This window comes from Limulus polyphemus, unplaced genomic scaffold (assembly GCF_000517525.1).
Source record: "Limulus polyphemus unplaced genomic scaffold, Limulus_polyphemus-2.1.2 Scaffold167, whole genome shotgun sequence".
In the NCBI taxonomy this organism is placed as follows: Eukaryota; Metazoa; Arthropoda; class Merostomata; order Xiphosura; family Limulidae; genus Limulus; species Limulus polyphemus.
The window spans coordinates 156292-217798 of NW_013665777.1; the positions used below are offsets into that span (position 1 = coordinate 156292).

At 32.9% G+C, this 61507-nt stretch overlaps 1 protein-coding gene across 2 annotated transcripts; it reads left to right on the forward strand.

Annotated features, from left to right (window-relative positions):
- Nucleotides 1–28009: 28009 nt before the first annotated feature.
- LOC106477586 (transmembrane protein 98-like) lies at nt 28010–60332 on the forward strand. Of its 2 annotated transcripts, XM_013938135.2 has the most exons (7): nt 28010–28170; nt 36532–36623; nt 44863–45102; nt 46962–47078; nt 54419–54625; nt 55449–55569; nt 56265–60332. In XM_013938135.2, the coding sequence occupies exons 3-7, from the start codon at nt 44939–44941 to the stop codon at nt 56439–56441; spliced, it is 786 nt and encodes a 261-aa protein (XP_013793589.1). In that variant the 5' UTR covers nt 28010–28170; nt 36532–36623; nt 44863–44938; the 3' UTR covers nt 56442–60332. The 2 variants fall into 2 exon arrangements, with proteins under 2 accessions (XP_013793589.1, XP_022237180.1); XM_022381472.1 differs by lacking the exon at nt 28010–28170 and having other exon boundaries at nt 36514–36623.
- Nucleotides 60333–61507: the final 1175 nt, after the last annotated feature.

The window sequence follows — 61507 nt, forward strand, 5'->3', positions numbered from 1 at the left end:
CCGATAGAGATATTCTGAACAAAATTCAGCTATTTATCTCATTTATCAGATTTTAGTTTCCGGCAAAAATTGGTGAAAATAATATTCGCCACCTGTAATAATGTTTGATCATAAATTCATCCCTTCTCAACCATATTTCTTTTCTGCCGACTGAAACTTGTATTCAATTTAGAGACAAATTTTGAATTCCGATAAGATGTGTCTCTCAGTTTTTGATTATCTCGTCTACTTTCGCAGCTGTCTTGTCGTTTACTGATTTTCCTAACTGCCTAACTTGGCTCACTTCTGTTACGTTTTTGGCAACTTTGAACGTTAAAGCCCATTACTAAACTCACGTATGCAATAAAAAAATCATTCTTGGCACAAGTTTTGACAGTAAAAGTATGTCCACAGCCTCATCAATCTCTTTCGTTAAGAATGTTAGTCAAAACCAATGCCACTTGCATGTTATATTTTAAAATTGTGTTACTCGCCACCTATTGTGAAAATATATAATATGGATATCGACACACTAATAAGATCAGGCATGAGCTTAAATTTATTGACATTCTGCTAATGGGAAAGAAAATCATATAAAATCGAGGAAAAGAAAGACAGTTGTTCGTTTCACAAATATGTAATGTATTACGACCATGGTTGGGCCGATAATGACATCACTGGTACTGACATTAACCAAAGATCCGGAAGTAACCTTGACATTTACCTTGAAGTAAGTGGGGAGGAGATTAAATTACTTTGGTCCTTTAGGAGTTTGTCTGGATTCGTTTTTAGACTTTTATATATTTCTAAAATTTACATTCTCTTTAGTTGTTGTTGTTTTTTACCTTTTTCACAGACTTGTAAAAGTTTGCATTCTTTTCAGGAGAAAGTTGGTATTTAGTTTCCATAAGGTGGAATCAAAAGTCTGGTATATTTTCCTGAATTTCCAGCTTCTTGAATGTACTTTAACTCTCGTTTCTATGGTATGTCTCCTCTGACCTACATATAAACTATTGCAGTCTTGATACGGTAAGTGGTAAACACCAATGTAGCTGTACTTTACAGTTTTGTCTTTGTCCTTAATAACATTTTGCCCAGATTGTTTGTACAGTAGAAATCTGGTCTATATATTTTTTGTTCAGTGTGTTATGTATTCCGTGAGAAGGTTTTTCAAATGTAGCTCAGAGGTGTCACTAGGCACTGACACATAGGGTCCGTGCCCCGATTCTATTTGACAGTGCCCTGAATTCCCAGTTGATGTCTTCAAATACCAGAACAGAAAACCGTGATCGATGTCATATTGAAACGCCGAAAAGCCCCGCGTCTACTGGCCCGAGCCTCGAATTTTTTAAATACGTAGCGACACCTCTGATGTAGTTTATCTTATATCATTTTTTTCTGTTGTTATTTGGCACAGTATGTGAGTATAATTTTAAGTTAATAGTATTTAATGTTTTGAACAACAATGTGCCAATTAACTTAGTTGTATGACCATTATTGATAGCAGTTTGTTTTTATTTTTCAGATGACAATGGTACAGTGATAAACCCGTGTAACAAACTATGGAAGACTGCAAGTTAATAAGAAATTGGGTCTTGAGGAAGCATGTATGATAGTGTCACTAAAGTCGGTTTTCTGAACATTTTATGTTAACTCTATAATTATGGAGCAACGGCTAACGTTATTGTATTATATCTTAACTTGGGGATACTCTTCTAATAATTCTCATTTATATGTTAGCCAAAATTACAGTGAGAAGAACAGCACTAGCAAAAGCATATTTTTTAATAAAGTCTTCATCGTCCTTGCTAATCACACACACACATGATCATTTGCCTACCATTAACGGTATCGCTGTCATGCTGCCTTGTATTGTATGCTAATACACAATTGAATGTCACGGTTATTTTGATTCTTTGGTTAAAGTCTTTACCAGTGATGTTTTTTACTGGCGAAACCGTGGTCTTAGTGAATGAAATATTTGTGAAACGTACAACTGTTTTCATTTTCTTCAATTCTTTAAATACGGAATTACTAAATATAGGCAGTTTCAATTATTAATTAAGTAATATAATCACATTTATTTTTGTTTACTATTTATAGAAATATGTTCAATAACACTATGGTAACGAAACATGGCCCATAAATTCGGTTTCACACAATTTGAATTTTATTTTTATGACAACTTAACTCTAGACACTTTTTGAATCTATATAAACATAATAGTACTGTCTGTTGTATGTCCATGTAAGTACTTCGCCCTGTTGATGGATATTCACCAAATTTGGCATGATAGTTTGTTGGGTCCATGGGGAGATACATACAAATTTTCCATGTAATTGTAAAAAACGCAAAAACGTCCCAAAAAACTGCAAAACTCAAAATGCAAAACTTAAGGGAAGCAGCTTTACGTCTTAAGATAACCTGTTATTAATCATGAATTGACATAACTTTCATCCAGCGGACAGGTACTCCAGCTAGTTGGTAATAATTTAAGATGTTAAAAAACTCACAATTCTGTAAAAACAACGATAATTTTATACACAATTCTAAAAATGAGATTGTTTCCAGTCACCAAACTGTAACTCTTAATAAAAATTATTACGATTCTAAAGTTGAAGAAATTTTGTAAGAAGGTCCGTACGAAAGCATTAAAGTTAATCCTATAAATAAACTCCATACAATAGTTAAAGAAAAAATTAAGAGTTGTATAACTCTAACACCTTATGAAAAGCAAAGTTTAACTCCAAGTAACTTTATTTTACCTATATGCCTTGCCTAAAGTTCGTAAGATTGGTAACGATTTCACACCTATTGTATCCAATATTAAGAGTTCAACTTATAATGTAGCAAAATTTAAATATAAATAATTCTCATTTTTAAGGAATAAAAATAAATACACTGCTAAGAATTCGTTTGAATTTGTGAAAAGAATTGAGCATATAATTTTAGACCAAAAATATATTTTGGTGTCATTTGATGTTGTGTCAATGTTCACCAAAGTGCCTGTGAAAATAGCTATTGAATGTTTTGAGAAAAAAACTGATAGAAAATGATAATTCAGTCTTAGAAATAATGGATATAATTAACCTGGTAGAAATATGTGTTGAAAACTCATTTTTCCAAATTGACAGCAAAGTTTATAAACAGAACAAATGTTTAGCTATGGGTTCTCCTTTATCTCCGTTATTGTGTGATTTATTTATGGACAGTTTTGAAAGTGAAGCGCTTAAAAAAAGTGCATAAAAACCTGAAGTTTCGTTAATGTATGTGGATGACACACTTTTGATTTGGCGGTATGGTAAAGACGAACTGGCTAATTTTGCTAATTACCTTAATAACATTGATAATTCTATAAGATTTAATTATGAAGTTGAGACAACTGGTTGTTTACCTTTTTGGGATGTTTTAGTAAAAATAAGGATAAATTGGAAACTACCATTTATTGTAAACCTTTCTCTGTAACCATTCCGCCACATCAACAATCTTGACACACTAAATCTCAAAAAACTACTGTTTTTTACTCTTATGTGGACAGAATACTAAAATTATGTTGTAAACAGGATGATATCAATAATGAGTTATTATTAATTAAACACATGACAGTATAAAGAGGTATTCATCCTGATGTTATTGACAGAGCTGTCAAAAAACTAAAAGACAGGGATAAAAATATTAAGTTAAAACCATTTGCTGAAAAAGTAAAACGGAGTTCCACAGTTAATGAAATTTTATCGCTCAGGACATTGTTACCCGATGAAAGCGCCGGTAAGAAGAGGGCCGAAAGCACGCAAATGATAGTATTTTAACGTAAATAAAAGTACGTGTATAATTCTAAATATTAATTGCTAATAAGCAACGTTATGAGTCTTAAACAACATTTATTAAGGGATAGTTAAGCATGATGGAAAATATCGCTTACCTTTTGTGATACTCATCCCATGTTGGCGTTTCCTCTCCTTTCACTTTCTGGCGAAACTCACTACTGCACTACTCGTTCAGAAATGATTTTTGTAAAATTGTTTTGCATCGTTTGTATCTTCACTTTTTTTGTTTTGAAATATTTTAAAATAAAAGTCGTTATTATACGTGCAGCAAAAAAACAAAAACAAATTTGATCTTATTTCCAATTAGCGAAAGCACTCTGCTTCGCTTAGGTTATTAGGTTGATTTATTCTAGATGACTATGTCAGTGTGTGTATTTTGAACCCATTTTAGCATAAAAGTATAACCTCTATAATTTTGTTGCTCCTTTACGGGATGTGGCTTGTTTATAAAGGTAACTTTCTCTCTGACTTGTCCTCCGATTTTAAACTTAAATAAACCACTTTAGTTAATGAAGCCTTTTAATTAGAAAACAACATTTTTTTTCAATGTTGTAGTTTATACATTTCATTTTATATAGCCTCTATCAATAATATTAGGTTATACTTTTATTGCTAAGTAACAATTGCTAAGTATAAAAGCCATTACTGGAACGCATTGTTACCAAAACACTCTGGCTTTTCTATGTATTAGAAGTTGTTATATATGGAACTACTTCTTTTATATGTGGTTCTTCGCTAGATTGCCTCATTAAAAAATGCGCACGCATGCACGCACACACGTGCGTGTCTGTCTATGATTTCTATTTATAATATAAGGAATCATTTATTTTCTATGTGGTTTTTTGTTAGTTTGCTTCATTAAAAAGATGCGCTTGTAGATAAGATAATAATACCCAGGTGCACACCCTCAGGGTCCACTTGATATGGGTGAAAAATTTCAGATTTCTAGGTTCTTTCCTCTTGGAGCTATGGTAGTCTGATTTCTTTTCTATATGGTTTTTCGCATAAAAAGATGCGCAAGCACGTAGATAAGTAATGATACCCAGGTGCACACCCTCAGGGTCCACTTAGTATGAGTGCAAAATTTCAGCTTTTTATGTTCCTTCCTCTTCGAGTTACGGCGGTCACACACACACACAGACACGTCCTTTCATTATTATAGATCTGTTTTTTCGCTGCATGGGTAATAAAATATTTTTTTATCAATTTCAAAATCAGAAATACAAGCATCGAACTAACATTTAAATATAATTTCCGCCAATATTATGAATTCAAACACTTATAAGCTTAAAAAACCTGTTGTTATAAAACTGTTGTTATTATTAAACCCTTATTCCCTAAAAATTTGTACCAAGCGACAGATGACAGCATATACTTCACTTGTTATGGCTTATGGGCTACAGGGCAAAATTTGTTTGAGAAAAATACTCAGGTGCACACCCTCAGAATTCTCTTAGTAAGCGAGAAAGGATTTAGGTCTCTAGGCTTGTTCCTCTTGAAATTATGGCGCTGTTTGTTTGTTTGTTTTGAATTTCGTGCAAAGTTACACGAGGGCTATCTGCGCTAGCCGTCCCCAATTTAGCAGTGTAAGACTAGAGGGAAGGCAGCTAGTCATCACCACCCACCGCCAACTCTTGGGCTACTCTTTTCCCAACTAATAGTGGGAGTGACCGTCACATATAACGTTCCCACGGCGGAAAGGGCGAGCATGTTTGGTGGGAAAGGGATTCAAACCCGCGACCCGCAGATTGCGAGTCACTATGGAGCTGATTGACTAACACACACGCACAACACAGAGGCTGTTTTATCAGTATAGATAATTGGAGTCATGATCTTTTTAAACTATAATTATCTCCAATTGTCTATAATTGGCTGATATGGTTAATTAACAGTTCCACCCACCTCCTAATGCCCTCAAGCGGTGCCGTCACTTACGCCTCTAAAGTTCCATAATAATTACTAGTAATCTTTAAAGTTACTAAGATTATGTTGGGACTTGATCGTGACCAAATCAGTGATTTAATTGTTGATTTTTTTTTATTATTTATCAAAATTAACATACGTATTGTTTCTTTAGGGCTATCAATTTTACTTTCACAAAAGCATACTAAAAACATAAAACATGGATAAAAATTTATCAAATTCCACTTGAACACACATGGAAATCCTTTTTTTCTTTTTACTTCGTTGGATCCTTTCGTAGCTTCCTGCCTCTAGTGGTTTAGTTGTCAGTCTGTAGGCTTACAACGATAAAAGTCGGGTTTTGATACCGTGGCGGGCAGAGCACAGGAAGCTCATTATGTAACTTTAGGTTTACCAGCTACCAAACCAAAATTGTACCTTCTTAAAAGAGAAATGTTCTGAAAGGAATACTACAATAGCAACTTATATTGAAAAATAATCATGTATATGAAAAAACAAAAGGGAATTCTCAAAAGCCTCGGCACTTGAAATTCTTTTAGGCAGTATTAGAGTAAATCAATATACGAGACTTTTCTTCCTTTTTATTAGCTATATTTTTGTACACCAGTAATACCAAGTATGGAGTGTGCGTATACCCAGTTCAGTTTTATTATTCATGAGGATCTGTACTTGCTTACCCTCAAATTGAAATTATTTTAGGCAGGTTTGATTTTCTGGGTCCAAAACTGTAATTAGATCTCAAATGACGGTTTGTTTGTTTGAATTTCGCGCAAAGCTACACGAGGGCTATCTTCGCTAACCGTCCATAATTTAGCAGTGTAAGAATAGAGAGAGAAGGCAATTCGTCATCACCACCCACCGCCAACTCTTGAGCTACTCTTTTACCAACGAATAGTGGAATTGATCGTCACATTATAATGTCCCCAAGGGCGAGCATGTTCGGTGTGACGGGGATTCGAACCCGCGACCCTCAGATTGCAAGTCGCGCACCCAAACCACATGGCAGAGATGACGGAGCTATGAGCTTAAAAAAAAATCAAAACTCGGAGCCGTTCTATGAGCCGCTATAAAATTTTCAGACAATCTTCGTGCGTTTTAAGCTCTAACAGTTTACCTATGTTTCTGTGAATGTGTGTTTTTTAGAGCAAAGCCACATTGGGCTATCTGCTGTGTCCATCGCGGGGAATCGAATCTCAGATTTTAGCGTTGTAAGTCCATAAACTTACCGCTGTCCTACCGGGAGACATTTTGGCAAATATAACAAAGCTTCAATGATTAAAAAATCGTTTAAATAGAGAGTTTTATGAAACAATATGATAAGAACAAGCGGTTTAGCAATGAAAAAATTTAAATAAAACTCAATGAAAAATGAAATAACGAAATAAAAATGCAGTAAAGCCCCCCCCCCCAGTGGCACAGCGGTATGTCTGTGGACTTACAACGTCAGAATCTGGGTTTCGATACCCGTGGTGAGCAGAGCACAGAGCCTATTATGTAGCTTTGTGATTAGTTACAAAACAAACAAACAAGTAAAGCCCTTAAAAACAGCTTTTCTTTGTCGATAACAGTTATTAACTTTTAGCAGAGAAAAGCGATAAAGATAAAACAAATAAATCAGAAATCAATTTAAATTAACAAAATATATTTTAACCAATTTATAAATTAGGAAGAATGTGCAATATTAGTCTCCTCAGACAAACTTAGAAAAATATCAGTGTCAGAACTCTCTATTGCATATTCAAAAAATCAATATGACCATGAAAGCCACGTGGATATTACCCTCGAAATGTATAAGAGAAAAACTAAACTTTGTGAAAAAAAAACTGAAACTTAAAACGTGCGTGGATAGTGTAAAATATGTTCCATAAAAGTGGATAAGGCAAGCAGCGGCGACGACGCTTGTAAATCAATACACCATAGCCAAGATAAGTTTTCGCTTTCTCAGGTTTTTTCCCAGTGGTAAATTGTAAAACCACCACTGAACGCCATTTCTTCGTAGTTTGATAAATCAACTATATACATGTATATATTCCAATTTTTTATTTGATAGAAATACATACCTGCAACTATTATAGTATTCCGCTTATAGAAAACATTACTTATTCCAGTCTGCAGGTCGTACGCTTATAGAAATGAACGTAACACAAAGAGGCTTCTTCTGTGCAACTTGTCCATATGGGTTAAAACCGCAAACTCATATAGCATTGTTTTCAGTTATTTTTGTCTGAATGCTACTTCTTCCTTAAACCAGAAAGAAGTTAGAAACAAATAATTATTCTCAAATGAACTTTTCCAAAGGCAGCTTCAAAATTATTGTTATTACAAAATTAAGTCTATTATATATAACTGCAGATTTGCATTACAAAACTTAAAGCCGTTTGTTTCTTTGCTCTCTGATGAGACAACACAGAAGTTAGCCTATTTTGCTGTATAAACTTAGTAAAGAATATTAAGTTCAAACTTACCCTTAACAACAAGTGTGCGATTCTAAACTTCTATTCCAAAACTCCGAGTTTTTCTTCTCGGAGTACGTGAACAGACAGAAAGAAAAAATAAACCCAATCATAAAATGCAATACTCCACATTCATAAACTATTTCTAATCCTTGAAAGGAACTACAACGATAAACTCTCTAAAAATCCGTGTAACAAAAACTGCAAGAAGAACAAGAGCAGTAAAACCAAAGTGTCAGCTACAACGTAAAATGTTGTAGTGCTAATTTTGGTTTTATAAGTATGTGAAAATGTAGGACAACGCACAGCAGTAAGAACTCAATGTCGATTTGATTTAATCTCTATTCGCTAGCCTTACAAATTACACAGACAAACAGAAATAATGGATTATTAAATCCACATTTTTACCACTTTCCACTGTCTGCAGCTAACTATGAGAATGTAGCTGCTCAAATACGAGTATAAAAAAAATCACCAAAATTAATAAGAATAGTTACTTCCTGAGGTTGGCATTCCAGTCATCGTAATAGTCAGTATAGTATGTTAAACAGCAAGCAGATAAAAAGGCAAAGAAAATTTCACCAACACACACAAAAATATTTCCAATCATAATTTAATAAGTGTGCTCATACTATATTTTAAAGGCTTAATGCTAACTAACACCAAAGTTCCTTTGAAATACTGCCTACTCCTAAGTACCAGTAGGTGTTCATTATTGAGGGTTAATCAGACTTTATTATCATAGTTTCGAAATTTGTTGCGTTGTATTTGTTTTAAAGCAAAGTCACAATGGGCTATCTGCTGTGTCTACCACGGGGGAATCGAGCTCCAGATTTTAGACTTGTAAGTTCATAAACTTACCATTGACTAACCAGAGGACTTTTTAAGATAACGCAAGACTGAAAATTACAACCCGTTTCACGATATTCTTAGTACTAATGAAATTATTACTAAATTGAAAATTACAATCCATCTCATGATATTCTAACCAAAAAGCCCCCCAGTGGCACAACGGTATGTCTGTGGACTTACAACGCTAGAAACCGGGTTTCGATACCCGTGGTGGGCAGAGCACTTGATGTAGCTTTTTCTTAACTTCAAATAAACAAACTAACCACAAATAAAATCGTTAACAAACTGAGAACAGTAATCCCTCTCGTGGTGGATATGAAAAGATAGTTACCAGCTTTTCTGTTTGATGATAACCTTGTCACCGAATTCTTTAAAACTTTTTATTCCAGTTCATTTTTAATGTTCTGAAAAGCATCGACCCTAAGAAAATATGATGACATGAAACAAATTTTATACTTTTATCGAATGCATTGGCTTCTGAGGCATTTTTAATATTATTATTATAATCCTCTGTGTTTCAAATTTTGTATTAAGAATTTCATTCCAGTCTTTTTATATATATGACGAATTAGTAAATCAATATTATGAATCTTTAAGTAGTTAATATTCACAAAATTACTTAAAGATTATGTAACTTTAAAAAAAACAGAAAATAAAGAAATTTGTAATTATTTTCACTATATGATACAGTCAATTACTTAAGTACATTATTCAGTTTCTTTACTGTTGTCTAAACTCTCATTAAAGGATACAGGCTTAATCAAAGAATTCCCTTCTTCGTTACGTAAGTCTATATTCGATGTTTTGTAGGCAAAGTTAGGATTTCATAGCATGTATTTGTTTTACATCATATTATTCAAATTGTTTTGAGAAAGAAATTGAAGGTACATTTCTGTCAGAAGTTTTTATTAAATGGAACTAGACTTTGTACGAACATTTTTATGTTCACATTTGTCCTTTGTTTGAATTTGTCATGTTTATTCATGAATGTATATTTGTCTTCGTTAATACAAGATGTAGCTAACTCCTGTTTCCAACATAGCATATAGTGCTTTTTTTCCTTGACCTGACAATTTTGGATTGATAAACTAGAGAGAATACAGCTAGTCAATACCAGCTAACTACTGGTCTACTTTTTAACCAATTAATAGTGGGATTGGCATTCATATTATAATGCCCCCACGACTGAAAGGGCGAGCATGATCGGTAAAGAGTTTCTGTCCCGCGATCCGCTTATTGTAAGTCAAGCACCACGTATTTTAAGGAAAAGAACGAGTTACGTTTGCTTAGGGAAATATATTGTTTGCATGTTTCGAAAGGGCAGCAATCACCAAAAGCAGCAGAAATTGGGGAACAGCCCTTGTATATTAAAAATTGCAATAACGGACAGAAAGCATGTCAGACCATAAAACATGCTTTTGACCATTAGTAGTTGTAAAGCACAGACATAAGTCTGTAGGTTCAAGATTGCATTTTACTTCAAGGTTTGTTTGTAGTTAAACATAGAGCTACACAATAGGCTATTTGTTATAAACCTTCAGTCTTACCGCTGAGACACTGGAGGTGTACTTAAATTTGAAAGTAAAGTTACATTTTTTTAAGAAAGGCTTTTTGGGGAGTTTTAGTATTCGATAATTTAAGATCTTACTTTTAATTTGTTAAAAGTTTGAATCTTTGGTGTGTATAAGCAAGTATGATCTGTTCTTTTCGATTATGATAAAGGTTATTTAACGTTTTAGTAGGGCTGTAAATTCGATGTATGAAATGAACTAAAATATATTAATAACTGTCAGGACCGGCACCTCTAATGATAGTGCCCATTCAGATTATATACAGGAACCCTTCTCTGTCTGGCATAAAAAGGACCCTTGACTAACATCAGAATGGCTTCTAATTATCGTCAGAAGGGTCCCTATATATATATATTGAGTGGCAGAATCAAAACACTCACAGTTAAAGTAGAAAAATAATAGTGAACGTTGAATAAGTATTTAAATGTATAAAACCAGTGCCATAGCCACAATGAGGCACGTTCCTCATCGTTTTTTGGCAAAGGGCCGCTTCATGTTTCATTATATTAAGTCTACAAAAGGGCCCCTTTATAGTAAATGAACATAGAAACGTCCCTGATAGATATCATAAAAAATATTTAACAATTCTAGTGTGTTTACATATTTGTTTAATCTTTGTATATTATTGGTCATTTTTACGAAATCGCTGTAATTTACTGATTTCTGCATCTCTACAGTACAAGCATTATATAAAAATCGTAGCTACCAATTAAATTAAATCGATTTATCTGTCCACGTGAACGCTACTTTGCTATTCATTAGTTATTTCGCACCAGTGTATTATTTGTGAGTGTAAGGTGGTATGATTTTTACATTTCATGATATTTAATCGTTTTGTCCCAAACTGGAGTTTTCGAATTACGTCATGCCACTTTAAAAAGTATTATAAGGATCTGCATTAGGAGTACCAATAAAATCTGATTTCTTCGAGCACCCTTTCCGCCTTATATTTTTGTTTTTTTTATTTGTCTTAATGCGAATAATTTTCATTTTTAATGGGAATCATGGTACTCCAGAGTTACAGTATATAATGGGTCCCCTGCAAAAGCCGCATCCCCCTTTTCAAAATCCTTCTTACGTTTCAGTTTTGGTACAATTAGCGGCATTGTTATTTGAATACGATGATGCTAACAGAGAATTTAGGATAAGATCACTTAATCTTATCATTAAACTAGCTGGAGTAGGAAGTTATGTAAATTCATGATTAATGACAGTTTATCTTAGCACATGAAAAGTAGCTTTCCTTATATGTAAAAAACGCCCATAAAACTGCAAAATACAAAATGCGAGTGCTTACCCTAGCACTCTGGACACACGCGCTGATTGGCTGCCGCAGGGGATGATGTCACATGCAAGTCGTCGTCAAAGATGACAAGATCATAGTTCTACATTTTGCTACCAGGGAGCGCGTCGCTAGGGGCGCGTTACTGGGTTGCCATGTTGTTATATACTGTCGCCAGAGGGCGCCATATGTGTGTCGCAATCAAAGATTACTGGCCCATAGTACCAAATTTTTCCATCAGGGGGCGGGTTGCTAGGCGCCATATTGAATTATTATGTAATTGTACCACAAAGTAGAGGATGACTCATACAAAACATGTCTCAACAAGAATATATTAATTAATTCGTTCTAAAAAGGAACATATCTTAATCAAAACTTATTCAAGTGATTAAATATTTCAGTAATATTATTATAATAAATGATTCTGGACACAATAATTATTTTTAGTAATTTATTTCCTCACAACAAACATTTTTCAATCTGATCTACATAAACAGGCACATCTATTAAGGATGTATTTACATGAAAACGTTTTAAAACAAAATAATGAACAAACATATCATTACTATCTATATGGGATCCAAATTTAGATAAGATTTTTCGTTTTGACACATGTCGACAACGATAATAGGCATAATTTATACAATATTCTCCATTGAATATGGTCTTTGCAGTACTTTTTTGGTTGTAAGTCCACGTTCTACATTTCTTCTTGGTGAATTTTCTAATGTTGAGATTATGTGAAGGTAGGCCTAAGGGATCAAAAGTATTCTCCTTTTTTCATTTCGACCAAAATAAATACGGACCCAACAGCTACCAGCTTTATGACTACGATCCAGGTTGAGGATGTATAATTGTTTTTCTGCATGGTCTGGTAGTTGATCGCTGGCAAACACACCTCCAATTTTTTTTTTTTCGTACATAAATTCTGTGAGAGTATTAAATCAATTTTCAAGTATTCATATCTTCTTAGATATCTGTTATGATGTTTCTATACCGATCGATTTCTGAAATTCTGCATATGCCAGATCATTATAGTATTAGGTAAAGCACTACCAAAATGTAATTCAATTCGTAAGTTTCCCTGTTTCACCAAGTTAATGTGAGAATCTCCAGCAGATAGATCAGGTGTAAGATCAAAGGCAAGGCATGTATATCCTCCCGAGTATTCATCATATCCCATATGAATTCCTTGATCTTGAAATTGTTTTCCAGTTCCACTAAATAATGTTTCATAGCTTCGTGCATATAATTCAGCATCAATTACAGCTCACCTTCAAAATCTGGTTGTAAAGGTCGAGTGGGAATTTGTTTTCCATCCATGTTGATTGCCACGAAGTTGATATTGTAATGTTTGAAATTGTACGGATTTTTCTTCCAAGATCCATTAAATGCATCTTTATCAACACAAGACGTGTAGGTATTTGAACTAAAAAAGCATTATCAATGGATGCTTGCAGGTTTTCTGGGGAATTGAAAAGGATTTACACATTATATATATATATATATATATTGCAAAGGATATTTAGCTGTTCCTATCTGAAATGCTTTAGAATGTGACAGAACGATTGACGGGCTGATCTTGACTTTTCTAGCGTAGATAGAAACATGTTGTAGTACAATTTTGAAACCCGATTCATCATTTGACATAATACGTATGAGTCGAAGATTTAAAGTTACACCATTAGGCAAGAATTTGTTCTGTAAAAATATATTCGAATGTAAACGACCGATCATGTCTACTGTTTGACTACCACGTGTCGATATTTGATTCCATCGTTTTTGCCATAATTAAAATCGAGATCATCAAAATTGCTTGCTGTGTCTTTTATCCACATGAATGATGTCAAATGACTTTTCTTAGCTTCACCATTATAACTTAGTAAAGTTTTTATGTAGGCCTTATATGAGAAGAAGAAATGAGTTTATCATTTAAGGTGTACATCTGTTTGAGAAAACAGGGAATAAAGTAACAAGTTTACAGGTTCAGATGTATCTTCGTCCTTTTTTATATTGGTACCATCAGGCTTGACAATATTTGAGTTTACATGAAGATATGATTGGGCTGGATCTAACTGTTCATTTCCTGATCCCGATATAGAAAATTCTATAGGTTCTCTGTCGGTCACTGAAGATAGAGGATAATATTCAGTCCACTTACCTTCTTCAATCACTGTTTGTGTGGGATGAAGAGAAAATATGTCTAGCACAGACTTTGTACACTGACAGGACTTTTCATGCGGTAGGAGAGTCATGATTACTTGTCTAAAAATTCTAAAGTCAATGTTCTTCGTCTCTTAGCTTTAGATATTCCGAACACGGGGCCTTTCTGTTTCTTCTTTTTATTGTGTAGAACTTCTCTAGCCACAGTCTGAGCTCCTTATATTGCTCGTTGTTTTCCAGCATTGACAAAATGTTTTCCCTGTATGACATCTGATGCTAAATTTATACCTGATTTAACTGTCTGTTTTCCTAAAGCTAATGCCCCTTTTTTCAGAAAAGGTATGGCTGAACGAAATAGGTTGCTTAAAACATCTCCTAAACCGTGACCTCGTTGACAGTGACTACCTTCGCAAAATATGACAAAATGTTTTCCCTGTATGACATCTGATGCTAAATTTATACCTGATTTAACTGTCTGTTTTCCTAAAGCTAATGCCCCTTTTTTCAGAAAAGGTATGGCTGAACGAAATAGGTTGCTTAAATCATCTCCAAAACAGATACCTCGTTGCCAGTGACTACCTGCAAAATATGGTAATCTATTTCCCACATGGTAATCGTAATATGTGACACAAACCCATTGGTCGTTATTGTAAGGTACTCTCATGACGACAACGGAAGTAAGCGTAATAATGACTCTCCCATGTTCAAATGGTAAACACCAACCCATGTCATCCTTTATATCTATCTCAATAGTCTGAAATCTCTTTTTAGGCCAGGTCTGTAATGAGGTTTTGTAAACGTTTCAGTAATCATGTCCCCTTCCTGACCTTTAACTTGAACGATTCGTAACAGTGGTACATGTGCGTCACCGGCAATACTAGGTTCCACAACATCTGAGTAAATATAAAGCGAATAAAATCCTCTATTTCTTATTAACAGTATGTGGAGCTGTAGTGGGTTTTGATATTATATGATTATTCTCAAATCCGAGTATTACAGATAGTACAGAATCAAATAAAATAGATAGAGTGTCCTTGCATATTGACACTTACTTTTCTGGTGAATGAATCGCAGTCAAATACAGAATATGTGTCGAATTCATAGTCTAACTCGTCTAACCTGTTTAGTATTCTAATTAAATCTTCGGGCTTTTTGTAATGACTAGGTCTAATATAAATGACTTTATTGTGACCATCAGAGGTAGGTAATAAACTGATCCAACCTGTACCATCAGGTACATTATGTCAACTATGTAAATACTGTAATTCTGCCAAGGCAACTTCCCACGAGCCTTCAAGGTTGATTGATCTCGGAAGATGAGTGATATAGTTTGTCAGAGCATTATTAACAAAATAATTCATAGAACTGTTACTAGGTAACGTCACATACAACTGATCCATGTTAAATAATGAGAAATAGTTTTATACGTAACATCTTATGACAGCAGGCGATTCAGATCTGTTTGAGGGTTCTAGCTATTAAATTTATCAGGATATCCTTCCCATTTTTTAAAATATTGTTTGTTTTTACTACTTCCACGTTCACGTAATGTTTCTTCAACAGCATGGACGTCATCGAGCGACTTTATAACTCTTTGTAGTTCAGATTCGTAATATATTCCATTTAATTGTTCTCCGAGATAGTCTTGCAGTATATACACTGGTGGATTTCTCTCTATTCTCTGAGAAATCGTAAATATTTCGTCTGTCCATCCAGGCATATAACCTTTCTGAAATTGGTGCTTCACTTTACTAATACATACTTGATCACCTACTTTGAACTAAAATTTTACTTTAGTGGGTGGTTTGTAAAGTATTTTCCACACCGCAGACTGATTAGAGTGATTAAGATCTATTGGTCTCATTTTAATACTGCAATGATACGATTGATTATAAGCACTGACCAGATGTTTCAATACAGTGATATATTTATAAGTTCCATGATGAGTAAGATACCGCCACATTTTAAATTTAAGAGTGTGATTAAATCTTTCTACTATAGATGCTTTTGTTTCGTTATGTGTAGTAAAGAAGTGAATGTCTTGTTCCTTGAGATATCGTTTAAAGAGACGATTAGTAAACTCTGTCCCAGCATCGGTTTGAAGTTTAGGAGGTTTTCGACCTTGTTTTAAACTCTGTTTGAAAGATTTTACAAGTGTTGCACCTTTCTTATCATTGAGTGAAACAATACATGCATGTTTAGAAAACACGTCGATACACGTGAGTAAATACTTAAACTGACTGTTATATTGACTTAAGTTAGAAAGATCCACCAAATCAGCCTGTCATTGTTCATCGATCCCTGAAACAATAACTCTGTTTCTCAAAAACTTATAATTTACGAGTTTGTGTAAAGTGTATGTATCTTGTTCAATTAACCAGTCATTAACATTTTTTAGACTTACGGACTTATCTAGCGCTTTTACAGATCTAAATAAAGGCTGTACTCCACCAAAACTAGCAGGATGTGTAGGGTTAAAACAGACAGATTGTAGAGTTTTATTAGACATTATTTTCTACGTTGTCTACTTTACCATCAAATTTGTCTTTAACAGTAGTAATAATTTGATCTTTACAACAGAAGAAATTCATTCTTAGACGACTCAAGATATTACTGAGTTTAAAAGGCTGACAACAGCTCATGATGACAGTAAAGACACAAATGAATGAATAATACAATAATACTTTATTAAAAATGATACCATTTAGATACAGTACGTTTAGGTCATTTATCATGTGTATCGTGTTTTATGTACTTCCATCTGTCTACAATTCCAACAACTTCATGGGGAATATTCATATTTGATAATCATTCTGCAATTTCTTTCCAGTCTGTTAGGTTAAAATTCTTTCGTTTTTGTAGCACGTAGTTGATTAAAATTTTACTTACAAACTGTGATTTACCACTTCCTGTCAGACCTGACACTAAACACCTAAAAGGATATAGTAGACGGTTATCCATCTCGAACTTTAATGATAAAAAAATGAAATGTGACTCAACTTATCTAGATCATATTTGAGCGCACTTCGGAACCACCCCCCAACGCCCTGCACATGCCATCTTTTCGGTCCATAGACCATGACGAAGAGTTAGTTTCATGAGATGCAAAAAATTAGTATCCGTATGGAAGTGGTGTTAAAGTCTGGAAGAGTGTGCCGTATGGTGTAAACTGGACGATATTTCTTTTTTCTTCTTTGTTGTAAATGGTCTGAGTCTTTAAGTTTCTGCAAGTCTTCTTATGATTAGTCACAGTTATAGGAGGCTGAAAAGGACGGAATATTTCGGTTATCATACATTTCATTGATGAAAAGATTAATTTTTCACTGTTGATAAACTTAAGGGTAAACCCTCTGATATTACAGCATGACTATCCACTGTTGCACAAATAACCAGAGTTTTTTTGACCGCCACTGACCCACGATGTTATATAGTGTCCGTCCAGCTCGTCTGTAAACTCACCAAGATAATCTCCTAGAGGTGGATCGTTAGATCCGTCTGAAATGTAGACAATACTGTCTGTATCATAATACAAAACAAACGAATGTAATACATAACTTCAGACAAGCATGTGCTGTTGTGAAAGCCACCAGAAAGATGTTGGTTTGATCTTTCTGTGTTAGATATTCGTGTTTATGTTTCCAATGAAGAGCTATTACTTCTTCATTGATTAAAGCAGCATCTGTTATAATTTTGGTGTTATCGTTCATTAACGAATGATATTCTTTAACAGAAGTTACGTAGGTCAGTTGTGACTTGTCATCAGATATACCCCAACGACCCCAGAAAGAGTTAAGACAAAGTTTTGTAACTGACCTTCTGCCTGGATTAAATTTTATGTTTTCAGGGGTTAGTTGCACTCCTTCCTTTTCAGCATACTGTTCAATATATTCTTGTTTTGCCTATGATGTAACCCAGTGAGAGGGCCATCCTGAACTTTCCTGTTTTATTTTTAGAATCTATATAAGTTTTAAACAACTGTGTGGATCTTTCAGGGAAATGGTAAATTTCATAAATCTGTATTATTTTATAGTTACACTCGACTGTTTTTTTCACCTCCTCGGTAACCCATGTGCCGATAAAAGCTCTCTCATCATCCGAATGATTACACTGTGATGATATTCTTAGATCAACACACGTTTTATACAGAGGAAAAGTAAATTTCCCTTTACTTCTCAGAGGTAATACTGGATGATAAAGTTTCCTCGTGGCTAAAATTTACATTTAATGAATCCAAAATAGTTATTTAAAGTAGAAAAATGTGTCGTTATAATTTTTGGATGTCCAACAGGATATTCACAATATTTATTAGTTCATGGATATAAAGATGTAAAATCTTCATAGCTGATATTTTCTCATTTTTTTTTACGTTGTATAAAAGTCTTGTAGCATTAACTCTTCCTCCATAGAAGGAGTCTCATACATCCAGATGGGGAACTATTGTGTGGTCCCTAAGGAAATTCATTAAATCTATATCATTAGTTCTCGTTTTATTGAATTCATGCTCCCATATTGTCCCGACTTTGTATCCTAGATCTTCCAGTTGTTGATGATCGGGCAATAGTACGATTTCTTATAAACCACTCGGGTGTATTAATAATTGCATTATTTGTGTTAGACTCGTAACATTTATTACAACCATGATAATAGCACCCATAAAACTCATAGATGGTATTTTTTTCTTACAGAAACCGTCTATTCTGTAATTCAGGATTCGTTTCTCACTGCCATTAAGTGCATGTTTAATCTTTATACCTTCAAATTTTTGTGTATAGTCTAAACATTGAATACTTACTTGACGGTAGTTGTTGGTCGTAAAATATCCATGGTTAGGTATTAGAGCTATCGACTGTGGTGGTATAAGCTTACTTCTGTAAACATACATGCACACAGAAGCAATTTTCGTATATCTAAATGGGTCTACATGACAGATTGTGAGAAACTCTTCCCTGAACTGGAGACAGCACCGTCGAAGTATATCTACATGTGAATGGCAGTATCTAAACGTAAATAAAGAATGGTAAATATAACATTCAACAACAATGAAACACAAGTAATAAGAATCAAAAGTCATAGTATTTTTTTCTTACCTGTACATCTCTTCGTGGAAGTTAAAGATGTATTCTTCTTCTCGTTCCTGACAGTGTCAATCCAGGAACTTTTGTATTACGGATGCTGACATGGTGTCTGGAGAGAAAAAACTGACATCCGGGATATGTCCTCGATATTCCTGATTTGACTTGATGTTAAAAAGATGAGGGAAATATTCTATCTGCAGTTCTTCTAATCCAAATGTTTTTGGAAACAATGACAGACATGGGTATAAAATTATAACCGTCAATTATCTTTATTCCGAGACCTTTGATGGTCATAATCATAATTTTTCCGCCGTTTACAATAATCTCGGGTTTTATCCCTTGACGAATAAAATAATTCAAAATAAAGTGACCGTCAAAACTTTTCATATTATGTGCTATAGTTGTATAATTATTATGTTCTTTCGAAAATAAGAATTCACAGAATTTGTCACATGAATTATATCCTTTGAGAACTGCTTCCTTACCATTAAAATCATGGACCACGCAGTAGTTTACCTTGTAAATTCCTGTTTCCTGATCTGCCTCAAAATCAAAAAATAAATATTTATTTGACAGGTTTTTGACATCTTTGTCCTGAAGAAAACATAAATGGGTGTTTAAGACATACGATTTACATCCAACACAAATGTATTCACCACAACAATGAAATTCAGGATTACGTTTATTTCTGTCAATAACGGCAAAAACATTCTTGCACTGGTAAAATTTATCACACGAAAATTTCATTTGTATACCATTCATTGATTTATGTCGATTGTAACATTCTACAGATTTACAAAACCTGTTACAATCATAAAAGATAACAGACTGATCTTTCAGATATTCCTTACTATAACAAACGTTACAGTACTCTGAACAACAATGTTCATTTAATTCTACAAATGCTTTATTGCATTCTGAACAATAATAATTTACCCTGAGAAAACCTTTCATTGACGTTTTAACGCCGAAATGGTGATCGTGAAACCATAGATAGATTTTTCTCTGCACGTGAATTACCTTTATATATTACATAGTTTAAATTTTCCGACGGAACTACATGTATTTGAACATTTAAATGACGTTCAAATTTACTAATATCTTCTGTGCCACATGGTCCTTTGGGAACATTAGCCAAAGAATGTAAGTCCTTAGCCATGCGAGTCAGTAGTGGTCGTCTTTGATCTCTAATACTGTTATATTTTGGATATTTTCTGAGATATGCTAAGGCTATTACTTTATCAGAGCAAAGCTTATCGTTGTTATTTATAGTAATAACTGATTTTTTCCTAAGTCGATCAAGACTGATATTTGTTAATTTGCATCTAGCGCTACCTATTGGTAATTCTAATGTTGTAACTTCAATTTTGAATGAGTCATCTAGCGGTATATCTTTTTTACTTTTATTTGCTTTTTACATTGTAGTTAAAATCATTTCAGGTATGAAAAGATCCTTATTTTGTAAGCATGTGCTTATCGGATTATCGAGATGGTTTCAATAAACACATACTCTTTATCTTTACTATCTAGATGTTATTTGTATCGTCCAGTATGTTTTGAATATTAGTATTGAGAGTGTTCAAATTATTTGTAAGTCCGTGTGTTTTAGGATTAAAAGATATACTGCAAGTAGTAGAAGCTGTCTTATACTTTTTAACTCTTCTACTCGCAGACTTTCTAACGATAAATTCTCTGTCTTTCATATGAGGACGTTTAGCAGATAGCTGTTAAATACTACTCGCAGACTTTCTAACGATAAATTCTCTGTCTTTCATATGAGGACGTTTAGCAGATACCAGTAAAAGACTACTCGCAGACTTTCTAACGATAAATTCTCTGTCTTCTATGTGAGGACGTTTAGCAGATACCAGTAAAAGACTACTTGCAGACTTTCTAACGATAAATTCTCTGTCTTTCATGTGAGGACGTTTAGCAGATACCTGTAAAAGACTACTCGCAGACTTTCTAACGATAAATTATCTGTCTTCTAGGTGAGGACGTTTATCAGATACTTGTAAAAGACAGAGAATATTACTGAATGTAATGTGTAAATGTAAATAATTTCAAATATGTGAATTATATATATAAGTTGTAAAACTTACCTCTCCTCCCACGCTAGACGATCTCGAAAAGTTTGTTTATCTTCATCGGTGTGTGTCTGTAAACTAATGAAGTAAACGAGATAATTTTTTGTATAGAAATTCGTGTTAATTAATATAAATGGTATGAAATTAACTTACAATAGTCAGAGCTTCAGTCTCTTGAACAGATAGAGGCCGCGGAAGGAAGTAAATTCCGCTTAATTGTTGGCACGCATTTCTTTTTAATTCGTCGAGATCTTTACAGCTGATCGATAGTGGGACTAATACCTACATAAATATAAGTTATCTCTGACAGTACTTATTTAGTTTAACAATATACGCTTCATTTAGTTTAACAATACACGCTTCATTTAGTTCAAAAAGTATATTCAAAACATATCTGTAACAGTATTAGTTTAATTTAATTTAGAAATATATTCAAAAATCATACTTACATCAATTGAATTGTCCATGGTTATCACTAGTAGAACTATAAGATATAGTATTCGCATGAACCTTGAATTCAAAGTGAATATAGACTGTTTGACAGATGTTTATATACAGTCGAGCTACCCTGTTGGCTGTATATTGTGAATAGATTTTTGCAACTTAGAATTGACCTTTATCTTAGGTGTCAATGAACTGTTGTATGTAGCATTATGTCTAATATGTATAGCAACAATGTTTCAAAATCATTATATTTACTATAATAATTAGTATCACACGTTTAAGTAGAATTCAAATTTCATTTTATTCTAAGCAGATTGACTTTACTAAGTAACAACAGAGATATAACAAAGCTTGTACACTAACTTGTATGAAAACTAATCTAATCTATACATATTTAAGGATATTATGCTGTCAGATAAAAACTGTCCAAACTGTAAAATGGATGATACCGATATTTCTTTACACTCTTAAATGATTACACCTTCAAGAAGTTAACACTATGTATCTAACTTTGCGTGTTATATTTAAACGACAAATATGCGAGTTCTAGATCGAAATTTAGTATAATTGACTTAACAGCTCATCTGGATTGTAAACATACTGGACTTATAAAACGTGAAAGAAAAGGTATGACAGTTCACGCCTGCCCTCCAGTGGCACAGCGGTATGTCTGCGGACTTATAACGCAAGAATCCGGGTTTTGATACCCGTGGTGGGCAGAGCACAGATAGCCCATTGTGTAGCTTTGTGCTAAATTACAAACAAACAGTTCACGCCTAAGTCATAATAAAACATCACATCATATGTATTATTGAAAAAAACTTATGATTTTATTGCCTGATAGATATGTAGCAATACGTGAACACTTTTGTGAATATTTTTATCACATGAAAATGAATATCGACTACAAATGTTCAGCTACTTGGTTCTTCAAACATGATATGCAAGTGAACATGGGCAAATACTTTTTAAACATGAATTCAACTTATGTACTACTACAAAAACAGTCCCTATTATATCTATATAACATAATATGTAGCTAAAGTGTAAATCCAAGCATAATACATAATTCTCTGACTACCTATATATAGACTCTTTTCTATAAATCAAGTGTCTTACAAAAACATGAACTATTGCTGGTGACAACTTCCAGCACAGTAGCACAATGCTGTGCAGTTCAGATTGGCTTTGCTACGTTTGTAGATGCCTCTATAGGCTTTCTTGCAATTACAGTGAATAGGTTCATAACATGCCTTGGACGCCTCTGGCAGTGGGGTCCATTTTTATGTCCAGCAGCCCTTTGTGGCTGATTTCCATCCCCACTCAGTCGGACTTACCATTGTTTGCTGTGGTGCCAAAGCTTGTCCCCAGACATGACCACCTTGATAGGCAGTACGTTTAACATGTTCTGTAATTGCAGCCTGGCTCAGCGGAATATTTTCGACGAACTGGTGTCCTGAGCAAAGAGTACTTGACGAGCTTGGTTCACCTGTGTGAAAGGACATGTTCGGCTATACAGAAACACAGTGAGTCTCTCTATGAGTGCTGTATACTCAGATGTAATTTGTTTGGGCTACTCATGATGGGTTACAAAAAGCAGAAGCCACCGCTGGATAAACTTTCGATGTGTCAAAGGCAGTTTTCTTTCTCTTTCCACAAAATGCTGATGCCGTATCACAGCCCGCAAAAGAGTGAAAAAGCAACGAATAAACAGTGATGTTTGCTGACATGTATGTGAAGTGTTTCCCAACACCAAAGACTATCCAAAGTTCAATGTTTAGTTTGTGGACGTAGAAGATGGCTAGAACCACAACATTTGTATCAACAGTTTTGATCACCACTCTTTTATGTATTTCACTTGTACCATGAGCTATATGGAGTAGTCTCCTTGTGTCAGCCTCCTTATGGTTGCATGGTGCAAGACTTCGCTTATGTGTAGTTGTTAAACTGACAATATCTTCATTGTATGTAGACACAAACTTCACACCAGCTACATTCAAGGCCACCATCGCGTCTACCAGATACACAAAAAGTTCTGTGTTATTTCCTTCTGAATGAAGAAAGTTCTGCCAGTTTCCTGGAACTATGATCCCTGGAAGGACCCGCCTGCGGACAATTTTTGCCACGTTCTTCTCTCATGCACTGTTTTAGACCTTCATTTCCATTTCTGGAGCATCATCTTGTACTTGAGTGTTTGTCTGCAGACACTGGAGTAGTTCTGATTTTTTCTAATGCACATTTTTCCCATGGAAAAAAGTGAAGATGATCAAGGTTGGTTTTCATGTCTGAAAAACTCTGCTAAGTTCCTCTCTTTCCTGACAAAGTACATATAATCACGCAAAGAGTTTGCAGTCATACTTCAGTAACATTAAGTGGTTTCTGTCTTAGTGATAAGTTGTGATGAGGTTCCAAACAATGGTAGCTTGTTTCTTGTAACTGTGTTTTTGTTTGCCTTTAAACGCTTCTATAGTCTTTCTTTTACAAAGAGTTCATACTATGACAAGCCAAGCTGATATGCTGATTGAACTGCTACAATGACAGATTGAGTCATAATGCCTTTTGTGTCCAGCACTAGTAGCTCTGTGTTGTCTTCTTTAAATGGATTGTCCATTTCTTCTATTATTGCAGCTAGATTTCTGACATCATTGGCAAATGACTGCTGGACACCTATTGTGTCATCATAACAAGGAAGGAGTCCATACAGATTTGGTTCATTCCACTGAATTTGCTTGTCTATAGCAAACAGTAGCTGGCCCATTGCTATGATAGGTGTCTGTCCAGAATTCAAGTAGTGGGCAGCTTCTCTAATAATTATCATGGAATACCTAATCATTGCACTGTATTGGACATTTTCATGAAATAGTGGGAGCAAGACTCTTATGGCTGGAGGCCATGTAAGTTGTGACTGAAAATATGCATGATACACAAATCAGGAAAGTAATCATCTTTTACGGGTTTGTTTCTTTTCAAGAGCACAACTTCAAAAGTCATTTTTGTTCTGATTTTTTTATGTGATGTTGGCTTCACTCGGCCTTGTACAGCGGGTACAAACTGATCTTACTTGATAGTTTCATCTGGTCTTATCTCTGTGTATGATTTTGGTAGTTCAGACAGTCCTTTCTTTCTTGGGATAGTATGATTAATGATAACCACTTCACGATCAATCCTCATCTCATCTTGGCTGGGATGCTGAGTAAGTGAAATTGCTGTTCTGTGGAATGAGTCCTTTGCAGTTCTTGAACTGGGATTATGGTCAGTGTTATCAACATTTCTCGTCATGAACAGTCTTTCTCTTAATTTTTGTGGACATACAACCTCTTTTCTTTCATACTGGACACACACATACACTATTTCCCAGATCATCAGATATTTGCATGACCCTGTCATATGAGATACAGAGTCCCAGTTGACAAATCACAAAGCAGCGCCAATGTCCCCATCAAAAATGCAGATTACTTTTCTTCCATCATTGTATGCCATCAGACCAAGTACGTGAGAAAGGAGATGTTCTTTAAGCCTTGTCGAGTTTATCCTGTCTGGGACACAAGCTTGTAACTGATGCAGATGGGAGGTATACAATTTTACTAAATCTGCATCATTTATTTTTATCTTTAATATAAGCTGCTAATTCAGCCAGAGAAATACCTTCTGCCCTCTCTAGACCACTGTTCTCCTTAACTTCTTTCTTCTTTTGTCTTCTTGCTCTGTTGTACAAGGCTACCAAATATTTGTTGTGGCTGAATGCATCTAATGCACGAATGTTACCTGGAACTAGTTTTGCCATCAGTTTGGTGTCAGAATGTTGAGTTCATCCAGTTCAAGGTTGATGTTTTGTGCTATTTTCCATCAGTCTTGTCACAGATAAATCACACTTCTTACACTGTTTCTCTTGATCCTACACTGAAAAGTGTCTTTACAGGGCTTGGATTTGAAGGTATCATCATATTTTCTCTCATGTGCTCTTTCAAGTTTCAGGCTACTAAATTTATTATAATATGACTTATGCCAAGAAGCTTTTCGAGCCTTTAGTGTATCTTTTATATCCTGTCCCTTGTTGAGTGCAGTTATATAAACTTGCATTAGTACACACCCAACGTCATAAAAGTTTGAGAGATTTCTGGCTATAGTCTCGTACCCAGAACTATAATTTTCCCTTGTACTATTTGTAGCACACATAAGTTTCTCATTAGTCTGTTTCTGTCAGACAGCAAAAAGAGTCCAGTCTGTAACATGAAAAGGTATTTCCTAGCTGGTGCCCAGGTGTAGGTTCTCATCGTTGCTCTGTAAGGACATCTTTCTTGTCTACAGACATCTACATGATTTTATCTACAGGCTTCTGCGGTATATCTACACCACCACCATAAGCAATCTTCACATCTTCACCATGGTTCCTGGAAAACACACAAACACAAAAAATAACTAGACGCCTGTAACTGTCGTCATTAACAGTTATAAAGCTTCTCCATTTATGTTATGGATTTTTTAATAATGTATAAAATTTACATATATATAGGCAATCTTTTCTTTTACGTGACTCAAAAAACATTTTGTAACACACATCTGTCATGGAAGGTTTGTCGATGAAACTGAGATGTGGATAAATGAGGTGCAGACTAGCTAGGTTCCAGTGTATTTATTCATTATCATAGACACAACAGAGATACCAGATCCCTTAAATAAACTTTTTTAAATATTTTCACCCAAAAAATAAGCAGGTATCTTGAAGATACTAAGGAGACATGGTAGGCAAATTCATCCAGTCCAAGAGTTCAACAGAAAGCATAAGAATAAAGGCCTTCATGGGCAAGATCTCAAATGTGTCTGGCTTTTATATGAATGTTCATATGAAAAACTATAAATGTACCAAACTCCATGCTTCTATCCAAATTTGAACAATTGTTGTCATATTGAGAGCTTGCCTACTTAATTATTACAAACAATGCGCTAAATGACTGCAGTGAACTTAAGGGTGAAAGGTAATTTCAATTTCTTCAAGAGCGAATAAGAACAGGAAATGTGCACCAAAAGACGTCTACTGATGAATTAGGATTAAGTGAGTAAGACTGTTCAGTTTTTTGTTCAACATTATCCAAGGTTGGAGCATCCAGGAATAACAGATAATTGAGAAGTTTGACTTTGATACAATCATTCTACACAGTTACCTGTCTAAATCGCCTTGGGAATCTGTAATATAGCAGATTTATTTAATTCTCGTGCATTTTCCTACTGATAACAATGAGAGCAACAATCTTGCATTATCTCACTGACTCAAGTAAATCTAGTTGAGTTATAGTCAATAATGGTGCCGAGCCGTGACTTAGGACCACTATTCTAATGAACATGTGATGCTTGTATAACACCAACTGAATTATGTATTGCCCCCGCAAGTGATGTTTTATCTCAGCTGGTGGTTGAATATTGTGTTGAATGTGAAGATTAAGAGTTTTGTAGAAATGTAGTGTAATTTATTTATGCTATAAGAATACCTTTTGCTTAATATATATATATATCATAATATTAAATAAAAGGGTGGAAGTTGGGAGTTTTACACTGTTAAATGTTAGGGAGGTTTAATTCTTCTTTAAGGTTATGTCTAAATGTTAAGGGATAACTGCCTTCCTGCAACTGGCTGCAGCCAGCGAAAGGCAGTAGTTGAAGTGTTGTGGGTTCAAGTACTCAACTCCTAACCTTTAATTGATTCTCCTTAGTTGCTGGCGTCAGGATCTTGATTGGTAGATAAAGTATACCCAACACATTTGGGTGCTATGACCACAGACATTATCCATTATGGCTTTAGGATGACAACGAGGACTGCTAGTGGAAGAATAATTTTGACTTTTGGTCTCATCATAATGTTGTTTTTGTTTTGTTTAAGTTTGACCACAGCGGTGATGAATGACATTGTTTTAATGTTTCGAAATGTTCACATTCCATTTTGAAGACATTTCTTCAATACATATCGTGTTAAACTTTTTGAAATCATTTATGCAAATGTAAACATTCGCAAGTAAGAAAAAGAAAAATCAATATACAAAACAGCAAAGTAAACCGGACACACCACGGAAAAACAAAACAAAACAAAATTCTATCTTCTCCAACTTTTGGGCTACTCTTTTACCAACGATTGACTGTTACATTATAACGCCCCCACGGCTGAAAGGGCGAGCATGTTTGGTGGGATTGGGATTCGAACCCGCGACCTTCTGATTGCGAGTCGAGCACCCTAACCACCTGGCCATGCCGGGCCTCTTCGAACACAGGCGATTAAAATCAACACTATAAAACAATAATGTTAACAATGTGGTAGATGTCGCTTTAATGTTGATTGTAATATAAAGCTTACGTATATATCATTTACGTACTTAACTTTCATTTTCTGCGCTATGTAAATTTATTTTTCACTTTTTGATATCAAATGTTCTCAGTTTAACACCATCACAATAATTTCAGTACTTTTATATATTGAAGTGAAGTGTATCAACAGTGGTCATAATAATCTTATTGAAGCTAGTTGGTAAATAACTTGTTTGTTTTTTCAATATTGAAAATGAAAAATTTTGTTGATTTACAACTACATATATTGAATTTGAAGTTTGTGGGGTAGTCATAAGTTAGTTAAGTGCATTCATTTTTTCAAATTCAAATTAAATCTAGAGGTCTGTAGTCTAAATTTTATCTAGCTGTAGCATGACAACTTTCCAAATTATGTATGACTGTTTTGTAAGAATAAGGCAATAACATGAGTAAGTAGAACTAGGTAATAATAAAGAACTCAATATTTGACTAAGTAACAATAAATTTAAATATTTCAAGACATAGTGTAAGGAAGAATTTGAAATTGAATATTTCATGACGTAAGGCAGGAATTCATTATTTCATAGCATAAGGAAGAAAAAATCAAATGCATATTTAATTGACACTTGACAACAGACTGCAGAAGTAGAACAGAATTTACCTGGTGTATTATTTATATTAAAGTATAATCTTATTCATAAATGTTATTTCCTTACTTAGGCAAAGAGAAAATTTGAAATTAAATCTCAAAATGTTGGAGAAGTATAAATATTAAAGTAGTAAAGTGCAGTTGTTTCATGTACTGATATATATTTAAAAATCTGTGGTTGATGAGGCTTATGGTGAGAATACAAGTTTTGTTTCCAAAGGTTAAAAGAGACTATTTTGACTTGTCTTCAGGCTATCCCATTTTCTGCTAACATACTACTCCAAAATACATATAGAAACCCCTTTTCCTTTACCAAATCCTGATCTTTAACTTGCTCATTCAATCTGATTTTAAACTCCTACAATGTTGCAGCTTCTACAACAACTAAAGGCAGTGTATTTAATAGGACAATCATCCTATTAAAAATGACTGCCTTAACTAGAATCATGTCTGAGTTTTAAACTTGTGTTCCCTAGTGTTATTGTCTGCAGTTTTTTCTATTAAAATTTCATATAAATTTATGTATTTCAAAAATAAATCTAACAAACTTAAAAATCTTCATTAAGTTCCTCCTGATCCCTTATCTTCTCCATCAAAAATATTTCAAGGTACTTCAAACCATCTCCATATGATAGCCCCTCCAAACATTTATTAATCCTGGTAGCTATTTTATGAATCATTTCCAACAATTCAACATCATTTTTTAAATTAAGTGAGCACAGTATTCCAAATGAGGTCTAACCAGTACCTTAGGAAGTAAACAGATGACCTCATTTAACTTGTAATTGTACTCAATATTTCAATTTATATAATCTAAATGTAAAATTCTGTTTGCCTTATTACTACAGTAGCTAACCTTACTGTTTACAAGGTATTTTAGAGACTTTGCAATAGCTATGCCTAGCCCTTTTCCCTCATTGACTTTACCAACATGAAGAGTTTCCCTAGTAAGTCTATAAGAATAGTAGTATGGTAATTAATATTAATAACTTTTTATTCAGATTAAAATTCATCTTCCTAATGCTAATAGTAATCCAGATCTTTTTAGAACACTAAATCTTAATTACAATGTGAAATACTCATTAATGTAATGTCATCTGCAAATTTAACCAGTTTACTGCTTACTACATTGCCAGTGTAATTAATGAAAATGTGAAATGACCAAGGACCTTCCAAATAACTTTGAGGTACACCACTTGTAATATTCATCCACTGCAATTGAACCCGATTATTGGCATTAATAACAACCATTTGCCTTCTACTACACAATCCGTTTAAATTGACTACCGGTTATCCGTACTTTAATTGAATGGAGAAGAAATGTTGACTATAATTCTGAATTTACTATATGTTTCTACATGACATTTGGCAAGCTTTTAGTAAAATGTACAAGTCTATTGTGCCCAAAAATTAGATATATTTATATTACAAAAGTATTTGTAATCAAGATATGTTTGTAAATTGACAACATCAGTCTGACCTGCACTCTGACAAATCAGAGTGCAAAATGATGTTCAAGTGAAGAATAAAATACTTTTGTCTATTATACAGTCCACATATTGCATTTGCATAATTTCTAAAACCTCTGAAATGTATATCTACAGTTTCTTCAGTATACCTGTTTACTGTATTTGGTATTTACTCTCCTCTACTACTGTCACTAAATCAATGATGTAGGGTAAAACAAATAATTGATAACTCTGACGTCAAATACATAATACTATGTTGAATGGCATTCTGTGGCATGTGCACTCCCATCCTTGCACAGAAGGTTAATCATTCAAGTACAAGTACAGTTGCATGAAATGAGCCTGATGATGGATACAGTTGCTGAATCTAACAGCTTGTTACTGTCCCCAACTGTTGTTTTTCAGTGATTGGATCATAAAAGTATGCTGGTAGCAACAATTTCATTGAGTAATACGAGATAGCTGAGATTTTAAATGTATTTATCTCTTCTGTTTTTATTAGAAGGGATGCTAGCAATATCCCTGACCTAGACCATTCCGTGAGAAATATTGGGATTGACCCAAGTCATTTAGATATTAATCCCTTGGTGGTAAAAATGAAAATCTGATTGATTAAATACAGATCAAGTACCAGAACTAAATAATATTTCTCCCATGATGGACAGGTACCCCAGGATTGAAAATTTCTTAATGTTACTTATATTTTTGAAGGGGATGATAAAGTGTTGCTATATAAATTATAGGTCAGTTAGTGGGAAAAATTGTAGACAGTCTGTTAAAGTGTTGTAAAATCATTTAATAAAACAGAATATAACAAAAGAGAGCCAACATTTATTTGATAAAGGAAAATCTTGTATTAGTAATCTGTTAACTTTTTTAAAGATGTTACTTATTTTTTAAATTATGGAAAATGGGTGGGAAATTTGAGCCAAACCACAAGGAAGAAAGGTTTTTAAAACTACTCAAGATAATTTTCTTCACCAAATGGGTAGGAAACCTATTGGGAATAGATTTATTATTAACTTTCAATACAGTAATGGCTGAGGTGGTGGTGATTAGGGAACAGTTAGGCCTGATGTTGTACTGAATGTGTAGATAAGGAATAATGATATTTTGGTTGCTAATTGTAAAGGGATGTGATAAGAATTATCTTTTGTGAAGTGGGAACTGAATAAATTTAAGGTGCTGACCAAATGTGGAGAACTTTTTAAAGTATATTTTGAAATATTACAGAAAAAATAAGGGTTGCTATAAGTAAGACCAGGTTGGCTTACAAAGGATATAAGGGATAAAATTAAAGAAAAACGTAATAAATTTAAGAAGCTTAAATTGACTGCTATGACAGAAGATCTAGAGGATTATAAGATATCATACAGGGCATTAGGTAGTTGGAAAAGGTATGTGAAAAAATATTGGCTGAAAATGTAAAAGGGCTAGTAAAATGTTAGGATGGATCTAAAGCCTTTAAGGGATGATAAAGGAAAACTTCTTATGTTTATGGGATGGCTGGGTTAGTAAATCCTACTTTTTCTTAAGTTTTTACTAATGATGATATAATCAGTATTCCTCATCCTGAATACTTGTTAAATGGAAACATGGTCAAACTAGATGAGTACATTAATTATGAGCTGGTTAAGAAAAAGTTGTGAAGTTTAATGAATGTTAAGGCTTCTGGACCAGATAATATTTCCTCAAGGGTTTTAAAGGTGGTTAAGGATTAGATATTTGAATCACTTGCTAATATGTTTGTAATATGCAGTAAATTTAATGGAAAACTTTATTGAAATCTAAATAGAAAGGGCTGGCTTTGAGGTTTTTGTTTTGTTTTATTTAAAGTTTAGTTTAGTATATGAAACAACCTTGATGGACCTGCAAGGCCCATGTTGTCCTTAGTGTTATGTAATGTTGTAATACTCTAAATATAGCCTAAAAGGAAATTGTTTAAAGAAATGATAGCTTCCTTTGACTTGTATTCAATATGTCTGCAGATACAACTGGAAATACTATTTGCTTTCCTTCTGGCAACTACACACTGCCTGGAAGTGTTAAGAAACTGTTCAACCAAAACACCAAGACCCTTTTCTTCCACAATACTGTTGAGTTGCTTTTCATCAAAGTGGTATTTACAGTTTAGGTTTAGATAACCCACATGCAATACCTTGCACCTAGTATAATTGTTATTTGCCATTTATTTGTCCAATTTACTAAATGATCCAAATCCATTTCTGAAACAACATCCTCCTTACACCCAATCATACCCAGAACTTTAATATCAACAACAAATTTGACCAATTTGTTGGGCATTTCCTTATCTTTATCATAAGTATATATTAAAAAGAGTATCTCAACACAGAGACCTGAAGTACTCCACTTGCAACAGTAATTCAGTTTGATTGAACTTCACTTATCACAAGTCTTAGCTTTCTTAACCAACCCTTTATCCATTAAGCCAACTTATCCCCCCACATCCATAGAAATAATTTGTTTATTAGTCTTTTATGTACCACTTTGTTATAAGCCTTCTGACAATGTAAGTATACCAAATACACATCCTTATTGTAACCAACATAAGCAGTAAAATCTTTGAATAATGTAAAAAAAATTTAGGAGTAGAGTTGAGCGATTAGTGGAACTTGGTAATCAATTAATTGACGGGCTCATTCATTGATTACATTTGATTAATTGGTTAGTACATGATGCTCCCTACAACCCATACAAGAAGAAAAAGAAGGAAAAAACGGGTGTGTACTTATCGTCTTAACTTTTTCAACCACTTTATCCTAACATGTTATTAATTTTCTTTTGCATTATTTTGGTTTTTAAGTCTTTTTTTTTTTTTCAAACTATCCTTGATTTAGAATGATTGACCTTTTCTGAATGTGGCTAATTGCGTATCTGCGAACATCATTTTTGTCCCAAAAAAATATCCCACAAATTTTATGGCCATTTTTCACTTTGCAGATGAATCTCTAATATTGACTACATACCACTAAACTGTATAAGTTAACTTACGTTATCCCAAGTTATGTGATTCTTTTCATTGAAGACAAATTCTGTAGCTTTCAAACAAATATAACTCACAAATACTTTCACAATTAAATAATGGAAGCATGTTTTACTTGCACAACAAGGGTAATAGTTTTTATTTATAACATGTCATGATAACAATTACAAATGATAAAGTAGCCAGTTAGAAAGTCCCATTTTTGATCTTTGTTTGAATACAATAAACACAAATGATATTCAATAAAGATTTGAATCATCACAATATTTTAAATTGCATACCATATTGACTAAATAGTAAACTTATCTGATTTGATGACAATTTTGTTTTATTTGGTGGATATAATAAAAAAAATCATATTTAACATAACATAATGTTTTGGGACAACAAGGAATCTATTGGTCCATCTCAGCTGTTCCATCCTTTAAACTAAATTAAAATAATTAAATAAAAAAACCTTAAAGCCAGCCCTTATCATTCATATACTTATCAAGCTTTTTCTTAAAATTACTGAAATGTACTGCCTCTTAAAAAACACTAATTTTAAACAAAGAACCAAATATCAAGATAACTTTATTTAGCCTAAAGCAATCTCCAGTCACTCATGTGACTTCTTTGCTTTGTACTGGATATATATTCGTGCATCTAGGTAAGCTAGTTTAACCTAATGATGACAAAACCTACTCCAAAAACTACACATTTGTAACTGATTTAAACTTTTGATAGAGTTTTCTTTGTTACCCATTCAACCCATCTCTAAGTTGTACAAGCTTATTTAAGTTATCCCAAGTTATTTTATTATTTTCAGTAAAGATAAATTAAACTTCCTTTATAGTGTTTTCAAATCTTTGTTTTACTAATAAATGATTAAACCACTTGATGTGGCATCATAGCATGAATTCAACCATAGCCTGTACAGACACTAATGGAAATACTGAAAAATAAAAAAATAGATAATATGTTTTCAATGGTTAATAAGTTTTTAGGAAAAAAACATTCTTTGGAATGGGCAGAAAATTTTTAAAAAAAATCAAGTATGTTTTTTTTAAGTATAAACTCTTTGCAGCTGTGCTGAAATGAAAATATTAACTCTTTTTCCTCGTTAATTACACTAAATAAGCATCAGAATATGACAGAATATTGAATTATAATACTTTTTAGCTAGAAATGTGTAAATAATAGGAATTGACATGTACAATTAACTTAACTTGTGATGAAAGTATGTAAAAAGCTAGAGGAAATCCTGTTTTCAGGTACAATAATTTAGGAGTGAGTTATTTTGTTCATCCTCACTTGGTGTACATGAAAGTGTATCGTTCATAAAAAGTAGTACTAAACCTGTAACAACATGAAAAATAATACATTTTATAGCATTCCACTCAGAGGCATGTAGAACCAGCCCAGTCCCCCCCCCTTCATTTTTCATCCTATTTATTAACTTTTGCTGATTTTTCATAAAAGATATTTAGTTGACAAATTTCTTCATGAATCCATGAAAAAGCAGTAGCCATTTTAGCTCATTAAGGTAGTATGCATTTGTAGTGAGCTTTGGAATATCCCACTACCAGACCCCAGAGCAGCTGCCTCCTGTGTCCCCCCATCTCGTCAGCCCTGTTTCCACTGCTTTCTCTCTACAAATTTCCACAAGAAACTACTGGATTTTTGTTGATGAAAATAAACATATTACTTTATGACATTTTCAAACAATTTTTATATAAAGTTAAACTTTATCACTTGAAAAACATTAACAAAAAATATTTAAAAAACAACTATCTTCAGCTATAGGCCTACATCATGTTTAAGTTAGTTGAATACTTCTTTTGTTGTTGGAAATATAATTACCTTTCAAAATATGTGCAAAAATCAATACGATATTTGACAAACAATACTGATGGTTATTAAAATTAAAATAAAATAGAGAAACATCAAAGGTCACTAGATGCAGGATTATGTTAAACATTGTCAGAGATCCAGACTTTGAGAAACTGTTACTCAAAAACAGGGGTGATTCAGGTTGTTGGTAAGAGGGAAGGGTGGGTTTAACTAGACCTGTACTAGCACTACTAATAAATTTATATTACTTTTTTATAATTGCTTTCCACTTGCAACTTTAATAATGAAATAAAGTACAAAGCCTATTCACTTAGAAACAATGAATTATTTGCTGAGTTCATAACGGGATTGTGGTGGACTCCAGCTGTGTCAACTTTAGAAAAACGAAAAGTATTTACAGTAATTAACAATCTAGTTAAATAGAAACACTGACATCTAATACTTCAGTTTGATACTATATGGCTGTTTTATTATTAATTTCCAAAAAAGATGGAAGGGGTTTGGATCCTCTAGATCTATGCCTGCTTGTACAATAATAAATAATCCAGTTATTAATTTTTGAAAAAATAGGTGGAACAGTTGGGGTGGATTTTTTGAACCCTCTCTAACTCCTCCCCTAAATCCATACCTGTTTATGTATCATTAAAAATAGTTATTAATATCTGGAACAAAAACCAATGAGAGCCTGGACCCCTTGAGCCCCTCTCCAAGATCTTTGCCTACTTATACAACAGTAAATAATACAGTTATGCAATTACAAGTTAGAAACATAACACTGTTTAAATAAAAAAGTAAATTTACACTTTTTTAATATTTAAGTAGCCAGAGGATTTGTAGTGAGTGCTACCAGCAAATTGCCTTCTCTCTAGTCAAAAGTTCAAAATTAGTGACAACTGCAGACAGTCGTAGTAGCTTTACAATAACAAAGACAGAACGAAACCCTCAAATCATGAAGCACCCCTCTTACTCACCCATTATGTAGTTTTGTGCTTAATAACAAACATAATAGCAATGTTTTGATTACTTGGATATTAAGAATAATCTAAAACCCCAATTTAGATTAGGTAATTATTTTCGTGATAATCAATTTAATCATTATTTTTTTTGATCAATCATTGGAATAATCGAAAATAGTAATAACCAGAAACACTAATTTTGATTAGTTGATTATTTTTGTGATGTTAATCGATTAATCATAATTTTTTGAGACAAGATTTTATCTGTGTGTAACAATGCTGGCTGTCCATCAAAATTAAAAGCTTTGATGACTTGCAAAGCATCTATTTCTTTTCTGTCTCTTTAAAACTTTTACTTCCATAGAAGTAAGACTAGTTGGCCTGCAATTACCCGGACAATGCTTGACCTCTCCCCTTAAAAATAAGTTTAACATTACCCAATTTCCAGTCATCTGGTACCTGCCCATTACTAAAAGACTCACAAAAAAAGTTTAGTAAGGACATCTTTTGCGATCCTATTAATACCCTTGGAAAAATACTATCTGTCCTGAAAGCCTTATCATTTCCTAAACTTCTTAATTTTTCTTTGACAGTTTCATGACTAATATTAATTTATGTATTTTTATCATATTTCTCACTAGTAATTTCTCAGATCTAATACTATCTATAGTGAAACTGAAGAAAGAAGAAACTTTAGCAACTGAAGCATCCCATAATTTCCCATGATGTAGGAAGAGATAAAAACTGAAATGTACAACAAAGGTAAGCAATTTTAATTGTTTCCTTTAAAAACTTAACACAATGAAATCTTTTTGAATTTTCAAAGCTGCAAATTCATACAAATGTCACATATAAAAAAACAAGTTATTTTTTAGAAGCTACATAACCTATAAAAGTTCATCTCAGGTTTCAAATGATTTCATCCAGTAGTTTTTTTTGTTTTTTTTGCAATGCAGTAAAATAAACCATACAACAGGTGCATTGAATCAACACACCTGGATGTTTTAGAGTTAAACTCTTGCAAATTTTTATTTTCTAGCTGTATTGATGGAAATGGGATGTTACAGAATGATTCATTATAGGAATTATCATAATAGGGTTATCATAAATTGGATCTCACATTTGATAAAGATATGAACCAACTCAATAGCATTACTGAAGAAAAGGATCTTGGCATAGTAGTGGATAAGTCACTAAAGCCATCAAAGCAGTGTTCTGTTTCTAGTAGCAAAGCTAATAGAATTTTAAGATGTATTACAAGTTAAAAGAGGTAATAGAGAAATTTCTATACAAATTGCTAGTTAGGCCTCACTTGGAATACTGTGTGTAGTTTTTGTTACTGTATGTAAGAAAGGATATTGATTTACAGGAAGGTGCTCAGAGGAGGGTTACTAAAATGATTCACAAATGGAATGGTTGTTGTATGGGTATAGTTTAAGATCTCTTATTTTCTCTGGAGAAGAAAAAGGTAGGAGACAATTGTAATGAAGTTGACAAGTTTATGCAAGGGTTTGTTTGGATAAAGGTCTTTCTGACTTCTTTCTGCTGTATTCTGAAAACAATAGGATAAGAAGACACAAGTGTAAAGTTTGGAAAAGACAAGGTGATCAGTATATAGAATGAGTTACCATAAGCAGTAGTAGAGGCTGATAGCTTGTAAAGGTTTGAGAGAGAAATAGATGATTTCCTGAAAAATAATGGATGGATTTAAACTTTTTTTTTTCTCAAGAGTTGTCTCTTGTTCTTATTGCTATGTTATGAAGTATCAAAGGTAACTTTTTTTTTCACCTCTTTTTACAATTACATCTTACATATCGTTTTTTTATTAAAATGTTAAATACTGTTTCATGTCATATGTTGTGAACTTTGTTAATCTGGATAATTAAAAATCTGCATGATTTTCACAATAGGAAATTTAATCAGTAATCCATATATATTTTTTATTCCCAAACTGAACAGCTATTTCTTATAACAAATAAACATGATTTGTTAATTCACATAACTTCATAAAAATCCAGTAGGAGTTGATCAGAAGAGGAAAAGAGGTGATGATTAATGACCACAAAACACCTGCACTAACTAATATTTACCAGTTTATGACAGTCTCTGAGAATTCCCTTCACAGTAGTGATGTACATGTAAACTATATTAGGTTTTGAGTGGTCACCAGAGTGGTTGCTGGCATAATCAAATAATTAGAAAGTACGAAGAATATGCTGAAAAAAGTGGTCCACAAACTTTAAATGTCCATGAGACTAAACAAATAGTAAGTTTAACATGGTCCAGTGTTATTATGATATCTATCAAACTTTTTCAAGCATGTCAAGATTCTGCTGAAGCCTGAACAGAGTGAAATTGTTGAGATGTCAGAAATCATTAATAAGATTACTTCTGAAATTCATACCTTAATCTTGAGTATTAATGATGCTGTGTCAGCTGAACAGTAGTTCATCATTGACTCAGCAGAACCAACTGGTCATGAGCTGTCAGATGAAAACATCATTTTTACTGTGTCTCTTCAAGCATGTGATTGACAGAAAGTCTCACATCAAAAATGATTGACAAGTGGAACTAGTCAGTCTGAATAAAGCACAATCTATCCTAAATTCGTATTGTTCAAACAAAACTGTGATTTATTTGAAGGTGATGACATAATGTATTATTTGCTTAAAGGTGCTGAGAAGCTGAAAAAGAAAAACTTTTGAGTTCCAAAATAGACTGTGGTTATATCTTTTGTTGTCTATTTGACCAGTACTGTGTATTTTGTATTCAGAAAGTCATTGGTTTGAATAAAATGTTATATTCAAAAATAATGAAATGGCACTTTGATCATGCAATGTATATATATTTATTGATAATGCATAAAATGATAAACTGCTAAGTTTATTGTACATACAAGTGCTTTTTGTTTACCAATTGCATGTCTATCATTACATTTATCGATCGATAATGCATTCTTATACTGTCTATTGTATTCAGTGACTGATTTGACTATCTGAATGAATTTATTCATTAAAAAATCCTCTTCCTACATTGTATATTCAACCCTGACTTAAAAAATTTTCATCCAATTTCCTCTTAAGCTCCTCCATTGTTGCAACTCCTGCCACTCTTGAAGTTAAGCTATTTCATTGATTCACTGCCATGATACAAAATTAACACTGCCTGCAGATGTTTTAATGAAAATATTTAAATTTATGGATTCTGAGCCAATATCACAAACAAATAAGTGAATTAAACAGCTCTTGTGCATTGGTAATATATTAAAAAATATATTCAAATTTAAATAGTTACACAATAAATAAAATTTATTAAAAATGGAACACAGTCCTAAAAAGATTAGATTTTAAAAACCTCAATCAGCAGAGGTACTCAATTGATGAATCAGTTCCTTCTAATCAATTTAAGTTATCAATTTTTTTACATATTGTAGTTACAATGGTATATTAAGTTTACTATGTTAATTACTGAGTAAATGTTTTATCTTGATTTATGTAGGTAGCTTGCTTTGATCAAACATCAGTGATAATGTTTACTCAGAGTCCTTCTTTCCAGAGAAAACGCGACAAAATATTTCAGTTTATTCCCTTTCAATAACTCTTTCAAACCAGGAATCATTCAGAAGCTCTTCCCTAAACCTTCTCTGACAACACAATATTCTTAAACAAAGGAACCAAATCTGAACATAATATTCCAAATAATGTCTAACCAGTAAATTACCTTATATAATATACCAGTGACCTTTGACTTGTACTCAGTGGTGTAGCAAATGCCCCCGCAGTGCAGGGGCCCCCAATTTCTCTTAACTTATCCAGGTACATCTGGCACATGTAAGAGACCTGCAGAATTTTGAAAACACAACAAGGATGGCAGGAATACTTCGTAATTTATGTTCTGGAGCTTACACAAGCCCATATTAATTTTGTTTGGTGGCCCTACCCATAGCTTGTGGTGACTGCTGAGTTTAACAGCCTTGTTGCCACTTTTGCTGCAGAGAAGATTAAAAACAAGTCCTTTTGTACAGAACCATTGTGACAGCAATGAGCGAGCAGATGATTAATTTAAAGTAGTAGGAAAAGGTTGTTTTTCTGCAAGAGGTTTTGCATAGGTAACAACAAGGAACAGCTTCCGTTGAAGTGAAGTGTCCATGAATTCGTGGGGAGGGTCTACGATTTTGCACTATGCCAATGCTTGTACTCAATATTTCTGTAGAACCTAAAATCCTGTATCCCTTATCACTAGCTAATGCTGTACAATATCCATAATGATTTGGAAATTTTGTAATACCTATGCTCAGAATTCTTTTCCTCATTAACTTCACCTAGAGAGAGAGAGAGATCTCCAGCAAGGCCATAAGAATAACTAATGTTGTGATAATCACTTTGCATAAATCTTTATTAAGATTACAGGACAGTTGCCATGTTTTCAGTCATAATATGGAATAATCTAAAATCTCTGCTATATTACAGCATATTCAATACAATTTGAGATAAATATTATCATCAGTTTAATGGTTATTTCATTATCGTGAATGAAAATGAGAAATAGCAATTTAAGCTCTGCAGATTTAAATTTAAAAAATCATTGTTACTGTCCATTGTTATTAAAAATGTGGGGAATTCTTTTTCTGTCTTCATAATGAAAATACACAAATAAATAACATGACAGTATTTTTCAGCATAACTTTTCTAATCCAACTAATTTATTAGATTTTATTACTATTTAACTACCTTTGCCTTTTCACCTTGTATTCCCTGACTACGTTTTGATAACTTTACAGCTGAAAATAATGTTATCAGTGAGGGTAACCAACTGATTAAACAATGTATTCCTATCTTTATAAGTGGGTACTTAAGAAAAGTACATTTGATTAGCTATACTGATGGCTAAGTTGACTTTTAGTTTATTTCATAGCTTACTCTGATTAGAAGTTATTATAATTTATCCAGTTTTTGTTTGTTTAATTAATGATGTATTGCCAATCTTCATAATCAAAATACTTTTCCATCATGTTGCTAAGGTTCATTAATTTTAACTATGCTTATAATATCACTTTTTTACCTTTATTTCTTAGTTTTTATTTTAAAATCTTATCCTTTTTTTTGTTCTTAATGTTTTAGTTATTCTAAAATTGTTCACATACAATGTACAAACAGAAACAACTATATCTCTGAGGATATGCACCGACATTGGCTACTAGTAGAAAGATGCATACAAACTATTGTAATCCTCCAGTTCAAGGTTACCCTATCAAAACATAAGAACTTTGTGTATATACATGTACTATGTGATATATGATGGTAATAAAAAACTTGAATCCTTCAACCAGCACCCAATGGGCACTTTAAATAGAAAATGAATATATTTAGGTTAGCAAAACCAAAACTATCAAAACACGGTAATGTTCAAAGAAATTAAAACAAGTACGGTTACAATTCTTTATTTTAATATATTACTAAAAAGTTATTGAAAACATAGTTTTTCAGTATTAATAAATCAGATTTTCTCTTCTGGCACCTAAAGGTTTTATTAGAATATTTCCATTAAACTTCATTAGACAATCAACTAAAGGCATTGTAATATACAGCACAGAAAGATGAATCAAGAACCTAAATTTAGAAAAGCTTTCTGACCTCGGTGCAACAAAGAGATAATACCTTGCACCACTGCAATGAATATCTTTGAGAATAGCACAAGACTTGAATGGAGCTCCCACTCCTACATGTATTAGTGCTGCCCTACAATGTAATCATTATTAGATTATAGCCCACCACCACCTATTGAAGGGTGACATCTTCCATGCAGAGTAATCCTTTTGAGCACTGGCATTCGAGCACAGACTAATTCTTTTCTCAGCACTGCCTGTCTTCAGATGTGTTAAAATTTCTTTCTTTTCAGAATTGCAATATTTTTATCTTCTGTGTCCTGTTCAGGCAATTCATTGTTTTTTTGCTCCCATATGTGGCAATCATAATATTTTCCTGTTATGGTATCACAGTTCTTCTCAGAACTTATCATCTCCCACTTTGACCACTTGGATTCTTCAACTCATCCACTTGTTTATTCTTCCATGGGAGAAGATACCTGTCAACTTTATCAGATAACCTTCCATTAGGTTCATCATCTCACAGCTTCTTTTGCTTTTCACTGTTTATGTCCCATGGACGAAGTCTTGCAGTTGGGGATGTGGATGACCCCTAACACATTTCTGTTCCATTAGTTACATATGATGACTGTTTTGTATACATCTGTGTTTCATCTCTCTCCAATTACCATTCTCAAGTCTTACTAGTCACTAGTGAGGTGTGTGTTAGTTATTTTGTTATTGTTTTTCTTTATAGCTGTTTCATTGCCATTATTATATATTGATGTATATGTAATACAGATGATGGAACCTACCAATTGGTCTGTGATATCTCATATGGAATACTTCTCTTTCTCAAAATCCACATTGAGCTCTATAGGGCTAAGAGTATTCCCTGCATAAGATGGATATGGTCTTCCACCGAGTGATGCCCTTTTAGGTTACCCCAAAATGGGTGGCACCTTCCACGTGTATTTCCTTTTCTTATGCTATGTTTGCAGAAAAGAGCTCATCTTTGTAATTCCTTTATTTATACCAGCCCATCCACCAGATTCTCAATGAGTTATTATAGCTCTTTGTTATACAGAGAGGTGTGTAAATGTTTCTAAAATTAACATTTTCCTTACATGAAAATATATTTCACATAGTTACCCACTTTTTACACAACCTTCCACCCTTCCTCTAGAGTATTGATTTTACTTTCTCCTGAATGAGCTGTTGCTAAAGTGTTATTGCTCATGGGGATTTATGCACGTTGAGGATATGTTTCCTTCCTGTTGGTGAAGGGCTATGGTCATAGGCTGGCTCAATACACATAAGTACTTGTAGGGATAGGAGCTTCATTCAAGATGTGGCATGTACAGAAATCTTCTCAACATTGACAGGAGGTACTAGGTGTTTGTTGAGGAGAGGTAACTGTGTAAATAAATTATCAGTAAGAAAAATATTAACTTTGGAAGACTTTTATTTTTTTACATGTGTATGTAAAATTTAATTTCATGGAATTAGTTGAAATTTGAAGTATATGCATATGTATAATATGAAAGAAGATCATACATTATTACTACAAATATCACTAAAAACATATTGTTTATTTTAGTAAGGATCATCAGTATTTTTGGTTTAATACAGATAAAATAATTTGTATGATACATGTACTTTACCACAAAATAATTTTTTTTTCTAATTTAGATTTTCTGGACATTAAGTTTTAGCATATGATTATCTACACACATGTATGCAAATAAGGAAGAAAAGCCTAAACACTTTCTGTTTCAAGTGGTACTAAACAGAAGCCTTAAATAGCATTGAGAAGGGGTGTGAAAGTTTTGAATAAAACTTCTCATTCAAGGAATGAAATGCCAGAAAAATCCTTGTCGTTTTCAAAATCAACATGACTTCTCCTACAAAAGTAGAATAAAACTTTTAGGACTTTTTTTTTAAGTGCTTTTATTTAACAGTGAACACAATCAATAAAATGCTATTGCTAGATTGGTTATGTCAAAAATGCTGTATACCACACTTGCATCTAGGATTTTACAGTGCAGCATATAGAAAACAATAAGCATGAACTCATTATATATAAAATTATAATTTACATATGTATGGATTTAAAGCTTTTTATATTTTTTATGTTATATATTCTTCCTAGTGCTGGCAGTCAAACTTACTGGGCTAGTACTGGAGACAAAAGCATTGTTATAATATTGTTGCAATAATTTGATATATGTTTACCATGTGTGCTATTTGTGTATGTAAGTTTTATTTGAGGTTTCAAGTTACATATATTTAAATGTATGTGCACTAGACTTTTGCAGTTCAGAATTTTCAGGATCTTTTATGGCTCCCTCGAAATCTACCTGAGGTGTTTTCCTAGTAATAGAATGAACAATGTGAACAAAAACAAAAAACACTTGTTTAAAGAGCAAAGTAATTTAGTAAAACTTGTCCAAGGTATCAGGCAATATGAATTATACACACATGTTAAAATTTGAACTTTTAGTAGTTTGTTCAGCAATTGAATAACTTATTATTTTATAAAATTTGTGTTTTTTTTATGTACTTAAGAACATAAATGATCTGTTTAAAATAATATTTCTATATGTACTTTGTACATGAAATATGTATTTAATATTGTCAGTATAATTAAATCTTATTGACAAATGTCTATGCTTGCATTGTGTAAATAAACAGGTCTTGTAGTTGTTTAGGTAGGTAGTATTTAGTATGTAATGATGCATACAAGTACCTCTATATTGCTTGTCTTCACTCAGGAGAACTTGTTTTCAGCTGCTGGAGGCCATGTTCAGTAGTTTCATTGAGGGTTAAAGTACCCAAGAGCTCTCCTCTCCCGTCTGTATATAAATAGGTCTGCATATATGAGAAATATATTTTTTGTTGTTTTTCTTTCCCGTATTTTAAGGCTTTCAAAAAAGTACATTTATAGATGTTGTGAACTTAAGTTCACAATTAAAAAATTTCTTTTATATGTATGTTATTCAAGAGTATTTGATTTGAACTGACAGTGAGTGGAACTGCACACAATAACAATAAGTTAGTTATGCAATTTAATGCATGTTAAAGATTTTTACTGATTCATTCAGTATGACTTACTGTACTAAAATTCCACATGATTTACAATATCTAGTACCATATGGTTAGTGTAAGTTTTAAATTCTAATCTTTACTCAAATCTTCTTATTTAGTTTAATGTGTCTAACATACTACTGCATTCTTTAAATTAGAAAATAGTTAAAACTCTTACAAATCTTATGATTATTTTATGTTTACCAAAATCTTGTTTTCATATTTGTTTTACTTCTCACAAAGTTTTGTTGCATACTTAATGATTTTTTCAATTTAGTTTTTTATGGTACTGTATTTCAGTTTGTCTTTATTTTACTATTTTATTTATAGCTTTTTAGGGATTGGATGCAAAGAAAACTGAATCATTATACCACAAAATTGTAGAAGATTCTGATGCTATATATTAATGGTTGAAGTAGGCTTTATGGCAGGCATGGAAGCTGTTGTGGCAGTGGCCATCAGTGTACTTGCTGTAGTATTTTTGGGGTCTTTGGTGGCATTGATTATAGTTTGCCGTCAAAAGTACTGTCGCCACTCAGATCTTCTTTCTTCTCAACTTAATGACAATAGGTAAGATAGTGAAAACATAATTGAATAAAAACAAAAATTATCATTAACAATAATAACCTTTTATGTATAAAAAAATAGTCGGATAAAATACATTTATATAGAATAATATCAGCTTACAGACACTCTCAACTTTATGAGTAAATATTTTGAGATATCTTGAAAATATACACTATATATTAAGAAACTGTGAGTTCAACCAAATAAGAATATGTGACAGTATATGAAGTAAACACGGTCTGCCACATTGAGTGCTGCCAAGTTTTTTCGCCCAATAACAGGGCTCGTCAGGCCAACTGGAATATGACAGACATAGTATTGGTCTAGGCATTATTTATATCATCAGTTACATGAACGGGAGTTATTATGGTATGAACTAAATTAAGCAAGTAAAGTACAGTTATTATCAATTTTAATATGTCATTTAAAATATATAATTAGGGTAAAAATTGATAACATAATATTATTTTTTATACTTGAATTAACTTTACTATCTTTCAGAAACACTAATGAATTAGCAAGCCAGTTTTCTGGTTTCAGTAGTATAATATTGCTACTGAAAGCAGTGATTGGTTTCTCGTCATATGGGTTATTTTACAGTTGCAATATTGCAGGTAGAAAAAGTCCAAAAATAAACCATAGTTTGTATGTAAGAAAATAATAATACTGAAGCCAAGCACTACATCACAGATACATCAATAATAACTGAACTGCACAATTTTGTTCATTCAACCCTGTTTTAAGTATTGATTAAAAGGCTTTCCTTTATTCATAACTCCTGTTTAATTTCAGTCCTGTCCAAGATTTTAAAACTTACTCTATTTATGGATTTGTTACACTTATTTAATGTGTAGCTGTTAATGTTTGAATGTGATGTGAATCCCAAATTTGCATGCTCTTGTATACGTGTTGTTAATGCTCTACTGATAGAGCCTATATAACCTAATTTAAATTTAGGACACCCATATTCATATGATGCATTCAATGTTTTATAACCAGGTATCTGATCTTTGTATTTAAAAGAATACTGTAATCTAAACACAGACTGAAACTACACATCGTAGTTCTACTTGTGGAAATTCTGATTAATTATTTTTTCTTTGCTGATTTTTAATCTCTTTTTGTCTGTTTCCAGGTTTATGGTAAACCAAAAGTAAATTTTTGTTTTGCTACTTTCCATGTGGATAATATAGGAAGGATCCTCAATTTTAATTTAAATAATCATAGATAACTTGATTTACAATATTTGTTGGAAAATCATTTTTTATTAAGAATATCTTAATATTTTCCATCTCTTTATAAAAAAATTCGGGGGTGTTAAGTAACGTCTTATGATGCATCATGCTGCATTCTCTTGAAAGGCCTACTATGGCCACTCATTCATATGAAATTGCATATCCTTATTCAGTTTTTAAAAAAACAGTAAGCTCAAGCTTATGATACATTTTCAATATGTATGGTCACATCTGCTATTTAGTCCAAAATTATTTGAATCCAATTGGATATCAGGAGCCAGAAATCCAATATCCAAACAAAACCATTATTTGTTCCATTCCTATTTATTACAGAAAGATACTTGTTAGTAGGAAATAATTGTGCATGAAAAAAAACTCCAGCTTCAAAATCTGATTTCTCAATATTTGTATGGCTATGATACATTTTAGTTACTTACCTTAAAACTATGATTTAAAAAAAAGATTATTTTAATCGTAGTGAAATCCAGTGTGAAGGTATCGTAAAGAAAAATAATTTTTAGGGTAATTTTATAAGTGAGTTGTGTGAATTGGTTTGCAAAATTATTTCATGAAACAAAACTCAGTTAAGGAATAATTGAATGAAAATTTCTCTGTATTTTTGATTAGGCCAGATATACACCTCATCAATACAGATGATTCAACTGATGTGGAACTAGATGATGTTCGTCTTCACCCAAATATTGAGAGAATCATTGCTGATGAACAGTGGGTTGATGATGCAACGTGAGTTTCAACTTTTTTATTTATTTTTAAGTCAGGAAAAAGAATGCTTCAGAAATGTTTCAACAATGATATTCATTATATATAGAGATCAATATTTTCTCTTTTATATATTACCAACAATTTTTGTGAGAACTTATTCAAAAATGTTAAGCAATAATTCTAAAACACTGATGTCGAATCAGGCAAACCTACATCTGAAATACTAAAAGCCTTTCCTTGTTGAGTTGCTCTCATGCTGTCTATAATCATGTGACTTTAGGTTCTGCTGTCCTTGACACAATGCAGAGCATGTGTCAACTTACTCACAGTTCTCCACTCTTCCACTTTCCATGTGATTTACTGTGCATATATCAGGAGAATGTACACAAGCTCTGCTTACTATGAATTCTGAAGTCAATATTAACTACTGCTGTACAATTCTTCCAATGTTGAAAATCATACTACTACTTTGAATACACTATACAAAAAACTTAATAAATGATTTTTCACATTTACTATATGTTTAACAGTATGTGGCAATATTACTGACATGGGTTATTTAGGAACATTTCATTCCATCTGTTTAGGATTATTGACTTTATTCAAATAATCATATTTGGTGTTATCAGCAATGCTATTTGGAAAGCATTTTTGTACAAAACCATTTTGAGGCATTCAAATTTCTTAAGAAGATAAACTTATGTTGTTCATGTACTGCATGCTAGTGGTTTTAAAACCATGATGAATCAGTATCATAATCAAGTTTCTTTTATACAAATCTGTAAGAAAGTTGTTGAAATTAAGATAAAAACCAGTAACCATACTTTTGTGATAGACTCGCACCAAAATTTGCTGTTATTATTATGTACATTGTACTAATTTATCCAGGAGAGGAAGCTGATGTCTTTATTGGTGTTCCACTGTGAATTTTATAATATTATTTGACTATTAATACTCCTGATTGGAAGCACTTACTTTTGTTCCATTAACACCTCTTAAGATAATCTTCTGTTTTAATATTTACAGGTTACTCAAAATTAGGTGACTGTGGGTTCTGTTATGTATTTCTGTAACTCATTCATTGCTTAAAGACTACTATGTTAGGCTTCTGCATTTACAGCAGAGTTGTATGCAATCTCACTAGCCCTACATCATGTTGAATCTAAACATAACCATCAATGTATTATCTATATAGATGCACTTAGCTATTGAAGGCCTGGTAATTGCTTATTTTTAACTCCCATCTTTTATTGGAAGTTAAAAGGGTTTACACATTTCCTAGAAAGTCCTGAAAATCATTAAAAACTCTTGGAAGACCATGGAAATTTGAAATAGTGCTGCCTTTTATGATTGCTGTGGTAATAGTGTGCACAGCATGCAAACATCACCAGAAGACTGAGATGCATATCAACAGTCGGCTGTGCTTTCTTATTTGGCCTGAGCATCCAACTTTAGGCTTAATTTTAGACCCTAAATGTATTTTGAAGGAGGCATGCTTTCAGTTTTCTTGGTTATATTTCATATTATAGCATCATCTGCATCAGTGTTTGAGCTGATTGTTACATGTTATTTAGTAATATTAGTTGTATGATGAAGTTTTCTGCTCAATAGACAGTTCAGTGTTTCAGTATATTATAGCAGTGCAATAGAATTATTAAATGTGTAGGTTTGAAACTATAATAGTGAAGCTAAGATGAAAATTAGCAAAGATGGAGGTGGATTTTGGTTTGTCAGTGAAGTTTCTGTAGCAAAATCAAGAAGAATTGCAATGATTAAATGTAGATATGGATGTGAGTAGTGTTGTTGGAAAATAATGACTAAGGAAGATGTTATTAGAAAGAAGTATACCTATATTTAAAGTTGGAGGCTACATGTACGGTGAAAAGATAGAGAAAATGTGTTGAGGGCACAAATATTGTTCAGATTGTTGTTCCATAATAGTCCAGTCTGTACCTTGTGATTTTGTATGTCCAAGTTGAGCTGTAGATACATATTACTTGAAACATGTCATAGCTTACAAAGAGCATATATCACATGGAAAATTTAGATATTTAAATGTTTCAATAACAAAAGCAATAAAAAGTTCCTTTTAACCCAATGGAGATGGTGCAATATCCAATGAGCATAGCTCATATGGAGAATGATACACAGTGCCACAATATTTAAGATAACTCTTAGCCTTATTAACATATTATCACAACAATAGGTAAGATTTGGTTAAAGATTACAAGTATTTTGTACACAAAGAATGTGATTATTTTAATTAAATATTTGTTATTTTTGTATTCTAGTTATTTGTACTCGTACTCTAAATATTTCGAGTATCATCATCAACGTATTTTGCAGTAAAATGTGCATACCTTTTAATTTTTCATCAAATAATCTTGAAACTCTTCTTTCTGTTATATTCTTAATTGTAAGTTTTTACTTTTTCACATATAGTTTATTTTTGATGTTTTATTTTTCCTTTCTTATCCTTTAGCATTATTACTTATTGCAACACTTGTCAATGGGCATTCTCGGGGTATCCTTGGCAGTGACACTTTAGCCTTCATCAGAACATTGGGACATTTACCTAGTATATGAAGCATGATAAATTGAGGCAGTATGGCGTATAATTGAAAAAATTAATATGCATTTTAAAACATAACTAACACACAATTAACTAAAACCTAAATAAAATTTAATTGTCTACCTAACTAATGCATTTATAGATGAGAAACAATGCTAAAGTGCTAGTGAGGACAAAAGTAAAAACAATGCTAAGAACAATTCACAAGTTCTATATGGAATTCTTTCCTCCAATTTGAAACTAATTGTTAGGAGATAGTGTTTCAAAATATAGTCTTTCTGTTGGTTACAAACATCTAGCTCAACTAAGTATAATTGGCTGAGAAATTGCAACTATTTGTTTAGAAAGTGGGCACAGCATATGTCAAGAGTCTAAAGAAATATATTTCTCTTTTTTACCCAACATCCCTGAAGGAACTCGAAAGAATGTGTAAAAAGAGCAGTTAACCTCGATTCTTTCTATACATGGAAGTTTTAGTATAGTCAAATCATTTTCAAGTTACAAAATCTAAAAGTTGTTCATCAAACTGAAGTTTAAGAATTTCTCTTTAAGGTTTCTTTTGAAATGAAGGAACTAAAACTTAGATATTATGTAACTTTGAACTATAATGTAATTTTTTAACCTAATTCCAAAACATACATACCTCCGCTGACACTAATAGCTATTTCTCGATCTTCATCTTTGCTATCTAATGTTGTGTTTGCTTGCCCCAGTCTTTATATACCCCACCCAATTGCCCTCGGCAATATCTAATTTGCAAAACTTTACGCCATCCCTCAAATGCCCTCTATGCAGTTACTGTATATAAGCACTGTATGCAGACAATGAAATCACTTTTTCTCAACAAAGCGCAAGCATTCAGACTAACATTTTGTGATTTACATTTTCTTAGTTTTCACTTTCTAATAATCAAGAATTCTCTTTGTTTTCCAGATATATATTTCGCTGAATTTGCTTTTTGTTTTTTCCTACAAATATATTACAAAAAAAAATTGGATATGAATTCTCATATAAAAGTTTCAAGCACGGAGGCTACTCAAGCCTTTGTCTATAGTCCTTTGTTATCTAGTGGTGGTCAACAATCGGGGGAGAACCACTCCTTGTAAAAGCTGTGTGTGACCTGATTTGGAGTGAGATTGAGTCCTTCATGCAGCCCGGGGAGGTGCTGATTTGAATATCCATTCTGAAATGGGATATTCTGGGGAGAATTTAGACTCCCTGTTTCCTGCCCCTTCTTTCAATAGAGCTTCCTCTCCTGAGGACTCATCTAATCAGCCACTTTCTGCTTGCTTTTGTGCAGTTAAACATGTTTGTGAAGTTTTGGAGATGCAACCAGTTTCTTTTGAATCTACCTCTGCTTTGTTTTCTGATCGTTCTCAAAGGAATTACTTAGTTTTCCTCCTCCTTCTGATAATTGCTGTGCATGTAGGGAGGCTTGCAACACAATTACTTGAGGGTATCGCTATGCTTCTCCCCCCCCCCTCCCCCCCGTTTATCTGAACAACATGCCCTGGCATATCATCGTCAGGATGATATATATATGTACACTCAAAGGTTGGATCTATGGGATGCCAGGTACAAACCTATTATCTCTCTTAACAGGTTGCAGGTTGCAATTTTCATGGATTCGTTTGACTCTTACTACTGTTTTAAGATATTTCTATTTCCTTCAACTTTTGTCTGAGGCATTTCACCAATTGCCTCAACAATTTGATGACGAACTGGGCCATGTACTGGTCACTACTATGACATGTTTGTCCTTTTCAGGAATTGCCTTGGTGTTGTGGTTGGTCTGTTGCTGGGACTTGTTGAGTTGTGATACATTTTGATGGGTATTCACTTACCTTCTTTTACCCTTCAAGATTTATGGGAAGTGCCTTTTTCTCAGCCTTATTTATTTTTTGGAATTCCAGAATCTTTTTAATCCAGAATTGATACAGCACGTTTGCAGTCTTCTTTATCGTCTTTGGCTGCTCGATCCTATTCTACTTCCATTCGTACTTCTGTATGTTCACCTCCTCGTGTCTCAAGGCCCCCTACTTCCACTCCTCGTTCCATTGGTTCTCTTAATCATTTCTGTCCTTATTTTCAGGAGATATTTTGCGGGCTGGTATGTGGACTTCTCCCGACATGTTCATATCTCATTACCTTCACGATCTGGCAGTTTCCTCTTCGAAGAAACTTCGTCTTCCCCCTGTGGCTGTGTTTACTACCTCTACTAGATTTTAACAGGGTGATGAGTAACGTGTTATCTGATTTACAGTTATTGTTCCTTTCTCTTCAAGGGTCCCTATTGATTTTTATTTTGGATCCCACTCAGTGGTGAGTGTTGCCCAATCAAGTATGCTTGTAGTTAAATTCCATACTAGCAACCTTTATATCGATGCCTGGTTGCAATAGGCTCTGTCAAGATGAGGTGTTCCATAAGACCATCTGGATGCAATTCTGGATGGTGATATCATATTACAATATTTCTAATGGACCGCTACTCATGGACTATCATGAGTAAAACTAAAGGGGATTTGGACAGTCTCTGGTGATCTTAGAGCTTAATCAATCGAGATCAGTTTGCTTTTAAAAATTAGGAAATGTGGTTCACCTGTTGCACTGTCTTCAAAGACCTGTTCCTCAGGACTCCTTAATGCTTATGTTTCCACCCTTACTTCTACTAGTGGAGCTTGGGAGTTCTTACCACACCCAGTTCCCAGTTACTAGGGTGATGGACAGAGGATTTACCTTTGGAGTGTTGAATTTTCTCCATTCTTGGAGAAGAGGGCAAAGTTGAGGACCTTCCTACCCGAGTCCCTGGAAGTTTTTTCCCAGATGTCGGTAGGAGCAGAACCAAACTAAGCGAAAGCCTACTCATAAAACCAATCCAGATTTGATGCTTAGCTATCCGGTGGGGGGTGTTTGAATCCTGTTATGAATACCGTCAGGTCTTATGTTGTTCATGCAGGGGGTCCACTATCTCCTTGTAAATCCAAACGTGACATGTTCCCATCTTTGGTCCTTGGTGGGACAGTGTTCCACATCCTCTCATTAATTCCATGGGTAAGCAGACTTCTCTTTGCCTTTGGGGAGTAAAGACAACTGTTTGTAAATCCAGACTGGCTGAGTTCTGGACTTTGGTGGAGTATGGCATATGATCCCATCAATCCAGACCTGGGAACTTGCCTTTTGGACTTCTTCAGGTTGATCTGAAGGATTTTCCACTTTGGTGTTGCTTTCTTTCTTTCATAAATCCAGTGGTTTGAAACACATCATTCTATGGTTACTGGTAGGGATCCTATTACAAAGATATATATATATATCTGCAGTCCAACTACCCTAGCCACCAATGTTGGATATGGGTACCATGAACCCTTAAATCCAACCCAAGTTGTGGAACCTCGGCTGTTTGGTTGAGGCTGGACCATCATACTTGTATTATATTCCACCCTTTTCAATTTTCTGTAGTTCTGGGTGAAGAGCATACCTGTTCTGGATGTAGTGCAGTGTTCCCCACTTTGATACCACTTCTTGGGTATATATTTGTTCTCTGCAAACACTTTCTGTAGGATCTCTGTCCTCACCGGCCTCTCTGCCTCCTCAATGTTAGATTCTAGATTTTGTATCAGTGTAGGTATGTATGTTTTCAAAGTTATCATTTTCCTAAACTGAAAATGTATTTCCAAACATACTTATGTCCACTGACACTCTCCCTCCCTTCCTCTCCACTAAGAGCCAGTATTAGTGACCATAATGGGGTAAGTCTCGAAAAAGTGATTTTATTGCTTGCATACAGTGCTTCTATACAGTAACTTCATAGAGGGCATTTGAGGGATGGCGTAAAGTTTTGCAAGTTAGATATTGCCGAGGGCAGTCAAGTAGGGTATATAAAGACAGGAGCAAGCAAACACAATGTTAGATGGCAAAGATGAAGATCAAGAAATAGCTATTAGTGTCAGTGGAAATACATTTTCAGTTTAGAAAAATGATAACTTTCATTGGTAAACATTGATAGTAAGATTGCTTAATTAAATTTTGAATGTAACAAAGTAAAATCTCATGACATACAATACAGGGGTGTCCGTAATCATAGAGTTAATAAACCCTGGCTAAAACTTTCTCTATTAATCTTAGAATTACTAATGTAGTGAATCCATATGGACCCCACCAACTTTGTAAACTCATTTTAAACTATATATTGCACTAAATTACTTATTAGTCAATGACTTTGTTGGTTACACAGTCCCTAATAACATACCAGTTGCACAAAAATTGCAAACAAAGTACCATTGATATTGCATTTAATTCAGACAATTACTGCTGGGATCCCTTGTATATTTTACAAAAAAAAAAGTGATTTTTTAATTTGTGAAACTGAGTGTTTTAACAGGCAAAACATAAAATGGAAACAGCCATCCATTATTATTACAATTATCATAACAAGACTGTACTGGTAGTAGGAAATTTCAAGTTGCACTTGCTGTAAACTAACATGATAATTTGGTTGTTTTAGGTATGAATGAAAATGATCATTTCTAGATTAGAATGTTGTTTGATTTTGAACAACGCTTATTAAAACAATTGGAAAGTCTTTGATTTTGAGTTTTGTTTTCCCTTTTTTGCATTAGAATTAATGCCTATTTCATGATAGTTTTATTTTCTGATCAGATGCCTCTCAGATTTTATATTCTTTGCTGCTTCTCATGTGTTTTTTATTACTTACTGGAGTCCTGCTCAAAATACATATCAAACTATATATTTCTATTTTTGCTTGTTAATGGATTGTTGTTGTTTTTTGTAGTGGTCTTGTACCACACTGTCTTGCCATTCTCAAAAAGTGCCATCATTTGACTGAAAGATTAGTTGCTATGACAATGAGTAGTGTGTCTCATCAATCACAGCAGCAGTTATGGGAAATTATTGAAGTTGCCAAAAAGATAAGTCCAAGGGTTGATGATGTGGTACGGTCTATGTACCCACCATTAGATGCCAGACTACTAGAAGCCAGGTAAAGCTTTTCTTGTTCATTATAAGATCAAATTAATTTGCTTGAACATGGTAATGTTTCAAGTATCTGAAATATAAAGTGTTATCAATAATAAAATTGCAATATAGTAGGGGAGAGTAATAGAAATGCCCTACCTAATTACAAGTTTCACCAACACACTGTTTGTTATATGAATTATAAAAAAAAATTAACATAAATATTCAAAAACTGAAAACTTGCTCAGTCTGATATTTATTAGACTTTACAGTGCAATTTACTTGAATGACATAGGGTGGAATCAAAGAAAATATTTTGTATCTTTGCAAACTGTTCCTCCTTCTGCTTTGTATTATATATTTCTACTGGTACTCTAACTCCACAAGTTACTTCTTAGCAACTTCTTTAGGTATAAAGCTAAAGACGAGCTTATGCTTATTCATTTGATAACGGTATGACATTCAGAATTTACCAAGCTTCTTGTAGTGTTAAAAAAAAAAACATGGGCTCTAACATTTGTGTTGGGCCACTTACTGTAGAAAGTTATTTTCATTATCAGTTTAATTTTTGGTTATTACACATTAAATTTGTATTTTATCTGAGATTTGCTTCTAAAATTTGAAAAAACAATATTTGTTTCCTTTTACAATTTGATGAGAAATTAGTTTTGAGAAGAAAATTAAAATAAGAACTTGTATGGTAAAAGGTGAATATGAAATCTTTGAAAAGCATCAGCATATTAACTATTCAAAACTGTTAAATGCTGGAAAATGAAAAAAATGTATAAAATAGAGCATTGTCAAAATGCATGTACTTTTCTGAATTACTTGTTTTAAACATTCACTAGATGTACTGCCTTGCTGCTTTCTGTCTCTCACCTTGCCTTGGTGATGAGATTTGCATGTCGTATCCCAACGACACCAGACTGGATAGATGAAGCTTTGGCAGAAATGGAAGAACATCTTCAAGTGAGTAATTACAGCATTTGTGCAGTATTTGTTTTCAGGCTTACTTAAATATAAGCTGTAAAAATTGTTAGCATATTTGTTTCTATAAATATCCTCATTTTGTCAGCAGTTACTGACTTTTGTTTTGATATTCAGAAATAAAATGTTGTAATATTATTAGCAAACCAATAGTGTTTCTTTAGTTGCTGTATCATTTGCCTGTTTCACGATTAATTATTCTCATTCATGTGGACAATAGCTACATTCTGATTCTTATTAACAAGCAGAAGAGAAAGAAAGAAGAGTTTTTAGTGACGTAAAACAATTTCAACCACTTTTTTAGTTTACTCTACTGCAAAATTTCAGTGTTGTTTGTAGTAACCAAAAACAATAGAAAAAATTATCTTTGAGAAAATAGGAAAAAATATTTTGCTTGATAATAACCTGTTAAATTAATGAAGAATTGAATAGTGTGCTTACAGTTACCTGATAATAACCTGTTAAATTAATGAAGAATTGAATAGTGTGCTTACAGTTACCTGATAATAACCTGTTAAATTAATGAAGAATTGAATAGTGTGCTTACAATTACCTGATAATAACTTGTTAAATTAATGAAGAATTGAATAGTGGGCTTACAGTTACCTGATAATAACCTGTTAAATTAATGAAGAATTGAATAGTGTTTTTACAGTGATAAAAACCTTTTGTTTCAGGTCTTGAGAGATGCTGGATATGCTGATGACACCCAGTCTCAACTGGTCTGTGGTAGCATCCAGGCTAGCCAGTCTGGCATTGTCCAGTCTGGAATCAATAACCTCACTTGTTTAGAAGCAGCATCTAATTCATTACAATGTCGTCTTCCAAAATCATCAAACACAGGGCCAGTTTAGATGTTGTGGTGTATCATGGAAACTTGTGTTTGTATATTATGCTGGTTTTCAGAGCTTCCTAAAGTACAGGGTTTCTTGTTTAATGCTTACATTTATGTATCAGCAGAATCAAAAGGAATATAACAATGTGAAAAGTTTTGTTTTTTAGGAAATAACACAATGTTTCTTGTTTTGTTTTTTCCAGCGGATATGTTAAGGGGTAAAGTATAATTTTAAAGTTTCCATATTTTATTATTTGAAACCCTGTCAATACATCAGTACATAAACCTACAAAAGTATCATTATTGTTGAAATCAGATGCTAAATAACCATGAGTCAATATATAATATGTACTGCTTATACACACAAAATGTGTGAAAATTGTTGCATAAGTATGTAATGTGTGTCCATATTTATTTTGTGTTTTGATAGTGTAATACATAATGGCTGTAACCATAATATCTTTGCATACTACTATTCCATAAATAATTTAAGTGGTTAATAAAATGTAATGTAAAGATGACTGGGTCACACGTCATCTGATAAATGTACTCTTTGACACTTTTTCAAAAGTTTTTCTGATGTTCAGTGTTGTTGCTTTTAAATCATTATATTGATATACTCTTAAGCATAAGCTGTTATACTCATAAATATAGTAATTGTTCAAAAAATTACCCAATATTTCACTTTATGTTTGTAAATGATCTGTGATTGAGTATTATAAATTGTTGGTGATACTTATTTTTTATTACATGTATTACATACATATATAGTTAAGCTGATTGTGTCACATTCCTATATTACATAACAAGGCACTGTTTATATAGTCTTAATGGTGTACTGGTTTTGTAGTCTTACAGTTGCTTCTTTTAAGTCTTACCAGTATAATACAATTTAAAAAAATATTAGCCAGTAATCTTTTACAGTATTGTATGTTTATACAAGCTATATAGTAGTGATAATAACATTTTTTTAACTTTACTTGAAGCACTAAATATTCAGCTGAAAACATAATAAATGGGTATTAGTTTTTCTTGTAAAATGAGTTATTCATCACCATAAGAGTTTAATCATTTTAAAAAATAGAGCAAAACTATTTTGATAACTTGTTTTTACTAGTCCTTTTATATGTAGAAATTTGTTTCCAATAGTGTCTTACAGTGACAACAAATAAATTTAAGTATTTTGTCTTAATTTAAAATATGTGTTAAAACAATAGTAAAAATAAATTACTTAATATACATGTTTCTCATGTTTACATATATTCTGAAAGTATTGAAATTTAAAATTAAAAATTTTGTTCCCTGTATTCATTTTCTATTTCTGCATACTAACAGCTGTTCTGAATGACATTCCTTAACCTTGATGAATTAATGTATTCCACAGATATGCCTTAAGCCAGTAGAGTTCTATCTTGGAAAGTGTAATATATATTGGTTCAGCAACTGGGAATGCGTAAACTCAATACCATCCTTATATTGTTAAATCCTTTATTTTGTTTCTTTACAATGCTCTGCGTGAGATGTGTAATAAAATCTATAATGTCTCAATATCATCTAAAAACCAAGCCAGTAATAAAATGTAGAATTGGTGTAAACACTTTCATACTAGTGATTTATCTATTATGAGTAAAATTGCTTGACAATCAGCAAGGAAATTGGACAAAACTTGAATGACAGTTTACCATAATTAGTGGATTGTACTGAATTACTCTATAAAGAGATTTGTTTTACTTTTATTTTTCTGAATGAAAAATTTGAGGTCTATAATTTCTATAGGGCTGCTTGTATTAAACTTATTTGAGGATTTGTAAAAGGTTGATTGTTTTGAACTGATTTAGGATTTTTGGTCTGTAACATGTATTTAGTTGATTATATTAAACTTATTTGAGGATTTTTAGTCTGTAATTTGTATAGGGTTGATTATATTAAACTGATTTGAGGACTTGTGGTTTGTAACTTGTACAAGGTTGATTGTATTAAACTGATTTGAGGATTTTTGATCTGTAACGTATTTAGTTGATTATATTAAACTGATTTGAGGACTTGTGGTCTGTAACTTGCACAAGGTTGATTGTATTAAACTGATTGGAGGATTTTTGGTCTGTATCTTGTATAGAATTGATTATCTTGATATTGGTTTATAGATGATAAGGAAAGGTATTTTTCGTTTCTCTTTTTATTTAAGTTTTGAAATTATATCCTCTTTAATCCATGATGTGTATTTTTGTATGAATATTTATAGCAAGTATTACTTTATGGTTGGTTTTATTGCTTTAATTAAATTTATTCATATACTCATTCATTTGTCATTGATCTTTTTTGTATTTTTTGTTTAATGAGGTACATATATTACATATATAACTTAAAAATACAGAACATAAACAAAAAACGGATTTAAGTACAGTGTCTCAAACACTTTATTTTAGGCAGTAGTAACTCTTGTGTTACTTAAAAGCTATGTTCACCACAAGTACAAGTCCAGCACTGAAGTTGAAAAAAGCATGACAATTGTAATGGCTGTGTTATGATGCAGTTAAGTCTTTGGTTGGTGGTAGTAGCACAATTTTTCTCCAATTTCAAAATGTCAACACAATAACTAAATTACTAATGTTACTGTTATAGTAATGTTTTAATAATTTACTTTCTTACATATTTATAATAAATTTACTATTAGAGAGATCGAAATATGAAATAAATTTAACTCAACTATTCTCTGTAGAAGCAATTTAATATGTTCTTTACAAAACAGTTTTAGATAGGAAAAAGTATTTTATTTGTGATGCTTGTCTTAACAGGTGTTTCAAAATTAATGTTGAAATATCTGATCTGCATTACTGTTGTTATTGTTCTTTCATCCAAATAAGAATTGTTGAATCTGTGTTTGTTGAGCCATCTTTATAATGGACTTCTTCATATTTGTAAACATTATCCCAGTGAGTAGAGAGTTAATATGTCAACTTTATTGTTATGGTATATGTGTTGTACCATAACAGATTTATGGTTTTATTAGGAAAAAAATTTCATGGCTTAATTTTTAGGGAAACTTTTCTTTCATCATTATCTCGTATAATCTAAATAAAAGTTGTTAACATACGTACAATATAAAGGTTGACTTTTCATATCAATGCCAAAAAGTGCCAAATTTCCATAGCCTGGATAATGGTGTATTTTTGAAAAAAAAAAATTAGTTTTTCAATATTACATTTGATATCACTAAACCTAGTTTCTAACAGTTATGTATCATGGATATTTTATTTTATTGTTGGAAATTGATATTTTCACATTTTATAAAAGGTTTATATGTATAATCATAATCTTACATTCCCTATTATGAAATATTATTATGTATTCAGTAATTTGATAACAGAGAGGCCTGGCATAGTGTGCTGGTTGGAACATTTGACACATATGTGGATCAAAGGTTCAATTCCCTCCACCAAACATGCTCGTCCTTTCAACCGTAGATATATTATAAACTATGTTTGGCAATATGTGGTGTTGACTAGCTGTCTTCTTTCTAGTCTATCACTTCTAGATTAGGTTAGCAAGAGCAAGAAGCTCCGGAATAGTTGTGTGAAATTCAACAAAGCAAACAAAAGAAAAAGACAGAACTGAGACTTCCTGAAAGACCTTTGACTTTTGATATGTAGAATTGTCTCTGATACTTAGTTAACATATAATTATATACGAGATCTGAATAATTATTCCAAAGCTAGTTTATTAAAACCCTTTTATATTTCTTGTTTCTTAATTTTATGAACATTGGTGCTTGATGTTTGAAATGTTTCATGTTGTATTGTTGAAAATATTTGCTTCCAGCTCATTACCACAAAAAATATTTACAGGATTATGAATGTACCTGATAAGTTAATTGTTTTATGCAAATTAATTAAACTATATTCATTCAGTACTGTGTTGTTTGTTTGCCCAAGTTATTTATACTAATATATATTTTTTCTAACTTGTGTAAAGCAACAGCAATATCCAGCTATTTGTAAGAGACTGAAAACTGAATGTTTGTTAGATATATGATGAAATTAAACTATCACTTAATCAGGATCTTTTAAATGTTTATATAAACTTTCTAAAAGTTACTGTCTGCACATAGACTTATTTTCATGTACTGCAAGTCATGAACAGTCATGGGAATATCATTCTTAAAGTTAACTTCAAAAGTAAGGGTTATATCAAACTAGCCCCCCAGGTTTATAATGCTAAAAACTGGGTTTCAATACTCTTGGTGAACACAGCACAGGTAGCTCATTGTGTAGTTTTGTGCTTAACAATTAGGAAACAGGCAGACATCACACACTAATCACATCTGTGATAATGAAAAGCCTGTAAAAGGCAGAAAGTTCTTTTTCTTGTTTCAGTTGAGCATAGAATGTTGCTGTGGTTATTTTATTTGTTCATCATATATTATACGAGTTCTTTACTTACAACTTTTGAAATAAATTATTTTCTGTGACTAAAATGTTTTTATAAGATAGTGATAAATATGTTACATAATGGAAAAAGGAGGTTTACCCTCCATACCTTGGTAGAAAAAAAAAAATTACGTAACAGCATTTACTACAAAATTGTATTTCAATACATAACTTTCTTTTATTAAATTCATGCATTGTTTTAATAAAATGACATATGTGTCAGTTATGAGATAAAGGTTGTACTTTGTGCAAGAACTCGGTAAACAATTTCAGATATGGTGATATACACTGAGTGGTCACAAGTAAATAGACACCTAATTTTTGGTCATTTAACTGATTTATGCTAACTAATTTGTGTTCACAGAGCACTATATAAATGAAAATGGTCCACACACTAATTATCTTGTGCTACAACATGCCTAGAAATCAAGGTTCTCTTGAATTGTCAGATTTTGTTAGAGGAAGGATAGTTGGTCAAGCAGATGGTGGAATAAGTCAGCGGCAAATTTTGCAGAATTTGGGAATCCCGCTTACGACAGTCGACAGAATCATCGTGCAGTTCAGGAAACAACTGAGCAGCGTCCGGGTCGTCCTGGTCCATTGGAGAGGACAAAAAGGGCTGTCAAGAGGAGCATCGAAATGGATCCCAGATTAACAA

Coding starts and splice junctions, on each gene's coding strand:
- LOC106477586 (XM_013938135.2), top strand. CDS start 44,939: ATGGTTGAAGTAGGCTTTATGGCAGGCATGGAAGCTGTTGTGGCAGTG. Junction 45,103..46,961: donor TCTCAACTTAATGACAATAG/GTAAGATAGTGA, acceptor ATTTTTGATTAG/GCCAGATATACACCTCATCA. Junction 54,626..55,448: donor GCCAGACTACTAGAAGCCAG/GTAAAGCTTTTC, acceptor AACATTCACTAG/ATGTACTGCCTTGCTGCTTT.